General features: G+C 36.0%; 2 protein-coding genes and 1 long non-coding RNA gene across 5 annotated transcripts; all 3 read right to left on the bottom strand.

Annotated features, from left to right (window-relative positions):
• Window positions 1-35,028: 35,028 nt before the first annotated feature.
• LOC126801746 (uncharacterized) lies at window positions 35,029-60,622 on the bottom strand. Of its 3 annotated transcripts, none has more exons than XM_050529195.1 (8): window positions 38,567-38,769; window positions 36,561-37,277; window positions 36,192-36,320; window positions 36,070-36,105; window positions 35,840-35,944; window positions 35,625-35,738; window positions 35,434-35,523; window positions 35,029-35,339 (listed from the first exon to the last, which is right to left on the bottom strand). In XM_050529195.1, exons 2-8 carry the CDS (start codon window positions 37,269-37,271, stop codon window positions 35,244-35,246), a joined length of 1,281 nt encoding a protein of 426 aa, XP_050385152.1. In that variant the 5' UTR covers window positions 37,272-37,277; window positions 38,567-38,769; the 3' UTR covers window positions 35,029-35,243. The 3 variants fall into 3 exon arrangements, with proteins under 3 accessions (XP_050385152.1, XP_050385153.1, XP_050385154.1); XM_050529197.1 differs by lacking the exons at window positions 35,029-35,339; window positions 35,434-35,523; window positions 35,625-35,738; ... (3 more) ...; window positions 36,561-37,277; window positions 38,567-38,769 and adding exons at window positions 56,880-57,190; window positions 57,285-57,374; window positions 57,476-57,589; ... (3 more) ...; window positions 58,412-59,128; window positions 60,418-60,622; XM_050529196.1 differs by lacking the exons at window positions 36,561-37,277; window positions 38,567-38,769 and adding an exon at window positions 58,412-59,221.
• On the bottom strand, window positions 44,159-47,899 carry LOC126801745 (uncharacterized). The gene is made up of 8 exons (XM_050529194.1): window positions 47,695-47,899; window positions 45,692-46,408; window positions 45,323-45,451; window positions 45,201-45,236; window positions 44,971-45,075; window positions 44,756-44,869; window positions 44,565-44,654; window positions 44,159-44,470 (listed from the first exon to the last, which is right to left on the bottom strand). The coding sequence occupies exons 2-8, from the start codon at window positions 46,400-46,402 to the stop codon at window positions 44,375-44,377; spliced, it is 1,281 nt and encodes a 426-aa protein (XP_050385151.1). The 5' UTR covers window positions 46,403-46,408; window positions 47,695-47,899; the 3' UTR covers window positions 44,159-44,374.
• Window positions 60,623-65,789: 5,167 nt separating the features above from the next.
• On the bottom strand, window positions 65,790-68,439 carry LOC126801748 (uncharacterized). The gene is made up of 5 exons (XR_007672869.1): window positions 67,706-68,439; window positions 67,305-67,406; window positions 67,119-67,197; window positions 66,457-66,670; window positions 65,790-66,136 (listed from the first exon to the last, which is right to left on the bottom strand). It is a non-coding gene; the product is annotated as an uncharacterized LOC126801748 (long non-coding RNA).
• Between the last annotated feature and the right edge of the window lie 3,650 nt (window positions 68,440-72,089).

The following is a 72,089-nucleotide window of genomic DNA, read 5'->3' as shown; positions in this document are numbered from 1 at the left end:
CAGAAAGCCGTTCAGAAAGATACACAAACGAGAATTGAAAAGATACAAAAATTGGAATAGTAAAGATACGCAAACGATAGAAAGATACGCAGTTTGAAAGAAACACACTCCCACACTTGCAAAACTCTGAAATTCAATAGAAACTCGCTTCAGAAAGCCGTCCAGAAAGATACACAAACGAGAATTGAAAAGATACACAAATTGGAATAGTAAAGATACACAAACGATAGAATGATACGCAGTTTGAAAGAAAGACACTCCCACACTTGCAAAACTCTCAAATTCAATAGAAACTCGCATCGGAAAGCCGTTCAGAAAGATACTCCAACGAGAATTGAAAAGATACAGAAATTGGAATAGTAAAGATACGCAAACGATAGAATGATACGCAGTTTGAAAGAAACACACTCCCACACTTGCAAAACTCTCAAATTCAATAGAAACTCACATCAGAAAGCCGTTCAGAAAGATACTCAAACGAGAATTTAAAAGATATACTAATTGGAATAGTAAAGAGACGCAAACGATAGAATGATACGCAGTTTGAAAGAAAGACACTCCCACACTTGCAAAACTCTCAAATTCAATAGAAACTCGCATCAGAAAGCCGTTCAGAAAGATACTCAAACGAGAATTAAAAAGATAGAGAAATTTGAATAGTAAAGATACGCAAACGATAGAATGATACGCAGTTTGAAAGAAACACACTCCCACACTTGCAAAACTCTCAAATTCAATAGAAACTCGCTTCAGAAAGCCGTTCAGAAAGATACACAAACGAGAATTGAAAAGATACAAAAATTGGAATAGTAAAGATACGCAAACGATAGAAAGATACGCAGTTTGAAAGAAACACACTCCCACACTTGCAAAACTCTCAAATTCAATAGAAACTCGCTTCAGAAAGCCGTTCAGAAAGATACACAAACGAGAATTGAAAAGATACACAAATTGGAATAGTAAAGATACGCAAACGATAGAATGATACGCAGTTTGAAAGAAAGACACTCCCACACTTGCAAAACTCTCAAATTCAATAGAAACTCGCATCAGAAAGCCGTTCAGAAAGATACTCAAACGAGAATTAAAAAGATAGAGAAATTTGAATAGTAAAGATACGCAAACGATAGAATGATACGCAGTTTGAAAGAAACACACTACCACACTTGCAAAACTCTCAAATTCAATAGAAACTCGCATCAGAAAGCCGTTCAGAAAGATACACAAACGAGAATTCAAAAGATGCACAAATTGGAATAGTAAAGATACGCAAACGATAGAAAGATACGCAGTTTGAAAGAAACACACTCCCACACTTGCAAAACTCTGAAATTCAATAGAAACTCGCTTCAGAAAGCCGTTCAGAAAGATACACAAACGAGAATTGAAAAGATACACTAACTGGAATAGTAAAGATACGCAAACGATAGAATGATACGCAGTTTGAAAGAAAGACACTCCCACACTTGCAAAACTCTCAAATTCAATAGAAACTCGCATCAGAAAGCCGTTCAGAAAGATACACAAACGAGAATTCAAAAGATGCACAAATTGGAATTGTAAAGATACGTAAACGATAGAATGATACGCAGTTTGAAAGAAAGACACTCCCACACTTGCAAAACTCTCAAATTCAATAGAAACTCGCATCAGAAAGCCGTTCAGAAAGATACTCAAACGAGAAGTAAAAAGATAGAGAAATTTGATTTGTAAAGATACGCAAACGATAGAATGATACGCAGTTTGAAAGAAACACACTCCCACACTTCCAAAACTCTCAAATTCAATAGAACCTCGCATCAGAAAGCCGTTCAGAAAGATACACAAACGAGAATTCAAAAGATGCACAAATTGGAGTTGTAAAGATACGCAAACGATAGAAAGATACGCAGTTTGAAAGAAACACACTCCCACACTTGCAAAACTCTCAAATTCAATAGAAACTCGCATCAGAAAGCCGTTCAGAAAGATACACAAACGAGAATTGAAAAGATACACTAACTGGAATAGTAAAGATACGCAAACGATAGAATGATACGCAGTTTGAAAGAAACACACTCCCACACTTGCAAAACTCTCAAATTCAATAGAAACTCGCTTCAGAAAGCCGTTCAGAAAGATACACAAACGAGAATTGAAAAGATGCACAAATTGGAATAGTAAAGATACGCAAACGATAGAATGATACGCAGTTTGAAAGAAACACACTCCCACACTTGCAAAACTCTCAAATTCAATAGAAACTCGCATCCGAAAACCGTTCAGAAAGATACTCAAACGAGAATTGAAAAGATACAAAAATTGGAATAGTAAAGATACGCAAACGATAGAAAGATACGCAGTTTGAAAGAAACACACTCCCACACTTGCAAAACTCTCAAATTCAATAGAAACTCGCATCAGAAAGCCGTTCAGAAAGATACTCAAACGAGAATTAAAAAGATAGAGAAATTTGAATAGTAAAGATACGCAAACGATAGAAAGATACGCAGTTTGAAAGAAACACACTCCCACACTTGCAAAACTCTCAAATTCAATAGAAACTCGCATCAGAAAGCCGTTCAGAAAGATACACAAACGAGAATTGAAAAGATACAAAAATTGGAATAGTAAAGATACGCAAACGATAGAAAGATACGCAGTTTGAAAGAAACACACTCCCACACTTGCAAAACTCTGAAATTCAATAGAAACTCGCTTCAGAAAGCCGTCCAGAAAGATACACAAACGAGAATTGAAAAGATACACTAATTGGAATAGTAAAGATACACAAACGATAGAATGATACGCAGTTTGAAAGAAAGACACTCCCACACTTGCAAAACTCTCAAATTCAATAGAAACTCGCATCAGAAAGCCGTTCAGAAAGATACTCCAACGAGAATTGAAAAGATACAGAAATTGGAATAGTAAAGATACGCAAACGATAGAATGATACGCAGTTTGAAAGAAACACACTCCCACACTTGCAAAACTCTCAAATTCAATAGAAACTCACATCAGAAAGCCGTTCAGAAAGATACTCAAACGAGAATTTAAAAGATATACTAATTGGAATAGTAAAGATACGCAAACGATAGAATGATACGCAGTTTGAAAGAAAGACACTCCCACACTTGCAAAACTCTCAAATTCAATAGAAACTCGCATCAGAAAGCCGTTCAGAAAGATACTCAAACGAGAATTGAAAAGATGCACATATTGGAATAGTAAAGATACGCAAACGATAGAATGATACGCAGTTTGAAAGAAACACACTACCACACTTGCAAAACTCTCAAATTCAATAGAACCTCGCATCAGAAAGCCGTTCAGAAAGATACACAAACGAGAATTCAAAAGATGCACAAATTGGAATTGTAAAGATACGCAAACGATAGAAAGATACGCAGTTTGAAAGAAACACACTCCCACACTTGCAAAACTCTCAAATTCAATAGAAACTCGCATCAGAAAGCCGTTCAGAAAGATACTCAAACGAGAATTAAAAAGATAGAGAAATTTGAATAGTAAAGATACGCAAACGATAGAATGATACGCAGTTTGAAAGAAACACACTACCACACTTGCAAAACTCTCAAATTCAATAGAAACTCGCATCAGAAAGCCGTTCAGAAAGATACACAAACGAGAATTCAAAAGATGCACAAATTGGAGTTGTAAAGATACGCAAACGATAGAAAGATACGCAGTTTGAAAGAAACACACTCCCACACTTGCAAAACTCTGAAATTCAATAGAAACTCGCTTCAGAAAGCCGTTCAGAAAGATACACAAACGAGAATTGAAAAGATACACTAACTGGAATAGTAAAGATACGCAAACGATAGAATGATACGCAGTTTGAAAGAAAGACACTCCCACACTTGCAAAACTCTCAAATTCAATAGAAACTCGCATCAGAAAGCCGTTCAGAAAGATACACAAACGAGAATTCAAAAGATGCACAAATTGGAATTGTAAAGATACGTAAACGATAGAATGATACGCAGTTTGAAAGAAAGACACTCCCACACTTGCAAAACTCTCAAATTCAATAGAAACTCGCATCAGAAAGCCGTTCAGAAAGATACTCAAACGAGAAGTAAAAAGATAGAGAAATTTGATTTGTAAAGATACGCAAACGATAGAATGATACGCAGTTTGAAAGAAACACACTCCCACACTTCCAAAACTCTCAAATTCAATAGAAACTCGCTTCAGAAAGCCGTTCAGAAAGATACACAAACGAGAATTGAAAAGATACAAAAATTGGAATAGTAAAGATACGCAAACGATAGAAAGATACGCAGTTTGAAAGAAACACACTCCCACACTTGCAAAACTCTGAAATTCAATAGAAACTCGCTTCAGAAAGCCGTTCAGAAAGATACACAAACGAGAATTGAAAAGATACACTAACTGGAATAGTAAAGATACGCAAACGATAGAATGATACGCAGTTTGAAAGAAACACACTCCCACACTTGCAAAACTCTCAAATTCAATAGAAACTCGCTTCAGAAAGCCGTTCAGAAAGATACACAAACGAGAATTGAAAAGATGCACAAATTGGAATAGTAAAGATACGCAAACGATAGAATGATACGCAGTTTGAAAGAAACACACTCCCACACTTGCAAAACTCTCAAATTCAATAGAAACTCGCATCCGAAAACCGTTCAGAAAGATACTCAAACGAGAATTGAAAAGATACAAAAATTGGAATAGTAAAGATACGCAAACGATAGAAAGATACGCAGTTTGAAAGAAACACACTCCCACACTTGCAAAACTCTCAAATTCAATAGAATCTCGCATCAGAAAGCCGTTCAGAAAGATACTCAAACGAGAATTAAAAAGATAGAGAAATTTGAATAGTAAAGATACGCAAACGATAGAATGATACGCAGTTTGAAAGAAACACACTACCACACTTGCAAAACTCTCAAATTCAATAGAAACTCGCATCAGAAAGCCGTTCAGAAAGATACACAAACGAGAATTCAAAAGATGCACAAATTGGAATAATAAAGATATGCAAACGATAGAATGATACACAGTTTGAAAGAAACAAACTCCCACACTTGCAAAACTCTCGAATTCAATAGAAACTCCCATCAGAAAGCCGTTCAGAAAGATACTCAAACGAGAATTAAAAAGATAGAGAAATTTGAATAGTAAAGATACGCAAACGATAGACTGATACGCAGTTTGAAAGAAACACACTCCCACACTTGCAAAACTCTCAAATTCAATAGAAACTCGCATCAGAAAGATACTCAAACGAGAATTGAAAAGATACACAAATTTGAATAGTAAAGATACGCAAACGATAGACTGATACGCAGTTTGAAAGAAACACACTCCCACACTTGCAAAACTCTCAAATTCAATAGAAACTCGCTTTAGAAAGCCGTTCAGAAAGAGACACAAACGAGAATTGAAAAGATGCACATATTGGAATAGTAAAGATACGCAAACGATAGAATGATACACAGTTTGAAAGAAACACACTCCCACACTTGCAAAACTCTTAAATTCAATAGAAACTCGCTTTAGAAAGCCGTTCAGAAAGAGACACAAACGAGAATTGAAAAGATGCACATATTGGAATAGTAAAGATACGCAAACGATAGAATGATACGCAGTTTGAAAAAAACATACTCCCACACTGGCAAAACTCTCAAATTCAATAGAAACTCGCATCAGAAAGCCGTTCAGAAAGATACTCAAACGAGAATTGAAAAGATACACAAATTGGAATAGTAAAGATACGCAAACGATAGAATGATACGCAGTTTGGAAGAAAGACACTCCCACACTTGCAAAAATCTCAAATTCAATAGAAACTCGCATCAGAAAGCCGTTCAGAAAGATACACAAACGAGAATTGAAAAGATACAAAAATTAGAATAGTAAAGATACGCAAACGATAGAAAGATACGCAGTTTGAAAGAAACACACTCCCACACTTGCAAAACTCTCAAATTCAATAGAAACTCGCTTCAGAAAGCCGTTCAGAAAGATACACAAACGAGAATTGAAAAGATACACAAATTGGAATAGTAAAGATACGCAAACGATAGAATGATACGCAGTTTGAAAGAAAGACACTCCCACACTTGCAAAACTCTCAAATTCAATAGAAACTCGCTTTAGAAAGCCGTTCAGAAAGATACTCAAACGAGAATTGAAAAGATACACAAATTGGAATAGTAAAGATACGCAAACGATAGAATGATACGCAGTTTGGAAGAAAGACACTCCCACACTTGCAAAAATCTCAAATTCAATAGAAACTCGCATCAGAAAGCCGTTCAGAAAGATACACAAACGAGAATTGAAAAGATACAAAAATTAGAATAGTAAAGATACGCAAACGATAGAAAGATACGCAGTTTGAAAGAAACACACTCCCACACTTGCAAAACTCTCAAATTCAATAGAAACTCGCATCAGAAAGCCGTTCAGAAAGATACTCAAACGAGAATTGAAAAGAAACACAAATTTGAATAGTAAAGATACGCAAACGATAGACTGATACGCAGTTTGAAAGAAACACACTCCCACACTTCCAAAAATCTCAAATTCAATAGAAACTCGCTTTAGAAAGCCGTTCAGAAAGAGACACAAACGAGAATTGAAAAGATGCACATATTGGAATAGTAAAGATACGCAAACGATAGAAAGATACGCAGTTTGAAAGAAACACACTCCCACACTTGCAAAACTCTCAAATTCAATAGAAACCCGCTTCAGAAAGCCGTTCAGAAAGATATTCAAACGAGAATTGAAAAGATACACAAATTTGAATAGTAAAGATACGCAAACGATAGAAAGATACGCAGTTTGAAAGAAACACACTCCCACACTTGCAAAACTCTCGAATTCAATAGAAACTCGCATCATAAAGCCGTTCAGAAAGATACTCAAACGAGAATTGAAAAGATACACAAATTTGAATAGTAAAGATACGCAAACGATAGAATGATACGCAGTTTGGAAGAAACACACTCCCACACTTGCAAAACTCTCAAATTCAATAGAAACTCGCATCAGAAAGCCGTTCAGAAAGATATTCAAACGAGAATTGAAAAGATACACAAATTGGAATAGTAAAGATACGCAAACGATAGAATGATACGCAGTTTGAAAGAAACACACTCCCACACTTGCAAAACTCTCGAATTCAATAGAAACTCGCATCAGAAAGCCGTTCAGAAAGATATTCAAACGAGAATTGAAAAGATACACAAATTGCAATAGTAAAGATACGTAAACGATAGAAAGATACGCAGTTTGAAAGAAACACACTCCCACACTTGCAAAACTCTCAAATTCAATAGAAACTCGCTTTAGAAAGCCGTTCAGAAAGAGACACAAACGAGAATTGAAAAGATGCACATATTGGAATAGTAAAGATACGCAAACGATAGAATGATACGCAGTTTGAAAGAAACACACTCCCACACTTGCAAAACTCTCAAATTCAATAGAAACTCGCATCAGAAAGCCGTTCAGAAAGATACTCAAAACGGGAATTGAAAAGATACACAAATTGGAATAGTAAAGATACGCAAACGATAGAATGATACGCAGTTTGGAAGAAACACACTCCCACACTTGCAAAACTCTCAAATTCAATAGAAACTCGCATCAGAAAGCCGTTCAGAAAGATATTCAAACGAGAATTGAAAAGATACACAAATTGGAATAGTAAAGATACGCAAACGATAGAATGATACGCAGTTTGAAAGTAACACACTCCCACACTTGCAAAACTCTCAAATTCAATAGAAACTCGCATCAGAAAGCCGTTCAGAAAGATATTCAAACGAGAATTGAAAAGATACACAAATTGGAATAGTAAAGATACGCAAACGATAGAATGATACGCAGTTTGGAAGAAACACACTCCCACACTTGCAAAACTCTCAAATTCAATAGAAACTCGCATAAGAAAGATACACAAACGAGAATTGAAAAGATACAGAAATTTGAATAGTAAAGATACGCAAACGATAGAATGATACGCAGTTTGGAAGAAACACACTCCCACACTTGCAAAACTCTCGAATTCAATAGAAACTCGCATCATAAAGCCGTTCAGAAAGATACTCAAACGAGAATTGAAAAGATACACAAATTTGAATAGTAAAGATACGCAAACGATAGAATGATACGCAGTTTGGAAGAAACACACTCCCACACTTGCAAAACTCTCAAATTCAATAGAAACTCGCATCAGAAAGCCGTTCAGAAAGATATTCAAACGAGAATTGAAAAGATACACAAATTGGAATAATAAAGATACGCAAACGATAGAATGATACGCAGTTTGAAAGAAACACACTCCCACACTTGCAAAACTCTCGAATTCAATAGAAACTCGCATCAGAAAGCCGTTCAGAAAGATATTCAAACGAGAATTGAAAAGATACACAAATTGCAATAGTAAATATACGTAAACGATAGAAAGATACGCAGTTTGAAAGAAACACACTCCCACACTTGCAAAACTCTCAAATTCAATAGAAACTCGCTTTAGAAAGCCGTTCAGAAAGAGACACAAACGAGAATTGAAAAGATGCACATATTGGAATAGTAAAGATACGCAAACGATAGAATGATACGCAGTTTGAAAGAAACACACTCCCACACTTGCAAAACTCTCAAATTCAATAGAAACTCGCATCAGAAAGCCGTTCAGAAAGATACTCAAACGGGAATTGAAAAGATACACAAATTGGAATAGTAAAGATACGCAAACGATAGAATGATACGCAGTTAGGAAGAAACACACTCCCACACTTGCAAAACTCTCAAATTCAATAGAAACTCGCATCAGAAAGCCGTTCAGAAAGATATTCAAACGAGAATTGAAAAGATACACAAATTGGAATAGTAAAGATACGCAAACGATAGAATGATACGCAGTTTGAAAGTAACACACTCCCACACTTGCAAAACTCTCAAATTCAATAGAAACTCGCATCAGAAAGCCGTTCAGAAAGATATTCAAACGAGAATTGAAAAGATACACAAATTGGAATAGTAAAGATACGCAAACGATAGAATGATACGCAGTTTGGAAGAAACACACTCCCACACTTGCAAAACTCTCAAATTCAATAGAAACTCGCATCAGAAAGATACACAAACGAGAATTGAAAAGATACAGAAATTTGAATAGTAAAGATACGCAAACGATAGAATGATACGCAGTTTGGAAGAAACACACTCCCACACTTGCAAAACTCTCAAATTCAATAGAAACTCGCATCAGAAAGCCGTTCAGAAAGATATTCAAACGAGAATTGAAAAGATACACAAATTGGAATAGTAAAGATACGCAAACGATAGAATGATACGCAGTTTGAAAGAAACACACTCCCACACTTGCAAAACTCTCAAATTCAATAGAAACTCGCATCAGAAAGCCGTTCAGAAAGATACTCAAACGAGAATTGAAAAGATACACAAATTGGAATAGTAAAGATACGCAAACGATAGAATGATACGCAGTTTGGAAGAAACACACTCCCACACTTGCAAAACTCTCGAATTCAATAGAAACTCGCATCATAAAGCCGTTCAGAAAGATACTCAAACGAGAATTGGAAAGATACACAAATTTGAATAGTAAAGATACGCAAACGATAGAATGATACGCAGTTTGGAAGAAACACACTCCCACACTTGCAAAACTCTCAAATTCAATAGAAACTCGCATCAGAAAGATGCTCAAACGAGAATTGAAAAGATACACAAATTGGAATAGTAAAGATACGCAAACGATAGAATGATACGCAGTTTGAAAGAAACACACTCCCACACTTGCAAAACTCTCAAATTCAATAGAAACTCGCATCAGAAAGATACACAAACGAGAATTGAAAAGATACAGAAATTTGAATAGTAAAGATACGCAAACGATAGAATGATACGCAGTTTGGAAGAAACACACTCCCACACTTGCAAAACTCTCAAATTCAATAGAAACTCGCATCAGAAAGCCGTTCAGAAAGATATTCAAACGAGAATTGAAAAGATACACAAATTGGAATAGTAAAGATAAGCAAACGATAGAATGATACGCAGTTTGAAAGAAACACACTCCCACACTTGCAAAACTCTCAAATTCAATAGAAACTCGCATCAGAAAGATACACAAACGAGAATTGAAAAGATACAGAAATTTGAATAGTAAAGATACGCAAACGATAGAATGATACGCAGTTTGAAAGAAACACACTCCCACACTTGCAAAACTCTCAAATTCAATAGAAACTCGCTTCAGAAAGCCGTTCAGAAAGATACACAAACGAGAATTCAAAAGATGCACAAATTGGAATAGTAAAGATACGCAAACGATAGAATGATACGCAGTTTGAAAGAAACACACTCCCACACTTGCAAAACTCTCAAATTCAATAGAAACTCGCATCAGAAAGCCGTTCAGAGAGATACTCAAACGAGAATTGAAAGATACACAAATTGGAATAGTAAAGATACGCAAACGATAGAATGATACGCACTTTGAAAGAAACACACTCCCACACTTGCAAAACTCTCAAATTCAATAGAAACTCGCATCAGAAAGCCGTTCAGAAAGATACTGAAACGAGAATTGAAAAGATACACAAATTGGAATAGTAAAGATAAGCAAACGATAGAATGATACGCAGTTTGAAAGAAACACACTCCCACACTTGCAAAACTCTCAAATTCAATAGAAACTCGCATCAGAAAGCCGTTCAGAAAGATACTCAAACGAGAATTGAAAAGATACACAAATTGGAATAGTAAAGATAAGCAAACGATAGAATGATACGCACTTTGAAAGAAACACACTCCCACAATTGCAAAACTCTAAAATTCAATAGAAACTCGCATCAGAAAGCCGTTCAGAAAGATACTCAAACGAGAATTGAAAAGATACACAAATTGGAATAGTAAAGATAAGCAAACGATAGAATGATACGCAGTTTGAAAGAAACACACTCCCACACTTGCAAAACTCTCAAATTCAATAGAAACTCGCATCAGAAAGATACTCAAACGAGAATTGAAAAGATACAAAAATTTGAATAGTAAAGATACGCAAAACGATAGAATGATACGCAGTTTGAAAGAAACACACTCCCACACTTGCAAAACTCTCAAATTCAATAGAAACTCGCATCAGAAAGCCGTTCAGAAAGATACTCAAACGAGAATTGAAAAGATACACAAATTGGAATAGTAAAGATACGCAAACGATAGAATGATACGCAGTTTGAAAGAAACACACTCCCACACTTGCAAAACTCTCAAATTCAATAGAAACTCGCATCAGAAAGATACTCAAACGAGAATTGAAAAGATACAAAAATTTGAATAGTAAAGATACGCAAAACGATAGAATGATACGCAGTTTGAAAGAAACACACTCCCACACTTGCAAAACTCTCAAATTCAATAGAAATTCAGTTCAGAAAGCCGTTCAGAAAGATACACAAACGAGAATTCAAAAGATGCACAAATTTGAATAGTAAAGATACGCAAACGATAGAATGATACGCAGTTTGAAAGAAACACACTCCCACACTTGCAAAACTCTCAAATTCAATAGAAATTCAGTTCAGAAAGCCGTTCAGAAAGATACACAAACGAGAATTCAAAAGATGCACAAATTGGAATAGTAAAGATACGCAAACGATAGAATGATACGCAGTTTGAAAGAAACACACTCCCACACTTGCACAACTCTCAAATTCAATAGAAACTCGCATCAGAAAGCCGTTCAGAAAGATATTCAAACGAGAATTGAAAAGATACACAAATTTGAATAGTAAAGATACGCAAACGATAGAATGATACGCAGTTTGAAAGAAACACACTCCCACACTTGCAAAACTCTCGAATTCAATAGAAACTCGCATCAGAAAGCCGTTCAGAAAGATACTCAAACGAGAATTGAAAAGATACAGAAATTTAAATAGTAAAGATACGCAAACGATAGAATGATACGCAGTTTGAAAGAAACACACTCCCACACTTGCAAAACTCTCAAATTCAATAGAAACTCGCTTCAGAAAGCCGTTCAGAAAGATACACAAACGAGAATTGAAAAGATGCACAAATTGGAATAGTAAAGATACGCAAACGATAGAATGATACGCAGTTTGAAAGAAACACACTCCCACACTTGCAAAACTCTCAAATTCAATAAAAATTCACATCAGAAAGCCGTTCAGAAAGATACACAAACGAGAATTGAAAAGATACACAAATTGGAATACTAAAGATACGCAAACGATAGAATGATACGCAGTTTGAAAGAAACACACTCCCACAATTGCAAAACTCTCAAATTCAATAGAAACTCGCATCAGAAAGCCGTTCAGAAAGATACTCAAACGAGAATTAAAAAGATACACAAATTGGTATAGTAAAGATACGGAAACGATAGAATGATACGCAATTTGAAAGAAACACACTCCCACACTTATAAAACTCTCAAATTCAATAGAAACTCGCATCAGAAAGATACTCAAACGAGAATTGAAAAGATACACAAATTGGAATAGTAAAGATACGCAAACGATAGAATGATACGCAGTTTGAAAGAAACACACTCCCACACTTGCAAAACTCTCAAATTCAATAGAAATTCAGTTCAGAAAGCCGTTCAGAAAGATACACAAACGAGAATTCAAAAGATGCACAAATTGGAATAGTAAAGATACGCTAACGATAGAATGATACGCAGTTTGAAAGAAACACACTCCCACACTTGCAAAACTCTCAAATTCAATAGAAACTCGCATCAGAAAGCCGTTCAGAAAGATATTCAAACGAGAATTGAAAAGATACAGAAATTTGAATAGTAAAGATACGCAAACGATAGAATGATACGCAGTTTGAAAGAAACACACTCCCACACTTGCAAAACTCTCGAATTCAATAGAAACTCGCTTCAGAAAGCCGTTCAGAAAGATACTCAAATGAGAATTGAAAAGATACAGAAATTTGAATAGTAAAGATACGCAAACGATAGAATGATACGCAGTTTGAAAGAAACACACTCCCACACTTGCAAAACTCTCAAATTCAACAGAAACTCGCTTTAGAAAGCCGTTCAGAAAGATACTCAAACGAGAATTGAAAAGATGCACAAATTGGAATAGTAAAGATACGCAAACGATAGAATGATACGCAATTTGAAAGAAACACACTCCCACACTTGCAAAACTCTCAAATTCAATAAAAACTCGCATCAGAAAGCCGTTCAGAGAGATACTCAAACGAGAATTGAAAAGATACACAAATTGGAATAGTAAAGATACGCAAACGATAGAATGATACGCACTTTGAAAGAAACACACTCCCACATTTGCAAAACTCTCAAATTCAATAGAAACTCGCATCAGAAAGCCGTTCAGAAAGATACTCAAACGAGAATTGAAAAGATACACAAATTGGAATACTAAAGATACGCAAACGATAGAATGATACGCAGTTTGAAAGAAACACACTCCCACAATTGCAAAACTCTCAAATTCAATAGAAACTCGCATCAGAAAGCCGTTCAGAAATATACTCAAACGAGAATTGAAAAGATACACAAATTGGAATACTAAAGATACGAAAACGATAGAATGATACGCAGTTTGAAAGAAACACACTCCCACAATTGCAAAACTCTCAAATTCAATAGAAACTCGCATCAGAAAGCCGTTCAGAAATATACTCAAACGAGAATTGAAAAGATACACAAATTGGAATAGTAAAGATAAGCAAACGATAGAATGATACGCAGTTTGAAAGAAACACATTCCCACACTTGCAAAACTCTCAAATTCAATAGAAACTCGCATCAGAAAGATACTCAAACGAGAATTGAAAAGATACAAAAATTTGAATAGTAAATATACGCAAAACGATAGAATGATACGCAGTTTGAAAGAAACACACTCCCACACTTGCAAAACTCTCAAATTCAATAGAAACTCGCATCAGAAAGCCGTTCAGAAAGATATTCAAACGAGAATTGAAAAGATACACAAATTTGAATAGTACAGATACGCAAACGATAGAAAGATACGCAGTTTGAAAGAAACACACTCCCACTCTTGCAAAACTCTCGAATTCAATAGAAACTCGCATCAGAAAGCCGTTCAGAAAGATACTCAAACGAGAATTGAAAAGATATAGAAATTTGAATAGTAAAGCTAAGCAAACGATAGAATGATACGCAGTTTGAAAGAAACACACTCCCACACTTGCAAAACTCTCAAATTCAATAGAAACTCGCATCAGAAAGCCGTTCAGAGAGATACTCATACGAGAATTGAAAAGATACACAAATTGGAATAGTAAAGATACGCAAACGATAGAATGATACGCACTTTGAAAGAAACACACTCCCACACTTGCAAAACTCTCAAATTCAATAGAAACTCGCATCAGAAAGCCGTTCAGAAAGATACTCAAACGAGAATTGAAAAGATACACAAATTGGAATACTAAAGATACGCAAACGATAGAATGATATACAGTTTGAAAGAAACACACTCCCACAATTGCAAAACTCTCAAATTCAATAGAAACTCGCATCAGAAAGCCGTTCAGAAAGATACTCAAACGAGAATTGAAAAGATACACAAATTGGAATAGTAAAGATAAGCGAACGATAGAATGATACGCAGTTTGAAAGAAACACATTCCCACACTTGCAAAACTCTCAAATTCAATAGAAACTCGCATCAGAAAGATACTCAAACGAGAATTGAAAAGATACAAAAATTTGAATAGTAAATATACGCAAAACGATAGAATGATACGCAGTTTGAAATAAACACACTCCCACACTTGCAAAACTCTCAAATTCAATAGAAACTCGCATCAGAAAGCCGTTCAGAAAGATATTCAAACGAGAATTGAAAAGATATACAAATTTGAATAGTAAAGATACGCAAACGATAGAAAGATACGCAGTTTGAAAGAAACACACTCCCACACTTGCAAAACTCTCGAATTCAATTGAAACTCGCATCAGAAAGCCGTTCAGAAATATACTCAAACGAGAATTGAAAAGATATAGAAATTTGAATAGTAAAGCTACGCAAACGATAGAATGATACGCAGTTTGAAAGAAACACACTCCCACACTTGCAAAACTCTCAAATTCAATAGAAACTCGCTTCAGAAAGCCGTTCAGAAAGATACACAAACGAGAATTGAAAAGATACACAAATTGGAATAGTAAAGATACGCAAACGATAGAATGATACGCAGTTTGAAAGAAACACACTCCCACACTTGCAAAACTCTCAAATTCAATAGAAACTCGCATCAGAAAGCCGTTCAGAAAGATACTCAAACGAGAATTGAAAAGATACACAAATTGGAATAGTAAAGATACGCAAACGATAGAATGATACACAGTTTGAAAGAAACACACTCCCACACTTGCAAAACTCTCAAATTCAATAGAAACTCTCATTAGAAAGCCGTTCAGAAAGATACTCAAACGAGAATTGAAAAGATACAGAAATTTGAATAGTAAAGATACGCAAACGATAGAATGATACGCAGTTTGAAACAAACACACTCCCACACTTGCAAAACTCTCAAATTCAATAGAAACTCGCTTCAGAAAGCCGTTCAGAAAGATACTCAAACGAGAATTGAAAAGATACACAAATTGGAATAGTAAAGATACGCAAACGATAGAATGATACGCAGTTTGAAAGAAACACACTCCCACACTTGCAAAACTCTCAAATTCAATAGAAACTCGCATCAGAAAGCCGTTCAGAAAGATACTCAAACGAGAATTGAAAAGATACACAAATTGGAATAGTAAAGATAAGCAAACGATAGAATGATACGCAGTTTGAAAGAAACACACTCCCACACTTGCAAAACTCTCAAATTCAATAGAAACTCGCATCAGAAAGATACTCAAACGAGAATTGAAAAGATACAAAAATTTGAAAAGTAGAGATACGCAAAACGATAGAATGATACGCAGTTTGAAAGAAACACACTCCCACACTTGCAAAACTCTCAAATTCAATAGAAACTCGCATCAGAAAGCCGTTCAGAAAGAAATTCAAACGAGAATTGAAAAGATACACAAATTTGAATAGTCAAGATACGCAAACGATAGAATGATACGCAGTTTGAAAGAAACACACTCCAACACTTGCAAAACTCTCGAATTCAATAGAAACTCGCATCAGAAAGCCGTTCAGAAAGATACTCAAACGAGAATTGAAAAGATACAGAAATTTGAATTGTAAAGATACGCAAACGATAGAATAATACGCAGTTTGAAAGAAACACACTCCCACACTTGCAAAACTCTCAAATTCAATAGAAACTCGCATCAGAAAGATACTCAAACGAGAATTGAAAAGATACAAAAATTTGAATAGTAAAGATACGCAAAACGATAGAATGATACGCAGTTTGAAAGAAACACACTCCCACACTTACAAAACTCTCAAATTCAATAGAAACTCGCATCAGAAAGCCGTTCAGAAAGATACACAAACGAGAATTGAAAAGTTGCACAAATTGGAATAGTAAAGATACGCAAACGATAAAATGATACGCAGTTTGAAAGAAACACACTCCCACACTTGCAAAACTCTCAAATTCAATAGAAAGTCGCATCAGAAAGCCGTTCAGAAAGACACTCAAACGAGAATTGAAAAGATACACAAATTAAAATAGTAAAGATACGCAGACGATAGAATGATACGCAGTTTGAAAGAAACACACTCCCACACTTGCAAAACTCTGAAATTCAATAGAAACTCGCATCAGAAAGATACTCAAACGAGAATTGAAAAGATACAAAAATTTGAATAGTAAAGATACGCAAAACGATAGAATGATACGCAGTTTGAAAGAAACACACTCCCACACTTGCAAAACTCTCAAATTCAATAGAAACTCGCATCAGAAAGCCGTTCAGAAAGATACACAAACGAGAATTGAAAAGATGCACAAATTGGAATAGTAAAGATATGCAAACGATAGAATGATACGCAGTTTGAAAGAAACACACTCCCACACTTGCAAAACTCTCATATTCAATAGAAAGTCGCATCAGAAAGCCGTTCAGAAAGACACTCAAACGAGAATTGAAAAGATACACAAATTGAAATAGTAAAGATACGCAAACGATAGAATGATACGCAGTTTGAAAGAAACACACTCCCACACTTGCAAAACTCTCAAATTCAATAGAAACTCGCATCAGAAAGCCGTTCAGAAAGATACTGAAACGAGAATTGAAAAGATACACAAATTGGAATAGTAAAGATAAGCAAACGCTAGAATGATACGCAGTTTGAAAGAAACACACTCCCACAATTGCAAAACTCTCAAATTTAATAGAAACTCGCATCAGAAAGCCGTTCAGAAAGATACTCAAACGAGAATTAAAAAGATACACAAATTGGAATAGTAAAGATACGCAAACGATAGAATGATACGCAATTTGAAAGAAACACACTCCCACACTTGTAAAACTCTCAAATTCAATAGAAACTCGCATCAGAAAGATACTCAAACGAGAATTGAAAAGATACACAAATTGGAATAGTAAAGATACGCAAACGATAGAATGATACGCAGTTTGAAAGAAACACACTCCCACACTTGCAACACTGTCAAATTCAATAGAAATTCAGTTCAGAATGCCGTTCAGAAAGATACACAAACGAGAATTCAAAAGACGCACAAATTGGAATAGTAAAGATACGCAAACGATAGAATGATACGCAGTTTGAAAGAAACACACTCCCACACTTGCAAAATTCTCAAATTCAATAGAAACTCGCATCAGAAAGCCGTTCAGAAAGATTTTCAAACGAGAATTGAAAAGATACACAAATTTGAATAGTAAAGATACGCAAACGATAGAATGATACGCAGTTTGAAAGAAACACACTCCCACACTTGCAAAATTCTCAAATTCAATAGAAACTCGCATCAGAAAGCCGTTCAGAAAGATTTTCAAACGAGAATTGAAAAGATACACAAATTTGAATAGTAAAGATACGCAAACGATAGAAAGATACGCAGTTTGAAACAAACACACTCCCACACTTGCAAAACTCTCGAATTCAATAGAAACTCGCATCAGAAAGCCGTTCAGAAAGATACTCCAACGAGAATTGAAAAGATATAGAAATTTGAATAGTAAAGCTACGCAAACGATAGAATGATACGCAGTTTGAAAGAAACACACTCCCACACTTGCAAAACTCTCAAATTCAATAGAAACTCGCATCAGAAAGCCGTTCAAAAAGATACTCAAACGAGAATTGAAAAGATACACAAATTGGAATAGTAAAGATAAGCAAACGATAGAATGATACGCAGTTTTGAAAGAAACACACTCCCACACTTGCAAAACTCTCAAATTCAATAGAAACTCGCATCAGAAAGATACTCAAACGAGAATTGAAAAGATACAAAAATTTGAATAGTAAAGATACGCAAAACCATAGAATGATACGCAGTTCGAAAGAAACACACTCCCACACTTGCAAAACTCTCAAATTCAATAGAAACTCGCATCAGAAAACCGTTCAGAAAGATAGTCAAACGAGAATTGAAAAGATACACAAATTTGAATAGTAAAGATACGCAAACGATAGAAAGATACGCAGTTTGAAAGAAACACACTCCCACACTTGCAAAACTCTCGAATTTAATAGAAACTCGCATCAGAAAGCCGTTCAGAAGGATACTCAAACGAGAATTGAAAAGATACAGAAAGTTGAATAGTAAAGATACGCAAACGATAGAATGATACGCAGTTTGAAAGAAACACACTCCCACACTTGCAAAACTGTCAAATTCAATAGAAACTCGCATCAGAAAGATACACAAACGAGAATTGAAAAGATGCACAAATTGGAATAGTAAAGATACGCAAACGATAGAATGATACGCAGTTTGAAAGAAACACACTCCCACACTTGCAAAACTCTAAAATTCAATAGAAAGTCGCATCAGAAAGCCGTTCAGAAAGATACTCAAACGAGAATTGAAAAGATACACAAATTGGAATAGTAAAGATACGCAAACGATAGAATGATACGCAGTTTGAAAGAAACACACTCCCACACTTGCAAAACTCTCAAATTCAATAGAAACTCGCATCAGAAAGCCGTTCAGAAAGATACTCAAACGAGAATTGAAAAGATACACAAATTTGAATAGTCAAGATACGCAAACGATAGAATGATACGCAGTTTGAAAGAAACACACTCCCACACTTGCAAAACTCTCAAATTCAATAGAAACTCGCATCAGAAAGATACTCAAACGAGAATTGAAAAGATACAAAAATTTGAATAGTAAAGATACGCAAAACGATAGAATGATACGCAGTTCGAAAGAAACACACTCCCACACTTGCAAAACTCTCAAATTCAATAGAAACTCGCATCAGAAAGCCGTTCAGAAAGATATTCAAACGAGAATTGAAAAGATACACAAATTTGAATAGTAAAGATACGAAAACGATAGAAAGATACGCAGTTCGAAAGAAACACACTCCCACACTTGCAAAACTCTCGAATTCAATAGAAACTCGCATCAGAAAGCCGTTCAGAAAGATACGAAAACGAGAATTGAAAACATACAAAAATTTGAATAGTAAAGATACGCAAAACCATAGAATGATACGCAGTTCGAAAGAAACACACTCCCACACTTGCAAAACTCTCAAATTCAATAGAAAGTCGCATCAAAAAGCCGTTCAGAAAGATACTCAAACGAGAATTGAAAAGATACACAAATTGGAATAGTAAAGATACGCAAACGATAGAATGATACGCAGTTTGAAAGAAACACACTCCCACACTTGCAAAACTCTCAAATTCAATAGAAACTCGCTTCAGAAAGCCGTTCAGAAAGATACACAAACGAGAATTGAAAAGATACACAAATTGGAATAGTAAAGATACGCAAACGATAGAATGATACGCAGTTTGAAAGAAACACACTCCCACACTTGCAAAACTCTCAAATTCAATAGAAACTCGCATCAGAAAGCCGTTCAGAAAGATACTCAAACGAGAATTGAAAAGATACACAAATTGGAATAGTAAAGATACGCAAACGATAGAATGATACACAGTTTGAAAGAAACACACTCCCACACTTGCAAAACTCTCAAATTCAATAGAAACTCGCATCAGAAAGCCGTTCAGAAAGATACTCAAACGAGAATTAAAAAGATACACAAATTGGAATAGTAAAGATACGCAAACGATAGAATGATACGCAATTTGAAAGAAACACACTCCCACACTTGTAAAACTCTCAAATTCAATAGAAACTCGCATCAGAAAGATACTCAAACGAGAATTGAAAAGATACACAAATTGGAATAGTAAAGATACGCAAACGATAGAATGATACGCAGTTTGAAAGAAACACACTCCCACACTTGCAAAACTCTCAAATTCAATAGAAATTCGCTTCAGAAAGCCGTTCAGAAAGATACACAAACGAGAATTCAAAAGATGCACAAATTGGAATAGTAAAGATACGCAAACGATAGAATGATACGCAGTTTGAAAGAAACACACTCCCACACTTGCAAAACTCTCAAATTCAATAGAAACTCGCATCAGAAAGCCGTTCAGAAAGATATTCAAACGAGAATTGAAAAGATACACAAATTTGAATAGTAAAGATACGCAAACGATAGAAAGATACGCAGTTTGAAAGAAACACACTCCCACACTTGCAAAACTCTCGAATTCAATAGAAACTCGCATCAGAAAGCCGTTTAGAAAGATACTCAAACGAGAATTAAAAAGATATAGAAATTTGAATAGTAAAGCTACGCAAACGATAGAATGATACGCAGTTTGAAAGAGACACACTCCCACACTTGCAAAACTCTCGAATTCAATAGAAACTCGCATCAGAAAGCCGTTCAGAAAGATACTCAAACGAGAATTGAAAAGATACATAAATTTGAATAGTAAAGATACGCAAACGATAGAATGATACTCAGTTTGAAAGAAACACACTCCCACACTTGCAAAACTCTCAAATTCAATAGAAACTCGCTTCAGAAAGCCGTTTAGAAAGATACACAAACGAAAATTGAAAAGATACACAAATTGGAATAAACGGATCAACGACAGGTTAACCCGCTAACACGAAATGAACCCGCACGACACGTTTAATAAAAGAGTCTAACTAAATTCTATATAAAATACGCGTATACAAGCTATTTAAAATGGTAATATTATATGTATATAAAGGTTTAGTAAGTTTTTTCTCATTTTGAACTAGAATAATGGGTAATACAATGAATTTTTTATTTGATTATTGTATTAGTTAGTTATCTTATCTAAAACGACAAATATATTTATTAAATGAGTTAAACGGATTGGAAACGGGTAACCCGTTTAATAAATAGTTGGGTTTGGGTTTAAATTTTTGACACGATTATTAAATAGGTTGGGTTTGAGTTTACATTTTATAACACACGAGACACCTTGACCCGACACGAACCCAACCTGACACGACCCACTGACAGCCCTATCAGAAAGCCGTACTGAAAGACACTCAAACGAAAATTGAAAACATACTCAAATAGGAATTGAAAAGATACTCAGGATAGAAAAATACTCAGTTTGAAAGAAAAACACACACTGGAAATAGTCTCAGAATTGTAAAGAAACTTGCATCAGAAAATCACACAGAAAGATACTCAAACAAGAATTGAAAACATACTCAAATAAGAATTAAAAAGATACTCACGATAAAAAGATACTCAGTATGAAAGAAACAACGCCCACACTGGAAAAACTCTCAGAATTCTAATGAAACTGGCATCAGAAAGCCGTACAGAAAGATACTCAAATGAGAATTGAAAACATACTCAAATAGGAATTGAAAAGATACTCACGATAGAAATATACTCAGTTTGAAAGAAACATAGCCCACACTGGAAACACTCTCTTAATTCAAAAGAAACTTGCTTCAGAAAGCCGTACTCTAATGTCAAATGAAAACATACTTAAATAGGAATTGAAAAGATACTCACAATAGAAGGATACTCACTTTAAAAATAACACATGCCTACACGGAAAACACTATCAAATTCACATGCCCACAGAAAGATACTTAAATAGGAATTGAAAAGATACTCAAATTGCAATTGAATAGATCCTCACGATAGAAAGATACTCAGATTGAAAGAAACACACGCCCACACTAGAAACACTCTCAGAATTCAAAAGAAACTCGAATCAGAACGCCGTACTGAAAGATACTCAAACGAAAAATTGAAAACCTACTCAAAGAGGAATTCAAAAGATACTCACGATAGAAAGATACTCAGTTTAAAAAAAAACACACGCCCACACTAGAAACACTATCAGAATTCTAAAGAAACTAGCATCAGCAAGCCACACAGTGAGATACTCAAACGAAAATAGAAAATATACTCAACTAGGAATCGAAAAGATACTCACGATAGAAAGACACTCAGTTTGAAAGAAACAACGCCCACACAGGAAACACTCTCATAATTCAAAAGAAACTCGCATCAGAAAGCTGTACTGAAAGATACTCAAACGAGAATTGAATTCATACTCAAATAGGAATTGAAAAGATACTCACGATAGAAAGATACTCGGTTTGAAAGAAATACACGCCCATATTGGAAACACTCTCAAAATTGAAGAGAATCTAGCGTCAAAAAGCAGTACAGAAAGATACTCAAACGATAATTGAAAACATACTCGAATAGGAATTGAAAAGATACTGAGTTTGATAGAAACAACGCCCACACTGGAAACACTCTAAGAATTCAAAATAAAGTCTAATCAGAAAGCCACACAAAAAGATACTCAAACGAGAATTGAAAAGATACTAACGATAGAAAGATACTCACTTTGAAATAACACACGCCCACACTAGAAACACTCTCAGAATTATAAAGAAACTTGCATTAGAAAGCCACACGGAAAGATACTTAAACCAGAATTGAAAAGATATAGGAATAGTAATTCAAAAGATACTCACGATAGAAAGATACTCACTTTGAAAAAACAAACGCCCACACTGGAAACACTCTCAAATTTAAAAGAACCTCGCGTAAGAAAGCAGTACAGAAAGATACTCAAACGTTAATTAAAAAGATACTCAAATTGGAATTGAATAGATCCTCACGATAGCAAGATACTCAGTTTGAAAGAAACACACGACCCCAATGGAAACACTCTCAGAATTCAAAAGAAACTAGCATCAGAGAGCATCACAGAAAGATACTCAAACAGGAATGGAAACGATACTCAAATAGGAATTGAAAAGATACTCACGATAGAAAGATACTCACTTTCGAAGAAAAACAATCCCGCACTAAAACACTTTTGAATTCAAAAGAAACTTACATCAGAATGCTACACAAAATGATACTCAAACGGGAATTGAAATGATTCTCAAGATAGAAATGTACTTACATTAAAAGAATCACACGCCCACAGAGGAACCATTGTCAAATGCAAAAGAAACTAGCATTAGAAAGCCACACAGAAAGATACACAAATGTGAATTGAAAGATACTCACAATAGAAAGATACTCACTTTGAAAGAAACAAACTCCCACACTGAAAACACACTCGAATTGAAAAGAAACTCGCATCATAATGCCACACAGAAAGATACTCAAACGGAAGTTGAAAAAATACTCAAATAGGAATTGAAAAGGTAGTAACGATAGAAAGATTCTCACTTTAAAAGAAACAAACGCCCACACAGGAAATACTGTCAAATTTAAAAGAAAATCGAATCAAAAAGCCACACAGAAAGGTACTCAAATATGAATTGAAAATATTCTCAAATAGAAATTGATAAGATACTCACTATAGAAAGATAGTCACTTTGATAGAAATACACGCCCACACTGAAAACACTCTCAAATTCAAAAGCATCTCGCATCAGAGAGCATCACATAAAGATATTCAAATAGGAATTGAAAAGATACTCATGACAGAAAGATATGCACTTTCAAAGAAACACAAACCCACACTAAAAACACTATTACATTGATAAAAAACTCGTATCATAATGCCACAGAGAATGATACTCAAACGGGAATTGAAAAGGTACTTAAGTAGGAATTGAAAAGATATTCACGATAGAAAGATACCCACTTTAAAAGAATCACACTCCCACACATGAAACACTGTCAAATTCAAAAGAACCTCGCATCAGAAATCACACAGAAATATACTCAAATGTGAATTGAAAATATACTTAAGTAGGAATTGAATAGATACTCACGATAGAAAGATACCCACTTTGAAAGAATCACACGCCCACACAGGCAACACGGTTAAATTTTAAAAAAAACTCGCATCAGAGAGGATCAAAGAAAGATATTCAATCGAGAATTGAAAACATACTCATATTGGAATCGAAAAGATACTCACGATAGAAAGATACTCAGTTTGAAAAAAACACACGCCCACACTGGACAGACTCTCAGAATTCTAAAGAAACTCGCATCAGAAAGACGTACAAAACGATACTCAAACGAGAATTAGAAACATACTCAAAATAGGAATTCAAAAGAGACTCACGATAGAAAGATACACATTTTGAAAGAAACACACGCCCACACTGGAAACACTCACTGAATTCAAAAGAAACTCGTATTAGAAAGCCGTACTGAAAGATACTCTAATGTGAATTGCCATGATACTCAAATAGGAATTGAAAAGATACTCACTATAGAAAGATACTCAGTTTGAAAGAAACACACGCCGACACTGAAAATACTCTCAAATTTTAAAAAAAAACTCACATTTGAGTACATCACAGAAAGATACTGAAACAAGATTTGAAAAGATAATCCAACAAGAATTGAAAAGATACTCACGATAGAAAGATACTCATTTTGAAAAAAACACACGCAGACACTGAAAACACTCTTAAATTCAAAAGAAACTCACATCAGAGAGCATCACAGAAAGATACACAAACGGGAATGGGAAAGATACTCAAATAGGAATAGACAAGATACTCATGACAAAAAGATACTGAGTTTGAAAAAGACACACGCCCACACTGGACACATTCTCAAATTCAATAGAAACTCGCATCAAAATGGCGTACAGAAAGATACTCAAACGAGAATTGAAAAGATACTCAAATAGGAATTGAAAATATACTCACGATAAAAAGATACTAAGTTTGAAAGAAACACACGCCCACATTGGAGTATTTAATGATGAAGAAGGATGCCAAACCAAGATTGATTCGATGGATTCTTCTACTTCAAGAGTTCGATCTTGAGATCAAGGACAAGAAGGGAAGTGACAATGTTGTGGCGGATCATTTGAGTCGTTTGGTGAGAGATGCCGAGCCCTTGGCTATCCAAGAGAGTTTTCCAGATGAGCAACTCTTTCGAGTTGAGGTAAGTGAACCATGGTATGCAGATATTGTCAATTATCTTGTTTCAAAGCAATTTCCGGATACTTTATCGCATACTTTTTGCCATTCTGAATCTTGTGGAGGACATTTTGGTTCACGTAGGACTGCTCTTAAGGTGTTAGAATGTGGTTTCTTTTGGCCTACGATTTTCAAAGATGCATATCATTTTTGCATGACTTGTGATAGATGCCAACGCATGGGAAACTTAGGATCTAGAGATCAAATGCCTATGACACCGATTATATATGTTGAAATCTTTGATTGTTGGGGTATTGATTTCATGGGACCTTTTCCTAGCTCCAATGGTTTCTTGTACATACTCGTTTGTGTTTACTATGTTTCGAAATGGGTGGAAGCAAAGGCCACCCGGACTAATGATTCTCTAGTTGTTGCAGATTTCCTTCGTTCTAACATTTTCTCTAGGTTTGATATGCCGAGAGTTATCATTACTGATGGAGGATCTCACTTCTGCAACCGGACCATTGAGGCGTTGTTAAAGAAATATGGAATCAAGCATAAGGTTGCTACGCCTTATCACCCCCAAATAAGTGGACAAGTAGAGCTATCTAATCGTGAGATCAAGAGAATTTTGGAGAAGTCTGTTGGACCATCACGCAAGGATTGGTCTCAACGATTGGATGATACTCTTTGGGCCTATAGGACAGCATACAAGACTCCCCTTGGCATGTCACCATTTCGACTAGTCTATGGCAAGGCGTGCCATCTTCCTGTGGAGCTTGAACATCGTGCATGGTGGGCTGTGAAGAATTTTAACATGGACATTGATGAGGCCGGATTGCATAGGAAGTTACAATTGCATGAGCTTGAAGAAATTCGGAATGAGGCCTATGATTCGGCAATGGTTTACAAGGAGAAGACTAAAACATTCCATGACCGCATGATTAGGAAGAAACACTTTGTCGTTGGGCAGAAAGTTTTTTTGTTTAATTCTCGACTTAGATTGTTTCCGGGCAAGCTCCGTTCTAGGTGGCTTGGACCGTTTGTTGTTACTAATGTTTTTCCTTCTGGTGCTATTCAGATCAAAAGTATCGTGCATGGGAAGGAATTCACGGTCAATGGACATCGCTCGAAGCCGTACTATGACAATTTCGTGGAGCATAACGTGGAGGAGATGTCTCTCCTTGATCCTACGACAAGCAAGTGATGCTTTGGAGATAGTCTAGGCTATAGACTCTAAACTTAAGCCAAAGAAGGAGCCATCAACGAGTGTTTGCATTTTGTTATCCCTTATCTCTTTCTAATTTTCGTTGCTTATCATATTGTACATTGAGGGCAATGTAAGTTTTAAGTGTGGGGTGGGGTATACATCATTCGTTGAATTCTATTGTTTGATGCTTATGTGTTTAAATTTTGTTGTGATTTTCGAATTTAGTATCATTTTGGTTCTGTTTTTCGATTTTGACTTGTTTTGTTTTGTTTTGAGTCCTAGGTATGCCTTTGACTGTCTAGGATGAGTTGATCTTTGAATTTATGGTTGATAGATGATCATGATATTGAAATGAACTTCATTGTTATTTGATGGTTAATCGATGTGTAGATTTTGTACGAACATGTAGTAGATGAGGCTTTTGAAACTTAGGTACAGAATGAGCATGTTCTTTACTTGTTTTGATTCATGTAACCTATGTGAGATTCGAGCCATATACTTATGCCTTTTTTTGGAGAGTTTATTCTATCGTTTCTTGGCTTTATAACCTCATTACATCTATTTTGATAAATTCATGTGCCATAGAATTGCAATGAACTAGATAATGCTAGAACTTACTTTGTGAAACTTTCGAAGCTTTATGTCATAATATACTCTGATTTTGAAAAGAATTGTTGGATCTTTTTAGGATTTCCACCACTTAAGCCAAAAAGCCGTATATCCCTGTTTGAGCCCTGCTTGGGACACCTTAGTGTTAACCCCTTTGAGCCTACGTTAAGCTTTTTCTTTCATTACCAACATGTTATATCCTTGCTTAGTATAGGTATATCTCTACCTTGTCTTTAAGGCTTGGCAGAGCCGATTCTTGGATGTTAATATGGAGTGATGACTTGATTCAAGTGTGGGGTTATGCTATTGCATGTATGTGATGCCGTGGAAAGAGTATGAAAAGAGAAAAAATTGAAAGATGTCGTGTGAAAGGAAAAGAAAAGATTCATGATGCACGGCAAAGAAAGGAAAAAATGAATGAAAGAATGAAAAGATGTCACGGCATGACATTGATGTATGTGAATTTGGAGTTGTGATGTATTGTTGAAGGCTCAATAATGTTATACTTTAGCCTTTGTTCGTTTTCACAATGTTTAAAGTGAAGAATGGGTCCAACATGATGATATTTGGCCCTTGTTTTATGGAGTATGGCGGCATAAGGTGGATGCTTTGCTCTGCTAAGTCTTGAGGATGACATTTGTCATTCCTTTACCTTGAAAAATATGTCCATGCCGAGCCTAACCTGTCCCTTATCTAAAGATCCGCATGATTCTTAAAATGAGTAGCTCTTGATCTGTGGAGTTTGTTTCATGAGTAAGCATATGGTTTGGGTTCATTTGTGCATATGATTGGTATCTTTCATGAGGTTTTCGATTTTCACTATGTTCATAACTCTTGTGTGTGAAAAGCTTTTAAGCATAAGCCATGTTCTTGAGAGAAAAGATTTGGAGTGCATATCCATTGTGAGTTTAATTTGAACTTGTTTTGAACATGTCGAGCTTAATATCACCTTTGTTTCTGCCATGTCTTACTTGTTAAACGAAATTTCATGTTTATTAACCATTGAATTCATCTTATCTATTTCGATGGAAGTGTTATTCTTGATGCTATGAGTTTGAAGGTCTCTGAGACAAAATGTTGAAGGCATTAGAATGTTGTGTCGTTAGTATTGTTGCTTTGTTTTCGTTTTATATTTTGATTTTCCTTTTTAGTGTTTGCTAAGGGACTAGCAAAGTCTAAGTGTGGGGTTGTTGATAGGAGCACAAAGTGTGACGTTCTTAATGTATATATGCCCTATTCTTATGCTTTGTTACCTCTTATTTAGTTGTTTTAGGTTCATATTTGTCATTTCTATGTTCTAAGGAGAGCTATTTCGAATTTTGAATGAATTGATGATGAAATTGTGCTAAGTGTTAGAACTCCTTATTGAGCTAGGATTCCTTACTCGACTATGATTCTACTTTCCTATTTTCATTCTTTCATATTCCTTAATCGACGATTTCTTTTCAGGAAAGACAAATAATATTTGGAAAGAAAGAAGAATTGCCGAGATGCATTCCTAGTTGGACAAGGAAATCATGTTCGAGTTGAAGAAGGAGAAGAGGAGGCCGGCCTAGCTACCCCTAGTTGGACCAAGGATGATGGCGAGCAGCCCTTAAGTGATCTCCCTATTGGACTTGGTTTCCTACATCAAGTTGGATATGGAGTACATGAATCAAATCCATAACAAAGAGGATTTCAGTTTCCCAATTGGTTTCTATCTCCTTATGGGACGGCAAGAAGGCTTCCTAGACTCCTATATATAGAGGCTCGGCCTCTCCATTCAGATCATCATCAGCCCTACACACAAACACAAGCCATAGCTCTGCCGAATTCATCCTTCATCCTTCCAAGAAATCCTAAAACCGATCCCATCATTCCTCATCAATCAATAGCCTTCAAGCACGCTTGTGAAGAAGGTTTCATCCATAGAAGTCACGGCTATACACTTGTGGATTGCTTGATTTATAAAGTGTAACCATGATTCACTCTTGTTTAAATTCAGTTTTGGTTTTATTCTTGTTCTTGGATGAAGCTTGCGATTTGTGTAATGTAATCTTGTTTCAATTTTGCCTATGAAATAGCTACTTGATTCAATTTATATAAAGGATTCGAAATTATGTTTTGGTTTTATGAAATTTCTGTTTTGGTTTCTGCCGAGTTCATGTATGATCAATTTCGATTTCTAAGTGTTATGACTATGCTTGTAGCATGATATTTAGGTTGTTGGATTAAAGACTTATGCTAAGAACATGTTTACTCTTTTATATGTGATTTTTGAATTGCATGGTTGTTGGTTAAGTAAGTGACATACTTGATGAATTCAATGTGCATGGCTTTGGAATTACATGATGAAGATGAACATGTTAGATTTCGATTATGGCTGCTTGGTATTGATCGAATGTGTTACGTGTCTATGTGTTTAGGTTAATGCTTAGAACCCTAATTGCATGATCCATCCTTAGTTGTTCAATATATAGTCTCGGCATGATTCTAAAAAGAAGTCATGAAGCTTGTTCGAATTCTCTTATGTGAGTTGTTTTGGTGATTGTTTATGTGTTGGTTGGTTGATCACATGTATATATTAGTTTAGGTTTTATTTACTGTTTTTATGATTCAATCCGAAACTTATATCAACCATTTATATCTTTATGAATTCGTGTTAAGTATTTTGATCCTAAGCCCTGGCTGGATCCGCGGTTTGTGAACGATACCCTCTCGCTTTATACTACTAATGATGTGTTCAGGGTTAAATATTGATGTCGAGTCATCCAGCATTCATCAACTCAAACGAGAAATGAAAAGATACTCAAATAGGAATTGAAAAGATATTCACGATCAAAAGATACTCACTTTGAAAGAAATACACACCCATACTAGAAACATTTTCAATTTCAAAAGAAACTCTCATCACAAAGCCACACAAAAAGATACTTAAACGAGAATTGAGAACATACTCAAATAGGAATGGTAAAGATACTAACGATAGAAAGATACTCACTTTGAAATAACACACGCCCACACTAGAAACACTCTCAGAATTGTAAAGAAACTTGCATTAGAAAGCCACAGGAAAGATACTTAAACCAGAATTGAAAAGATATAGGAATAGTAATTCAAAAGATACTCACGATAGAAAGATACTCACTTTGAAAAAACACACGCCCACACTGGAAACACTCTCAAATTTAAAAGAACCTCGCGTAAGAAAGCAGTACAGAAAGATACTCAAATGTTAATTAAAAAGATACTCAGTTTGAAAGAAACACACGACAACAATGGAAACACTCTTAGAATTCAAAAGAAACTCGCATCAGAAAGCCGTACTGAAATATACTCAAACGAAAATCGAAAACATAATCAAATAGGAATTGAAAAGATACTCATGATAGAAAGATACTCAGTTTGAAATAATACATGCCACACTGGAAACACTCTTAAATTCAAAAGAACGCGTCAGAAAGCAATACAGCAAGATACTCAAACGAGAATTAAAGAGATACTCAAATTGGAATTGAATAGATACTCACGATAAACAGATACTCAGTTTGAAAGAAACAACGCCCACACGGGAAACACTATCAAAATTCAAAAGAAAATAGCATCAGAAAGCCGTATAAAAAGATACTCAAACGAGAATTGAAAACATACTCAAATTGGAATCGAAAAGATACTCACGATAGAAAGATACTCAGTTTGAAAGAACCACACGCCCACACTGGACAGACTCTCAGAATTCAAAAGAAACTCGCATCAGAAAGCCGTACAGAACGATACTCAAACGAGAATTAGAAACATACTCAAAATAGGAATTGAAAAGATATTCACGATAGAAAGATACTCAGTTTGAAAGAAACACACGCCCACACTAGAAACACACTCTGAATTTAAAAGAAACTTGTATCAGAAAGCCGTACTGAAAGATACTCTAATATGAATTGAAATGATACTCAAATAGGAATTGGAAAGATACACACTATAGAAAGATACTCATTTTGAAAGAAACACATACCCACACAGAAGACACTATCAAATTAAAAAAAAACTCGAATAAGAGAGCATCACAGAAAGATACTCAAATAGGAATTGAAAAAACTTTATGAATTCAAAAAAAACTCGCATCAAAAAGCCGTATATAAAGATACTCAAACGAGAATTGAAAAGAGACTCACGATAGAAAGATACTCACTTTGAAAGAAACAAACGCCCACACTGGAAACACTCTCAAATTCAAAAGAAACTCGCATCAGCGAGCATCACAGAAAGATACTCAAACCAGAGTTGAAAAGATACTCAAATAGGAATTGAAAAGGTATTCACGCTAGAAATATACTCACTTTGAAAGAAACAAACGCCCACGCTGGAAACACTCTCAAATTCAAAAGAAGCTCGCATCAGAGAGCATCACAGAAAGATACTCAAACGTGATTGGAAAAGATACTCAAATAAGAATTAAAAAGATACTCACGATAGGAAGATACTTACTTTGACAGAAACACAGGCCCACACTGAAAACACTCTTGAATTAAAAAAAACTAGCATCAGGGAGCATCACAGAAAGATACTCAAACGGGAATGGAAAAGATACTCAAATAGGAATTGAAAAGATACTCACGATAGAAAGATACTCACTTTGAAAGAAAAACACGCCCGCACTGAAAACCCTTTTGAATTCTAAAGAAACTCACATCATAATGCCACACAAAATGATACTCAAACATGAATTGAAATGATTCTCAAGATAGAAACATACTTACATTAAAATAATCACACGCCCACAGAGGAACCATTGTCAAATGCAAAAGAAACTAGCATTAGAAAGCCACACAGAAAGATACACAAATGTGAATTGAAAAGATACTCCAATAGGAATTGAAAGATACTCACTTTGAAAGAAACAAACTCTCACACTGAAAACACACTCGAATTGAAAAGAAACTCGCATCATAATGCCACACAGAAAGATACTCAAACGGAAATTGAAAAAATACTCAAATAGGAATTGAAAAGGTAGTAACGATAGAAAGATTCTCACTTTAAAAGAAACAAACGCCCACACAAGAAACACTATCAAATTTAAAAGAAAATCGAATCAAAAAGCCACACAGAAAGGTACTCAAATATGAATTGAAAATATTCTCAAATAGGAATTGATAAGATACTCACCATAGAAAGATAGTCACTTTGATAGAAATACACGCCCACACTGAACACTGTCAAATTCAAAAGCACCTCGCATCAGAAATTACACAGAAATATACTCAAATGTGAATTGAACATATACTTAAGTAGGAATTGAATAGATAGTCACGATAGAAAGATACCCACTTTGAAAGAATCACACGCCCACACAGGCAACACGGTTAAATTTAAAAAAAAAACTCGCATCAGAGAGCATCACAAAAAGTTATTCAAACGAGAATTGAAAACATACTCATATTAGAATCGAAAAGATACTCACGATATAAAGATACTCAGTTTGAAAGAAACACACGCCCACACTTGACAGACTCTCAGAATTCTAAAGAAACTCGCATCAGAAAGACGTACAGAACGATACTCAAACGAGAATTAGAAACATACTCAAAATAGGAATTGAAAAGAGACTCACGATAGAAAGATACTCATTTTGAAAGAAACACATGCTCACACTGGAAACACTCACTGAATTCAAAAGAAATCGCATTAGAAAGCCGTACTGAAAGATACACTAATGTGAATTGCAATGATACTCAAATAGGAATTGAAAAGATACTCACTATAGAAAGATACTCAATTTGAAAGAAACACACGCCGACACTGAAAACACTCTCAAATTTTTTAAAAAAAAACTCACATCTGAGTACATCACAGAAAGATACTTAAACAAGATTTGAAAAGATAATCCAACAAGAATTGAAAAGATACTCACGATAGAAAGATACTCATTTTGAAAAAAACACACGCCGACACTGAAAACACTCTTAAATTCAAAAGAAACTCACATCAAAGAGCATCACAGAAAGATACACAAACGGGAATGAAAACGATACTCAAATAGGAATAGACAAGATACTCATGACAGAAAGATACTGAGTTTGAAAGAGACACACGCCCACACTGGAAACATTCTCAAATTCAATAGAAACTCGCATCAAAATGGCGTACAGAAAGATACTCAAATGAGAATTGAAAAGATACTCAAATAGGAATTGAAAAGATACTCACGATAAAAAGATACTAAGTTTGAAAGAAACACACGCCCACATTGGAAACACTCTCAAATTCAACAGAAACTCGCTTCAGAATGCCGAACAGATTAATACTCAAACGAGAAATGAAAAGATACTTAAAGAGGAAATGAAAAGATATTCACGATGAAAAGATACTCACTTTGAAAGAAATACACGCCCATACTGGAAACATTTGCAAATTCAAAAGAAACTCGCATCAGAAAGTCACACAAAAAGATACGTAAACGAGAGTTGATAACATACTCAAATAGGAATTGAAAATATACTCACGATAGAAAGATACTCATTTTCAAATAAACACTCGCCCACAGTGAAAACACTCTCATATTCCAAAGAAACTCGCATCAGAGAGCATCACAGAAAGATACTCAAACGAGATTTGAAAAGATATTCAAATAGGAATTGTAAAGATACTCACGATAGAAACATAGTCTGTTTGAAACAAACACACGCGCACACAGGAAACACTGTCAAATTCAAAAGAACCTCACATCAAAAACCATACAGAAAGATACTCAAACGAGAATTGAAAAGATACTTAAATTAGAACTGAAAAGAAAGTGACGATAGAAAGATACTCTCTTTGAAAGAAACACATGCGCACACTGGTAACTCTATCAAATTCAAAAGAACCTCATCTCAGAAAGCCACACAAAAAGATACTTGAACGAGAATTATAAAGGTACTCAAATAGGAACTGAAAAGATACTCACTTTGAAAGAAACACACGCTCATACTGGAAACACGCTCAGATTCAAAATAAAATCGCATCAGAAAGCCACAGAAAAAGATACTTAAATGAGAATTGAAAAGCTACTCACGATAGAAAGATACTCACTTTGAACGAAACACACGCCCATACTGCAAACATTCTCAAATTCAAAAGAAACTTGCATCAGAAAGCCACACAGAAAGATACTCAAACGAGAATTGAAGAGATACTCAAATAGGAATTGAAAAGATACTCACGATAGAACTATACTCACTTTAAAAAAAATACACGCGCACACTGTGAAGACAGTCAGAAATCAAAAGACACTCGCATTAAAAAGTATCAAAAAAAGATACTCAAACGGGAATTGAAAAGAGACTCAAATAGGAATTAAAAAAATACTCACGATAGAAAGACACTCAGTTTGGAAGAAACACACGTCCATACTAGAAACACTGTCAAATTCAAAAGAAACTCGCATCAGAAAGCCGTTCAGAAAGATACTCAAACGAGAATTGAAAAGATACACAAATTGGAATAGTAAAGATACTCAAATTGTAATATTTGTATTATTGTTAGGAATATTCTCAGTTAGTTAGTTTCCTAATGTCTCTTTGTATCTTGTATATCAACCCTATTGTGGGTGAAGGCTGAAGAGTAATACACAACACAACTATTTCCCAAGTCTCTAGGTTCTGTTTGACTTGGTACCAGAGCCGAGATCTCTTTCGGTTCTATTGTTCGGTTGCTGGTTATTGTGGTGGCAATTCTTCTAAAAGGTACTGATTGAAAAGTAATAGACACCGATTTTTGTATGCTTAAGGTATAGCATACATACACGAAACTAATACACTTCTGTATTTCTTGAATCAGAGTTTGATTAAATGTTTTTGTGTTCCTGAGAAAATGGTTGAGAAAAGAAAAGGGGTAGACAATTAAATGTTTGGAAAGAAAAAGAGAAGAGTATATACATGATCCAAAAGCTAAAAGTACAGTTACAGAACCATTCTTAAGCAACAGAGAATTGCCTTAGCCACCTCTTATATGCAATGCAATTTCTTCCCTCAAACTTTGATCTCCATTAGCTTATAGCAGTATACAAATTGTTATCCCAAAACTTCCAACTTTCTGCCGTTGCAGCCAGGGTCTTTAGGAATTCCTTCTCTTTACTCACGTCCTGAAATCAAACATATTAATTATAAAGAATCCTCAAATTCAAAAAAAGTCAAAGCAAATTACATCCAAGCAAGAAAACAAAATAAAATTATTACCTCAAGGGTTGACCTCAGAAGTTCTAATTCTTGATTAGCTCCTTCGAGCATCTTTTTAAGAACTTTGTTCTCTCGCTCCAGTGAAACAATCTGCAGAGAAAAATCACGTTGGATATATTTCTCTATTTTGTTCCCAAAAACAAGGGGAAAATAAACATTCCTGCACCAGATTCATATTTCGAAAGGATTACCTTATTTTCTTTCGTTTTGTCGCAGGCGGATATGGTTTTCTTCAGTATAGTTTCATTCAATCCTTTCAACTCCTCAGTAGCATGCTCTATCTTATTTCTGAGATTGTCCAAGACCTACATAAAATATCACACCACAGCCCAAGGTGATTTTCTATCCCTTGAATTAACATGATACTGAATGGATAACATTTGATATATTTTTGCCAACAAAATACCTGGTTGTCTACTCCACCAACCAGATTGGTCTCGTCATTTTTTTGTACCGTTTCAATACTCAGCTTTGCCAACTCTGCTTCTAAGCTCTTCTCTGGCGGTGCAGCCTAACAGATACTAGAATCAATTAGCGAAAATCAAGCAAAGAAAGTTGCTAAACTTAAGCCAGAAAGCTACTAAAAACATACGAAGAACTGAGCCAATTCCCAAAAGTTGGAGTTAGAAAGTCTACCTCAGACACATCTTCTGTTATGTGGGGAAACATTCCCTGCATTTAATTAGACAAAGAATCAACAATGTTATACTAGAACAAATTTAAACAGTCAATTCGATTTTCTGTTTTCCTTTCTTTACCTCTATCTGCTCATTAGTTAGCTTGTCTAAATGCAGCTTGTTGAGCTGCCATCTCACAAAAGTTGGTGTTTGATCTTTATGTTTCGCAATAGCAGCATCCTGAATTTGTATTTGGTCAGCCAACCAATACTGAAACCAATGAAAGAAACAAGTAATTAATTAGTTGAAAAAATTGATACTATTCACAAAGTTCTAGTCCTTACCAACCAATACTGAAACCAATGAAAGAAACAAGTAATTAATTAGTTGAAAAAATTGATATTATTCACAAATTTCTAGTCCTTACCAACCAATACTGAAACCAATGAAAGAACCAAGTAATTGATTAGTAGAAAAAATTGATATTATTCACACATCTCTAGTCCTTACCATGACTAGGGGCATACATCCAGATACAGCGACCTTCTGGGTTTCACTCTTTGTGCCCATGTCCTTAGTGTCCTTGTCCTTCGCGTGCTTGCCTAGCTGAGCAAGCAAATACTCTAATGTCATTTTCCCCCAAGAATATTTTGACATTTCTTCCAAGTCAGTACATGCTGCAACTAAACTCCACTTCAAACCGGATCCCGTTTCACAGAAAAGAAACGTCGCAAACAGAAACATCACTATAAGACAGGCAATCCTATAGTGATTTACGGGATCTGTCTCCAAAGCATTAGTAAGGGCAGACTTCACCTCTGCTACATGCAGACTCTTCTCATTAGGAAAGCAATCATCGATCAACAAGTTGTTTCCTGGTCTAGTGGAGTGAGAACTGAGGTTATATATCTCCCCTTCCAGGTTCAGCCCGAGGATATCGACCACCTGCTGCTCCTTGATCCTATGCAAAGATCCATTAGGAAACAGGAAACCTCTCTCCTCCTCCTTGTATAGCCCAATCATCAGCTGAAAATCCGAGTCTTTTTTACGACACTGTGCCGGGGTGAGCAGCTGGCATTTTTTTATAATACTCCAAAATGGAGTTCTAGCCAGGTGCTTTTCCACCTCCAAAAGGTCGTTCTTAGCAAGTTTCTTGTTGCATTCAAACATCACCGCATTGAGCGCGTGAAGACTAGATCTCATCTCACTCCTTCCAGCCATTGAAACCTACAAGGACAATACAGATTAATAGCTCATTCACAAAGTCAGTAGAAAACCCAACACTAATCCATCTCCACATTAACATAATAGTGTCATAGCCATATATGAATGGAATTCAGCTTAATGGTCTTCTAGACATGATATACATCAGATTTTTACACACCAATCTCAACTAGAAATATAAACAGATTCCGATCTCAATTAACAGTTTTTTTAACACCAATCTGAACTTGACTTGAAATCCACTCTAAGCATTAAAACCAATAGAAAAAATTTACCACAGACAGATGAACAAAAGTACGAAAGTAAATCAAGCAAATACCAAATTAAAAGGAGGGACATTCCAAGCTTTATTAAGAAGCAGTATGAAAGATTAATGTGCTGGCGGGGAGAAAAAAAAAGGCGACAGAAACGATTTGAAACATACTAGTTGATCCTCTTTTTTTTTTTTCCTGATATTCATGTTGCACATTCAGCTTACCCCTAATTGTTAGCTAGTATCTAGTTTTCGAAAAGAAGAACCACAACAATGAATACCCACTGAAAAGAAAGCTAGCCAGTATAGAGGTTTTTTATAAGGAGAATAAGGGTGGCAGCTAGCTCATCAAAATGAACACCAAAAATAGTGTCTACCTATTGCAAATATTACACCAAATGCTGTCTGATTCTGCGGATGAAATTCCATTTTAGAAAGTTAAACATACACCTACCAGAAAGAAATTGGATGCCCTGAAAACAAACTTTTATCTTAGTAGCAAAATTTAAAGCCGGGTCTAGCGAATACAAAATGGGTAAGACATCAAAGACCTCTGAAAATACACATCTGAACTTTCATCAACAAGAACGCCCCCAAAAATAACATAAAGTGGCAACATGTAACATATAGTAAAGACTAGACACTGGGACGATTTGAAAACCAGAGAATCCATCAGTACTATCTATAAGTAAAAAAAATCCTGAACTTGAAACACAAAGCTCACCATATAAAATCGAAAACTAACAAGATAAAAAGGATCAAAACTAAACCACAGCAGTAGATCGAGCAACATTTCCAACACTAGTTCAAATTCATTAACGAAAATTCAAACTACTGGTCACATATGATAGTTGTAAGGATACTTAAACACCAATTTACAAAGACCCAATACATATCACTAACAATTTTCATCTAAACACAAACATGATCACAACTATAAAGCATAAACAGCAAAATTAACAACAATCGAAAGAGAGACATCCCATCCCAAGCTTACTTCCAGAAGCAAGCGAATCTGAAACAATGAAGAGTAGGTTACCTTGAAACGTAGCTTCACAGTTAACCCTAAACCCCAAAGGTGAACCAAAGTGACTGATGTGTATTTAGATGGAAGGTTCTAATATCTTCTGGCTTCTACTGAGAGAATTTAGTTTAGAAGGAGGATTTAGATGTTTGTTGTGGGTTTCACAGAGATTTGATGAAGATCCGATTCTGTTGTTTGCTGTGGGTTTAGATGGAAGGTTCAAGTATCTTCTGGCTTCTACTCAGAGAATTTAGTCCTACTGTCTTTATGGAGACACCAACGGCGTCGTTTTACCTGTCCAAAGAAAACGGCGTCGTTTTTACCTGTCCAAAGAAAACGGCATCGTTTTTACCTGTCCAAAAAAAACAAAGTCATTTTGACAAATTCGGTGTTGTCATGGAGCCCGTCATAAATAAACACATCCAATGTTCAGAAATGCTGTGTTGTTTAGGGGGAATGTTAAGATAAGCATGCTTCTGAATTTGGCCTCAAGAATCGAATGAGAGGTATCACGAAACATACCTCACATATCACGAACAAAGTCACTGTCTTGCATGATCACTTTCACATTTAACATGTCTTTCCATTCACTTTCAAACTTTTTGGGAGGCAATTATTGTCCATCAATTGTGTTTCAAGTTTCAACCTATTAGGTTTGATACCAATTATGAACTAGAGACATATTAATTGGACACTAAATAATAAAGAGAAAATGTCCAAATGCACAAAAATTCTAGAAAACATGAAAATTTTGTAATCACGTGCCCAAATCAATGAATGTTTAAGAAAATACAAAATTACCCTCAATTTCTTTCAACTACCCTCTCTCTCTCTCTCTCTCTCTCTCTCTCTCTCTCTCTCTCTCTCTCTCTCTCTCTCTCTCTCTCTCTCTCGACATCGACGCCCAACGCTTGATGCCTGACGAGGAAGTCCAAGTTGGAACGAAAAATCTTGCCGCGGCCAATCAGATTGATCAGCAATTCACCGACAAGCCAGGTGTCGATGAAGTCGACGTGGAAAGGGTCGAGCAAAGTAGGTGGAGGCAGAGGTCGTCGTCCAGTTGGAACTCTAATAAGCATATCGCTCAGTCTCCGATGACAGGGAGACGGAGCCGAGGCGAATAAGTTTGGAAGAGGTGACTTGAGGAGGAAGGAGGTGTGGAAGAGACTTGCCAGCGGCAAGAGTTTGAGCTCTAGAGTGGCGTCGTTGCGGAGTGAGGGAGAGGAGCGGTTGGAGGATCGGAGGAGGATGTGGCAGGAGAAGCAGCGAAGGGACCTTGAAATCTAGAGTGGGTTGTCGGTAGCGGAGAGAAGGAGAGGCTGTGGTGATTGTGTTCTTCGTTTGATAAGTGGAAGCAGGATTTGGCTTCTAGTAATGTGTTTGTAAAGATTACTGGGAGTCAGTAATGTGTTTGTAAAGAATACTGAGGATCAATAATGTGTTGTAAAGAGATTTTAGAGTGATTAATGGGTGTGAGTAATGTGTTGTAAAGAGATTTTACATATTATTTAGATCAGTAACGTGATTACTGGGGGTCAATAATTTTCCGGTGACCGAGAAATAAACTTAATTATAACACACTTAATTATAAAAAAGTAAATATATGTAAAATAAGATGCAAGGGAAAAATAGTCTTCAAAGAAAATAAATTTTTGAATTTTGTACTAAATGGACAATGGTTTGATAAATTAGTGTTGAAATGGTCACACATTTGCTTACCTCACCTTTAAGCAAAGAGCAAGCCCAAAAAAATTTTGCAATAGAATAATAATATCATAGAACACAACGAACACATTTTCCCAGAAAATTCTGGAATTTACGTTCTTCCTATCTTGTAAATACTACTTGTTAACACCACCCCTGAACGAGGTGATCTCCAGCTTAATCTCCTCATATTCCGATCGCCGGAGACCTAGAAGGCCCAGGAGGCAGGCAAGCCGATCCGGTAGCCTCTCTGTTTGCTCAGGTATCAGCATGAACGCCACCCACGGTGGCTCGCCTAAATGATAGATGCTATGTGCTGGCGCACACTCCCATATTGAAAAAAGAGCCATGCACATTTCCCAATGCACCTATAAATTGGTTACCTAAGCCACCTAAAAGAGGTAACGTATTCCTAAGTCCTTAACTCTCGAGTTTACTCCGTACCTGATACTAATTTAAGCTTCGGATGGTCAAAGATCGGCACACTACTAGCCCTTTGACTTTGATTTGTGTTGTGTGAGGTCCCACTGAGCTGACAAATCGGAATACACGGCTACAAGAAGCTAGATCCCCCGGATTTGGCTCCTGTAACATTTGGCGCTAGAAGGAGGGCCCTCGTCAGCAACACTTTTCCAGCTTTACTCAATGGTGATTCTGAATGAACAAGAGAATCCCACTTATGTGCTGAATGAAGTATGTAAATTTCTCAAACTTACTATTCGGTGTTGTTCTACATATTTGGAAGTCCTTTATCTGAGATTTCATTTTTCATGCACCATCCCACATCCCGGTCTCGGCTGTGTTAACCTATTTCACAATAAACAAAAACAAAAGCTTTAGTTTCCTTGTGAATATTAGCCTTGATCTAAATCAAGACATAAGCAACAAAGAGAAAATAAAAGTGACAGATGTATGTCTTGAGTCATACGTAGCAACAGCTACCCTCATTATTTATAGCCCACTACCATAGCTTGATTTATAAAGTTCCCATAATGAACTCTGAGTTGTATTTGTCCCCATCAGAAGTATATCAGTTTCATTTCGTAACTCTATAAAAGTTCAAAACCTCTCAATTATAATTTTGTACTCTATTTGCTAGCTCACAAATTAATGATACACTAATCTATTAGCTATGCAACACTTACTGAACAAATCCAAAGAAAATAAATTATCAAAATGCAGAACTAAAAATAGAACACTCCGATTCATCCATATTCAGTGTTCATAATCAGTTTCAAACCTAAACATCCAAACTAAAATAGGAATTGAAAAGATACTAACTATAGAAAGATACTCAGTTTGAAAGAAACACACGCCGACACTGAAAACACTCTCAAATTTAAAAAAAAACTCACATCTGAGTACATCACAGAAAGATACTTAAACAAGATTTGAAAAGATAATCCAACAAGAATTGAAAAGATACTCACGATAGAAAGATACTCATTTTGAAAAAAACACACGCCGACACTGAAAACACTCTTAAATTCAAAAGAAACTCACATCAGAGAGCATCACAGAAAGATACACAAACGGGAATGGAAAAGATACTCAAATAGGAATAGACAAGATACTCATGACAGAAAGATACTGAGTTTGAAAGAGACACACGCCCACACTGGAAACATTCTCAATTCAATAGAAACTCGCATGAAAATGGCGTACAGAAAGATACTCAAACGAGAATTGAAAAGATACTCAAATAGGAATTGAAAAGATACTCACGATGAAAAGATACTAAGTTTGAAAGAAACACACGCCCACATTGGAAACACTCTCAAATTCAACAGAAACTCGCTTCAGAATGCCGAACAGATTAATACTCAAACGAGAAATGAAAAGATACTTAAAGAGGAAATGAAAAGATATTCACGATAAAAAGATACTCACTTTGAAAGAAATACACGCCCATACTGGAAACCTTCGCAAATTCAAAAGAAACTCGCATCAGAAAGTCACACAAAAAGATACTTAAACAAGAGTTGATAACATACTCAAATAGGAATTAAAAATATACTCACGATAGAAAGATACTCATTTTCAAAGAAACACTCGCCCACACTGAAAACACTCTCAAATTCCAAAGAAACTCGCATCAGAGAGCATCACAGAAAGATACTCAAACGAGATTTGAAAAGATATTCAAATAGGAATTGTAAAGATACTCACGATAGAAACATAGTCTGTTTGAAACAAACAAACGCGCACACAGGAAACACTGTCAAATTCAAAAGAACCTCGCATCAAAAACCATACAGAAAGATACTCAAACGAGAATTGAAAAGATACTTAAATTAGAACTGAAAAGATACTGACGATAGAAAGATACTCTCTTTGAAAGAAACACATGCGCACACTGGTAACTCTATCAAATTCAAAAGAACCTCATCTCAGAAAGCCACACAAAAAGATACTTGAACGAGAATTATAAAGGTACTCAAATAGGAACTGAAAAGATACTCACTTTGAAAGAAACACACGCTCATACTGGAAACACTCTCAAATTCAAAATAAAATCGCATCAGAAAGCCACAGAAAAAGATACTTAAATGAGAATTGAAAAGCTACTCACGATAGAAAGATACTCACTTTGAACGAAACACACGCCCATACTGCAAACATTCTCAAATTCAAAAGAAACTTGCATCAGAAAGCCACACAGAAAGATACGCAAACGAGAATTGAAGAGATACTCAAATAGGAATTGAAAAGATACTCACGATAGAACTATACTCACTTTAAAAAAATACACGCGCACACTGTGAAGACAGTCAGAAATCAAAAGACACTCGCATTAAAAAGTATCACAAAAAGATACTCAAACGGGAATTGAAAAGAGACTCAAATAGGAATTAAAAAAATACTCACGATTGATAGACACTCAGTTTGGAAGAAACACACGTCCACACTAGAAACACTGTCAAATTCAAAAGAAACTCGCATCAGAAAGCTATACAGAAAGATACTCAAACGAGAATTGAAAAGATACATAAATTGGAATAGTAAAGATACTCAAACGATAGAAAGATACTCAGTTTGAAAGAAACACACGCCCACACTTGCAAAACTCTCAAATTCAATAGAAACTCGCATCAGAAAGCCATTCAGAAAGATACTCAAACGAGAATTGAAAAGACACTCAGATAGGAATTGAAAAGATACTCACGATAAAAAGATACTAAGTTTGAAAGAAACACACGCCCACATTGGAAACATTCTCAAATTCAAAAGAAACTTGCATCAGAAAACCACACAGAAAGATACTCAAACGAGAATGTAAAAGATACTCAAATAGAAATTGAAAAGATACTCACGATAGAATGATATTGGCTTATTATTCATATTTATATAACAACCCTTTTGTTTAATGTATCTACTTAATTGTTGCCTTGTGTATCCATGAGGTACTCCTATCCTATATAAACCTCATGGATGAGATGAATAAGACACCTCTCCATTTTACTAGTCCCCAAGTTTTTTTTTCTCTTCCCTCTACTTCAAATCCATATCTCTTTTACAAAATATCATGTTTAGTTAGTTTATTTGTGTTAGCGTGAGTTATACACATAGTATCAGAGAGTTGTAGAAATTGTAATATTTGTATTATTGTTAGGAATATTCTCAGTTAGTTAGTTTCCTAATGTCTCTTTGTATCTTGTATATCAACCCTATTGTGGGTGAAGGCTGAAGAGTAATACACAAGTAACACAACGATTTCCCAAGTCTCTAGGTTCTGTTTGACTTGGTACCAGAGCCGAGATCGCTTTCGGTTCAATTGTTCGGTTGCTGGTTCTTGTGGTGGCAATTCTTCTAAAAGGTACTGATTGAAAAGTAATAGACACCGATTTTTGTATGCTTAAGGTATAGCATACATACACGAAACTAATACACTTCTGTATTTCTTGAATCAGAGTTTGATTAAATTTTTTTGTGTTCCTGAGAAAATGGTTGAGAAAAGAAAAGGGGTAGACAATTAAATGTTTGGAAAGAAAAAGAGAAGAGTATATACATGATCCAAAAGCTAAAAGTACAGTTACAGAACCATTCTTAAGCAACAGAGAATTGCCTTAGCCACCTCTCATATGCAATGCAATTCCTTCCCTCAAACTTTGATCTCCATTAGGTTATAGCAGTATACAAATTGTTATCCCAAAACTTCCAACTTTCTGCCGTTGCAGCCAGGGTCTTTAGGAATTCCTTCTCTTTACTCACGTCCTGAAATCAAACATATTAATTATAAAGAATCCTCAAATTCAAAAAAAGTCAAAGCAAATTACATCCAAGCAAGAAAACAAAATAAAATTATTACCTCAAGGGTTGACCTCAGAAGTTCTAATTCTTGATTAGCTCCTTCGAGCATCTTTTTAAGAACTTTGTTCTCTCGCTCCAGTGAAACAATCTGCAGAGAAAAATCACGTTGGATATATTTCTCTATTTTGTTCCCAAAAACAAGGGGAAAATAAACATTCCTGCACCAGATTCATATTTCGAAAGGATTACCTTATTTTCTTTCGTTTTGTCGCAGGCGGATATGGTTTTCTTCAGTATAGTTTCATTCAATCCTTTCAACTCCTCAGTAGCATGCTCTATCTTATTTCTGAGATTGTCCAAGACCTACATAAAATATCACACCACAGCCCAAGGTGATTTTCTATCCCTTGAATTAACATGATACTGAAAGGATAACATTTGATATATTTTTGCCAACAAAATACCTGGTTGTCTACTCCACCAACCAGATTGGTCTCGTCATTTTTTTGTACCGTTTCAATACTCAGCTTTGCCAACTCTGCTTCTAAGCTCTTCTCTGGCGGTGCAGCCTAACAGATACTAGAATCAATTAGCGAAAATCAAGCAAAGAAAGTTGCTAAACTTAAGCCAGAAAGCTACTAAAAACATAGGAAGAACTGAGCCAATTCCCAAAAGTTGGAGTTAGAAAGTCTACCTCAGACACATCTTCTGTTATGTGGGGAAACATTCCCTGCATTTAATTAGACAAAGAATCAACAATGTTATACTAGAACAAATTTAAACAGTCAATTCGATTTTCTGTTTTCCTTTCTTTACCTCTATCTGCTCATTAGTTAGCTTGTCTAAATGCAGCTTGTTCAGCTGCCATCTCACAAAAGTTGGTGTTTGATCTTTATGTTTCGCAATAGCAGCATCCTGAATTTGTATTTGGTCAGCCAACCAATACTGAAACCAATGAAAGAAACAAGTAATTAATTAGTTGAAAAAATTGATACTATTCACAAAGTTCTAGTCCTTACCAACCAATACTGAAACCAATGAAAGAAACAAGTAATTAATTAGTTGAAAAAATTGATATTATTCACAAATTTCTAGTCCTTACCAACCAATACTGAAACCAATGAAAGAAACAAGTAATTGATTAGTAGAAAAAATTGATATTATTCACACATCTCTAGTCCTTACCATGACTAGGGGCATACATCCAGATACAGCGACCTTCTGGGTTTCACTCCTTGTGCCTATGTCCTTAGTGTCCTTGTCCTTCGCGTGCTTGCCTAGCTGAGCAAGCAAATACTCTAATGTCATTTTCCCCCAAGAATATTTTGACATTTCTTCCAAGTCAGTACATGCTGCAACTAAACTCCACTTCAAACCGGATCCCGTTTCACAGAAAAGAAACGTCGCAAACAGAAACATCACTATAAGACAGGCAATCCTATAGTGATTTACGGGATCTGTCTCCAAAGCATTAGTAAGGGCAGACTTCACCTCTGCTACATGCAGACTCTTCTCATTAGGAAAGCAATCATCGATCAACAAGTTGTTTCCTGGTCTAGTGGAGTGAGAACTGAGGTTATATATCTCCCCTTCCAGGTTCAGCCCGAGGATATCGACCACCTGCTGCTCCTTGATCCTATGCAAGGATCCATTAGGAAACAGGAAACCTCTCTCCTCCTCCTTGTATAGCCCAATCATCAGCTGAAAATCCGAGTCTTTTTTACGACACTGTGCCGGGGTGAGCAGCTGGCATTTTTTTATAATACTCCAAAATGGAGTTCTAGCCAGGTGCTTTTCCACCTCCAAAAGGTCGTTCTTAGCAAGTTTCTTGTTGCATTCAAACATCACCGCATTGAGCGCGTGAAGACTAGATCTCATCTCACTCCTTCCAGCCATTGAAACCTACAAGGACAATACAGATTAATAGCTCATGCACAAAGTCAGTAGAAAACCCAACACTAATCCATCTCCACATTAACATAATAGTGTCATAGCCATATATGAATGGAATTCAGCTTAATGGTCTTCTAGACATGATATACATCAGATTTTTACACACCAATATCAACTAGAAATATAAACAGATTCCGATCTCAATTAACAGTTTTTTTAACACCAATCTGAACTTGACTTGAAATCCACTCTAAGCATTAAAACCAATAGAAAAAATTTACCACAGACAGATGAACAAAAGTACGAAAGTAAATCAAGCAAATACCAAATTAAAAGGAGGGACATTCCAAGCTTTATTAAGAAGCAGTATGAAAGATTAATGTGCTGGCGGGGAGAAAAAAAAAGGCGACAGAAACGATTTGAAACATACTAGTTGATCCTCTTTTTTTTTTTTCCTGATATTCATGTTGCACATTCAGCTTACCCCTAATTGTTAGCTAGTATCTAGTTTTCGAAAAGAAGAACCACAACAATGAATACCCACTGAAAAGAAAGCTAGCCAGTATAGAGGTTTTTTTATAAGGAGAATAAGGGTGGCAGCTAGCTCATCAAAATGAACACCAAAAATAGTGTCTACCTATTGCAAATATTACACCAAATGCTGTCTGATTCTGCGGATGAAATTCCATTTTAGAAAGTTAAACATACACCTACCAGAAAGAAATTGGATGCCCTGAAAACAAACTTTTATCTTAGTAGCAAAATTTAAAGCCGGGTCTAGCGAATACAAAATGGGTAAGACATCAAAGACCTCTGAAAATACACATCTGAACTTTCATCAACAAGAACGCCCCCAAAAATAACATAAAGTGGCAACATGTAACATATAGTAAAGACTAGACACTGGGACGATTTGAAAACCAGAGAATCCATCAGTACTATCTATAAGTAAAAAAAATCCTGAACTTGAAACACAAAGCTCACCATATAAAATCGAAAACTAACAAGATAAAAAGGATCAAAACTAAACCACAGCAGTAGATCGAGCAACATTTCCAACACTAGTTCAAATTCATTAACGAAAATTCAAACTACTGGTCATGATAGTTGTAAGGATACTTAAACACCAATTTACAAAGACCCAATACATATCACTAACAATTTTCATCTAAACACAAACATGATCACAACTATAAAGCATAAACAGCAAAATTAACAACAATCGAAAGAGAGACATCCCATCCCAAGCTTACTTCCAGAAGCAAGCGAATCTGAAACAATGAAGAGTAGGTTACCTTGAAACGTAGCTTCACAGTTAACCCTAAAACCCAAAGGTGAACCAAAGTGACTGATGTGTATTTAGATGGAAGGTTCTAATATCTTCTGGCTTCTACTGAGAGAATTTAGTTTAGAAGGAGGATTTAGATGTTTGTTGTGGGTTTCACAGAGATTTGATGAAGATCCGATTCTGTTGTTTGCTGTGGGTTTAGATGGAAGGTTCAAGTATCTTCTGGCTTCTACTCAGAGAATTTAGTCCTACTGTCTTTATGGAGACACCAACGGCGTCGTTTTACCTGTCCAAAGAAAACGGCGTCGTTTTTACCTGTCCAAAAAAAACAAAGTCATTTTGACAAATTCGGTGTTGTCATGGAGCCCGTCATAAATAAACACATCCAATGTTCAGAAACGCTGTGTTGTTTGGGGGGAATGTTAAGATAAGCATGCTTCTGAATTTGGCCTCAAGAATCGAATGAGAGGTATCACGAAACATACCTCACATATCACGAACAAAGTCACTGTCTTGCATGATCACTTTCACATTTAACATGTCTTTCCATTCACTTCCAAACTTTTTGGGAGGCAATTATTGTCCATCAATTGTGTTTCAAGTTTCAACCTATTAGGTTTGATACCAATTATGAACTAGAGACATATTAATTGGACACTAAATAATTAAGAGAAAATGTCCAAATGCACAAAAATCCTAGAAAACATGACAATTTTGTAATTACGTGCCCATTTCAATGAATGTTTAAGAAAATACAAAATTACCCTAAATTTCTTTCAACTACCCTCTCTCTCTCTCTCTCTCTCTCTCTCTCTCTCTCTCTCTCTCTCTCTCTCTCTCTCTCTCGACATCGACGCCCAACGTTGATGCCTGACGAGGAAGTCCAAGTTGGAACGAAAAATCTTGCCGCGGCCAATCAGATTGATCAGCAATTCACCGACAAGCCAGGTGTCGATGCAGTCGACGTGGAAAGGGTCGAGCAAAGTAGGTGGAGGCGGAGGTCGTCGTCCAGTTGGAACTCTAATAAGCATATCGCTCAGTCTCCGACGACAGGGAGACGGAGCCGAGGTGAATAAGTTTGGAAGAGTTGACTTGAGGAGGAAGGAGGTGTGGAAGAGACTTGCCGGCGGCAAGAGTTTGAGCTCTAGAGTGGCGCCGTTGCGGAGTGAGGGAGAGGAGCGGTTGGAGGATCGGAGGAGGATGTGGCAGGAGAAGCAGCGAAGGGACCTTGAAATCTAGAGTGGGTTGTTAGAACGTCTATAAAATACCCTGAAAAACATCATCGTTAGTATAGAATAAGCAGGGATCGTTCAGTCCGGGGAATCAAAAGGGCCTCAACACTTATCATGTTATTGGGGGATTTGGTTTGGATTCTATAACTACCACTTAAAATAAATCCTAAATTACTTATGTACAATTGATCAACCATTCATCACATAACCAAAACACGAATTCTACTCAAGAAACATGTATAACACGTATAGAACAACATATAGGCAGCGACTTATTTCGATTATATCTAAGTCCATTTCAATTTCAATTCTAATTAGAGTCTGAAACGGTTCATCTAATCGTTAAGACTTCTTAATTATTTAGAATCAACGAAGCGTTCAATCCTAAACATATGCTAAAAAGAGTTCAACATAACGAAACGTACTAGTTAAACAACAAAGTAGCACATAAGCACATTAAGTCGAATTGGAGACATGTAAGCAAGCATGGCGTCACTCATATTGATTAAACATGCAAATTCCTAAAACTATCACAACCCTAAACAAGTATCAATAATTGAAACACGAAGCGCATATTCAATCAATGAACACTTTGGTGAATGAAATCGCAACCTTAGGAGAACCATGGTCTTGGCTTCCTCAAGCATTGATTTAGATGCACAAATTCAAGGAATAAATTGAAATAAAACCTAAATAAAAATCGGAAATCCTACTGCCCATAGATGCTACACACGGATTCATACATCTTTCATGAGTTTATACAATCAAAACATAAAACCAAATAAGTCTGAATTTATGCTCTTCATATATAAAACCGAAAATAACATCCAAGTAATCATACAATGAATTCGAAATTTGCAGAAAACCAAAAGAAAATGTACAAGATATGGATGAATCACACATTAGAAACCTTGAAGGATTGAGAAAGATGAATTCGGTGGTGGAAGAGGCAAGAGGATGGCACGACAAAGATGGAGATGGATGAAGATTTTGGCTTGAATTTTCTGGATATTGTTGGGCAGCAATTCGGCTGTGATTGTGAGAGAATGGTGATGATGAATTGTGAGGGAGGCCGTGCCTTATATAGAGGAAGGAGGAGGAGAGGGGATGCTAGGGTTTTTGATGGGCTGATCATCTATTTCTTTTTTTTTTCTTTTTTTCCTTCTTTTCTTCTTCTTTCCTTTTAATTGCCGGATGAACATTCCCTCCTTTGAGGCTGCATACTTCTTCTTTTTCATCCCATTCAGAAACTAAATTACTTCTTTCCTTTTTCTCCTTTTGTTTCCTTCTACTCCTCTTTCTTTCCTTAATTTCCAAGCCATTATCTCTCATTTAATTCTGAAATAAAGAAATAAAATAATAAATATAAATCACAAATGTTACATAAATGTCGAATAATAAAATCCTAACCCAACTAGGTTTCCTAGTTTGATAAGGAATACTACTCTATGTACTCTCAACAATTTCTGCATTTTAGACCCGTTTTAGCACCAAAAGCAACTAACGCCACCAAACATTCCTAACTCGACTCAATGACTCAACATTACAATAATAAGGGCTAAGCAAAGTACAAATAGAGGTAAAAACATGTTAAGAACGTCGCACAAAGTGCTCCTATCATCGACGTGGAAAGGGTCGAGCAAAGTAGGTGGAGGCGGAGGTCGTCGTCTAGTTGGAACTCTATTAAGCATATCGCTCAGTCTCCCACGACATGGAGACGGAGCCGAGGCGAATAAGTTTGGAAGAGGTGACTTGAGGAGGAAGGAGGTGTGGAAGAGACTTGCCAGCGGCAAGAGTTTGAGCTCTAGAGTGGCGCCGTTGCAGAGTGAGGGAGAGGAGCGGTTGGAGGATCGGAGGAGGATGTGGCAGGAGAAGGAGCGAAGGGAGCTTGAAATCTAGAATGGGTTGTCGGCAGCGGAGAGAAGGAGAGGCTGTGATGATTGTGTTCTTCGTTTGATAAGTGGAAGCAGGATTTGGCTTCTAGTAATGTGTTTGTAAAGATTACTGGGAGTCAGTAATGTGTGTGTAAAGAATACTGAGGGTCAATAATGTGTTGTAAAGAGATTTTAGAGTGATTAATGGGTGTCAGTAATATGTTGTAAAGAGATTTTACAGATTATTGAGATCAGTAACGTGATTACTGGAGGTCAATAATTTTCCGGTGACCGAGGAATAAATTTAATTATAACACACTTAATTATAAAAAAGTAAATATATGTAAAATAAGATGGAAGGGAAAAATAGTCTTCAAAGAAATTAAATTTTTGAATTTTGTACTAAATGGACAATGGTTTGATAAATTAGTGTTGAAATGGTCACACATTTGCTTACCTCACCTTTAAGCAAAGAGCAAGCCCAAAAAAATTTTGCAATAGAATAATAATATCATAGAACACAACGAACACATTTTCAGCCACATTTTCCCAGAAAATTCTGGAATTTACGTTCTTCCTATCTTGTAAATACTACTTGTTAACACCACCCCTGAACGGGGTGATCTCCAGCTTAATCTCCTCATATTCCGATCGTCGGAGACCTAGAAGGCCCAGGAGGCAGGCAAGCCGATCCGGTAGCCTCTCTGTTTGCTCAGGTATCACCATGAACGCCACCCACGGTAGCTCGCCTAAATGATAGATGCTATGTGCTGGCGCACACTCCCATATTGAAAAAAAAGCCATGCACATTTCCCAATGCACCTATAAATTGGCTACCTAAGCCACCTAAAAGAGGTAACGTATTCCTAAGTCCTTAACTCTCGAGCTTACTCCGTACCTGATACTAATTTAAGCTTCGGATGGTCAAAGATCGGCACACTACTAGCCCTTTGACTTTGATTTGTGTTGTGTGAGGTCCCACTGAGCTGACAAATCGGAATACACGGCTACAAGAAGCTAGATCCCCCGGATTTGGCTCCCGTAACATTTGGCGCTAGAAGGAGGGCCCTCGTCAGCAACACTTTTCCAGCTTTACTCAATGGTGATTCTGAATGAACAAGAGAATCCATTGTCGCCTCCCCAATCCCCTCCCTGGGAGGCGGACAAAGCGTTTTTCCTAAGATTGTTCCCCGACCCGCAGCATGGGGCCGGAGGCCATTCCCCGACTCCCAGACCACGGTCGAGGGGTGTCCCGAGTACCCTTTACGTATTATCTAACCTACAAAGAAGAGGATAAATAACATGTCTGATGTAAGCCTTAAGAGTTACCTAACATACCACATAATGAAAAAATAGTCCTCTTGGTTACTACCAGAAACTTTGGTCATGCCCTGATATCAGCAAGCCAAAAATCCCACTTATATGTTGAATGAAGTATGTAAATTTCTCAAACTTACTATTCAGTGTTGTTCTACATATTTAGAAGTCCTTTATCTGAGATTTCATTTTTCATGCACCATCCCACATCCCCGTCTCGGCTGTGTTAACCTATTTCACAATAAACAAAAACAAAAGCTTTAGTTTCCTTGTGAATATTAGCCTTGATCTAAATCAAGACATAAGCAACAAAGAGAAAATAAAAGTGACAGATGTATGTCTTGAGTCATATGTAGCAACAGCTACCCTCATTATTTATAGCCCACTACCATAGCTTGATTTATAAAGTTCCCATAATGAACTCTGAGTTGTATTTGTCCCCATCAGAAGTATATAAGTTTCATATCGTAACTCTATAAGAGTTCAAAACCTCTCAATTATAATTTTGTACTCTATTTGCTTGCTCACAAATTAATGATACACTAATCTATTAGCTATGCAACACTTACTGAACAAATCTAAAGAAAATAAATTATCAAAATGCAGAACTAAAAATAGAACACTCCGATTCATCCATATTCAGTGTTCATAATCAGTTTCAAACATAAACATCCAAACTAAGACTGGTCAAAGTCACTGAATTATTTCATAGGCCAAGAAATGCACAAAGAAGATACAAACAAAAATGAAAATGAAGCTGGAGAAAGAATATTCACATGTTCTTTGACGAGACTATCGAAGAACAAAGACAGACCGAACACCACTTCCTCCCCATTATTTATCCTTTTTTTTTTCAATTCCACAGTTACTCAGTCCCTAACAATAATTAGAATTAACCGTTAATCAACTCGACAATCCAACCTTGAATCCTAAATTGAAGAAACCCACAGATCAGACGGAATCAAAAACAAACCAAAAGTTCAAAACCCCAATAAATTCGAGCATCCTCAATGTTTTGTTATCTGTAACTTACACACCCAAAAACACACAGATACTCAGTCCCTAACGACAATTAAAGTTAACGATTTGTCGACCCAAATAATCCCCACTCAAAACTTAAACCAAACAGACTTATAAAGTAAGAGAGACAAACAAAACTCAATCATATTTTGTTGTCTGGAGTTTCTTCCCTACCAATGAATGGCACTTCCAAAATTTACATAAACAAATTAAGGGAAAACAAAGACCAATAGAACGATAGGTAGCTCAACACAAACCCGAGCAAAATCAACTTAAACCTCAGCACATATGCAGCATTCCTTGAACACTTTTCCAAGCTGAAAATAACAACAAAACAAATAAATGAAATATAGAAATAACTTCCCAAAGTAAGAAGATGAAACAAATATAATAATTCAAACGTAATTAAAGTAAAAGAGAGAACCACATGGTGCCTTGAACTGTAACTGAAAATCTAGAACTGATTTTATGAAAAAATGGAAACTGAAAAAGTGAACTGCAACTATGCTAATAGATTACTTGCGATACCCACTTTGAAAGAATCACACGCCCACACAGGCAACACGGTTAAATATAAAAAAAACACGCATCAGAGAGCATCACAGAAATATATTCAAACGAGAATTGAAAACATAGTCATATGGGAACGAAAAGATACTCACGCTATAAAGATACTCAGTTTGAAAGAAACACACGCCCACACTGGACAGACTCTCAGAATTCAAAAGAAACTCGCATCAAAAAGACGTACAGAACGATACTCAAACGAGAATTAGAAACATACTCAAAATAGGAATTGAAAAGAGACTCACGATAGAAAGATACTCATTTTGAAAGAAACACACGCTCACACTGGAAACACTCACTGAATTCAAAAGAAACTCGCATTAGAAAGCCGTACTTAAAGATACTCTAATGTGAATTGCAATGATACTCAAATAGGAATTTAAAAGATACTCACTATAGAAAGATACTCAGTTTGAAAGAAACACACGCCGACACTGAAAACACTCAAATTTAAAAAAAAAACTCACATCTGAGTACATCACAGAAAGATACTCAAACAAGATTTGAAAAGATAATCCAACAAGAATTGAAAAGATACTCACGATAGAAAGATACTCATTTTGAAAAAAACACACGCCGACACTGAAAACACTCTTAAATTCAAAAGAAACTCACATCAGAGAGCATCACAGAAAAATACACAAACGGGAATGGAAAAGATACTCAAATAGGAATAGACAAGATACTCATGACAGAAAGATACTAAGTTTGAAAGAGACACACGCCCACACTGGAAACATTCTCAAATTCAATAGAAACTCGCATCAAAATGGCGTACAGAAAGATACTCAAACGAGAATTGAAAAGATATTCAAATAGGAATTGAAAAGATACTCAAGATAAAAAGATACTAAGTTTGAAAGAAACACACGCCCACATTGGAAACACTCTCAAATTCAATAGAAACTCGCATGAAAATGGCGTACAGAAAGATACTCAAACGAGAATTGAAAAGATACTCAAATAGGAATTGAAAAGATACTCACGATGAAAAGATACTAAGTTTGAAAGAAACACACGCCCACATTGGAAACACTCTCAAATTCAACAGAAACTCGCTTCAGAATGCCGAACAGATTAATACTCAAACGAGAAATGAAAAGATACTTAAAGAGGAAATGAAAAGATATTCACGATAAAAAGATACTCACTTTCAAAGAAATACACGCCCATACTGGAAACATGTTCAAATTCAAAAGAAACTCGCATCAGAAAGTCACACAAAAAGATACTCAAACGAGAATTGATAACATACTCAAATAGGAATTGAAAAGATACTCACGATAGAAAGATACTCATTTTCAAAGAAACACTCGCCCACACTGAAAACACTCTCAAATTCCAAAGAAACTCGCATAAGAGAGCATCACAGAAAGATACTCAAACGAGATTTGAAAAGATATTCAAATAGGAATTGTAAAGATACTCACGATAGAAACATAGTCTGTTTGAAACAAACACATGCGCACACAGGAAACACTGTCAAATTCAAAAGAACCTCGGATCAAAAACCACACAGAAAGATACTCAAACGAGAATTGAAAAGATACTTAAATTAGAACTGAAAAGATACTGACGATAGAAAGATACTCTGTTTGAAACAAACACATGCGCACACTGGTAACTCTATCAAATTCAAAAGAACCTCATCTCAGAAAGCCACACAAAAAGATACTTGAACGAGAATTATAAAGGTACTCAAATAGGAACTGAAAAGATACTCACGATATAAAGATACTCACTTTGAAAGAAACACACGCTCATACTGGAAACACTCTCAAATTCAAAATAAAATCGCATCAGAAAGCCACAGAAAAAGATACTTAAATGAGAATTGAAAAGCTACTCACGATAGAAAGATACTCACTTTGAACGAAACACACGCCCATACTGCAAACATTCTCAAATTCAAAAGAAACTTGCATCAGAAAGCCACACATAAAGATACTCAAACGAGAATTGAAGAGATACTCAAATAGGAATTGAAAAGATACTCACGATAGAACTATACTCACTTTAAAAAAATACACGCGCACACTGTGAAGACAGTCAGAAATCAAAAGACACTCGCATTAAAAAGTATCACAAAAATATACTCAAACGGGAATTGAAAAGAGACTCAAATAGGAATTAAAAAAATACTCACGATAGAAAGACACTCAGTTTGGAAGAAACACACGTCCACACTAGAAACACTGTCAAATTCAAAAGAAACTCGCATCAGAAAGCTATACAGAAAGATACTCAAACGAGAATTGAAAAGATACACAAATTGGAATAGTAAAGATACTCAAACGATAGAAAGATACTCAGTTTGAAAGAAACACACGCCCACACTTGCAAAACTCTCAAATTCAATAGAAACTCGCATCAGAAAGCCATTCAGAAAGATACTCAAACGAGAATTGAAAAGACACTCAGATAGGAATTGAAAAGATACTCACGATAAAAAGATACTAAGTTTGAAAGAAACACACGTCCACATTGGAAACATTCTCAAATTCAAAAGAAACTTGCATCAGAAAACCACACAGAAAGATACTCAAACGAGAATGTAAAAGATACTCAAATAGAAATTGAAAAGATACTCACGATAGAATGATATTGGCTTATTATTCAAATTTATATAACAACCCTTTTGTTTAATGTATCTACTTAATTGTTGCCTTGTGTATCCATGAGGTACTCATATCCTATATAAACCTCATGGATGAGATGAATAAGACACCTCTCCATTTTACTAGTCCCCAAGTTTTTTTTTCTCTTCCCTCTACTTCAAATCCATATCTCTTTTACAAAATATCATGTTTAGTTAGTTTATTTGTGTTAGCGTGAGTTATACACATAGTATCAGAGAGTTGTAGAAATTGTAATATTTGTATTATTGTTAGGAATATTCTCAGTTAGTTAGTTTCCTAATGTCTCTTTGTATCTTGTATATCAACCCTATTGTGGGTGAAGGCTGAAGAGTAATACACAAGTAACACAACGATTTCCCAAGTCTCTAGGTTCTGTTTGACTTGGTACCAGAGCCGAGATCTCTTTCGGTTCTATTGTTCGGTTGCTGGTTCTTGTGGTGGCAATTCTTCTAAAAGGTTCTGATTGAAAAGTAATAGACACCGATTTTTGTATGCTTAAGGTATAGCATACATACACGAAACTAATACACTTCTGTATTTCTTGAATCAGAGTTTGATTAAATTTTTTTGTGTTCCTGAGAAAATGGTTGAGAAAAGAAAAGGGGTAGACAATTAAATGTTTGGAAAGAAAAAGAGAAGAGTATATACATGATCCAAAAGCTAAAAGTACAGTTACAGAACCATTCTTAAGCAACAGAGAATTGCCTTAGCCACCTCTCATATGCAATGCAATTCCTTCCCTCAAACTTTGATCTCCATTAGGTTATAGCAGTATACAAATTGTTATCCCAAAACTTCCAACTTTCTGCCGTTGCAGCCAGGGTCTTTAGGAATTCCTTCTCTTTACTCACGTCCTGAAATCAAACATATTAATTATAAAGAATCCTCAAATTCAAAAAAAGTCAAAGCAAATTACATCCAAGCAAGAAAACAAAATAAAATTATTACCTCAAGGGTTGACCTCAGAAGTTCTAATTCTTGATTAGCTCCTTCGAGCATCTTTTTAAGAACTTTGTTCTCTCGCTCCAGTGAAACAATCTGCAGAGAAAAATCACGTTGGATATATTTCTCTATTTTGTTCCCAAAAACAAGGGGAAAATAAACATTCCTGCACCAGATTCATATTTCGAAAGGATTACCTTATTTTCTTTCGTTTTGTCGCAGGCGGATATGGTTTTCTTCAGTATAGTTTCATTCAATCCTTTCAACTCCTCAGTAGCATGCTCTATCTTATTTCTGAGATTGTCCAAGACCTACATAAAATATCACACCACAGCCCAAGGTGATTTTCTATCCCTTGAATTAACATGATACTGAATGGATAACATTTGATATATTTTTGCCAACAAAATACCTGGTTGTCTACTCCACCAACCAGATTGGTCTCGTCATTTTTTTGTACCGTTTCAATACTCAGCTTTGCCAACTCTGCTTCTAAGCTCTTCTCTGGCGGTGCAGCCTAACAGATACTAGAATCAATTAGCGAAAATCAAGCAAAGAAAGTTGCTAAACTTAAGCCAGAAAGCTACTAAAAACATACGAAGAACTGAGCCAATTCCCAAAAGTTGGAGTTAGAAAGTCTACCTCAGACACATCTTCTGTTATGTGGGGAAACATTCCCTGCATTTAATTAGACAAAGAATCAACAATGTTATACTAGAACAAATTTAAACAGTCAATTCGATTTTCTGTTTTCCTTTCTTTACCTCTATCTGCTCATTAGATAGCTTCTCTAAATGCAGCTTGTTCAGCTGCCATCTCACAAAAGTTGGTGTTTGATCTTTATGTTTCGCAATAGCAGCATCCTGAATTTGTATTTGGTCAGCCAACCAATACTGAAACCAATGAAAGAAACAAGTAATTAATTAGTTGAAAAAATTGATACTATTCACAAAGTTCTAGTCCTTACCAACCATTACTGAAACCAATGAAAGAAACAAGTAATTAATTAGTTGAAAAAATTGATATTATTCACAAATTTCTAGTCCTTACCAACCAATACTGAAACCAATGAAAGAAACAAGTAATTGATTAGTAGAAAAAATTGATATTATTCACACATCTCTAGTCCTTACCATGACTAGGGGCATACATCCAGATACAGCGACCTTCTGGGTTTCACTCCTTGTGCCCATGTCCTTAGTGTCCTTGTCCTTCGCGTGCTTGCCTAGCTGAGCAAGCAAATACTCTAATGTCATTTTCCCCCAAGAATATTTTGACATTTCTTCCAAGTCAGTACATGCTGCAACTAAACTCCACTTCAAACCGGATCCCGTTTCACAGAAAAGAAACGTCGCAAACAGAAACATCACTATAAGACAGGCAATCCTATAGTGATTTACGGGATCTGTCTCCAAAGCATTAGTAAGGGCAGACTTCACCTCTGCTACATGCAGACTCTTCTCATTAGGAAAGCAATCATCGATCAACAAGTTGTTTCCTGGTCTAGTGGAGTGAGAACTGAGGTTATATATCTCCCCTTCCAGGTTCAGCCCGAGGATATCGACCACCTGCTGCTCCTTGATCCTATGCAAGGATCCATTAGGAAACAGGAAACCTCTCTCCTCCTCCTTGTATAGCCCAATCATCAGCTGAAAATCCGAGTCTTTTTTACGACACTGTGCCGGGGTGAGCAGCTGGCATTTTTTTATAATACTCCAAAATGGAGTTCTAGCCAGGTGCTTTTCCACCTCCAAAAGGTCGTTCTTAGCAAGTTTCTTGTTGCATTCAAACATCACCGCATTGAGCGCGTGAAGACTAGATCTCATCTCACTCCTTCCAGCCATTGAAACCTACAAGGACAATACAGATTAATAGCTCATGCACAAAGTCAGTAGAAAACCCAACACTAATCCATCTCCACATTAACATAATAGTGTCATAGCCATATATGAATGGAATTCAGCTTAATGGTCTTCTAGACATGATATACATCAGATTTTTACACACCAATATCAACTAGAAATATAAACAGATTCCGATCGCAATTAACAGTTTTTTTAACACCAATCTGAACTTGACTTGAAATCCACTCTAAGCATTAAAACCAATAGAAAAAATTTACCACAGACAGATGAACAAAAGTACGAAAGTAAATCAAGCAAATACCAAATTAAAAGGAGGGACATTCCAAGCTTTATTAAGAAGCAGTATGAAAGATTAATGTGCTGGCGGGGAGAAAAAAAAAGGCGACAGAAACGATTTGAAACATACTAGTTGATCCTCTTTTTTTTTTTTCCTGATATTCATGTTGCACATTCAGCTTACCCCTAATTGTTAGCTAGTATCTAGTTTTCGAAAAGAAGAACCACAACAATGAATACCCACTGAAAAGAAAGCTAGCCAGTATAGAGGTTTTTTATAAGGAGAATAAGGGTGGCAGCTAGCTCATCAAAATGAACACCAAAAATAGTGTCTACCTATTGCAAATATTACACCAAATGCTGTCTGATTCTGCGGATGAAATTCCATTTTAGAAAGTTAAACATACACCTACCAGAAAGAAATTGGATGCCCTGAAAACAAACTTTTATCTTAGTAGCAAAATTTAAAGCCGGGTCTAGCGAATACAAAATGGGTAAGACATCAAAGACCTCTGAAAATACACATCTGAACTTTCATCAACAAGAACGCCCCCAAAAATAACATAAAGTGGCAACATGTAACATATAGTAAAGACTAGACACTGGGACGATTTGAAAACCAGAGAATCCATCAGTACTATCTATAAGTAAAAAAAATCCTGAACTTGAAACACAAAGCTCACCATATAAAATCGAAAACTAACAAGATAAAAAGGATCAAAACTAAACCACAGCAGTAGATCGAGCAACATTTCCAACACTAGTTCAAATTCATTAACGAAAATTCAAACTACTGGTCACATATGATAGTTGTAAGGATACTTAAACACCAATTTACAAAGACCCAATACATATCACTAACAATTTTCATCTAAACACAAACATGATCACAACTATAAAGCATAAACAGCAAAATTAACAACAATCGAAAGAGAGACATCCCATCCCAAGCTTACTTCCAGAAGCAAGCGAATCTGAAACAATGAAGAGTAGGTTACCTTGAAACGTAGCTTCACAGTTAACCCTAAACCCCAAAGGTGAACCAAAGTGACTGATGTGTATTTAGATGGAAGGTTCTAATATCTTCTGGCTTCTACTGAGAGAATTTAGTTTAGAAGGAGGATTTAGATGTTTGTTGTGGGTTTCACAGAGATTTGATGAAGATCCGATTCTGTTGTTTGCTGTGGGTTTAGATGGAAGGTTCAAGTATCTTCTGGCTTCTACTCAGAGAATTTAGTCCTACTGTCTTTATGGAGACACCAACGGCGTCGTTTTACCTGTCCAAAGAAAACGGCGTCGTTTTTACCTGTCCAAAAAAAACAAAGTCATTTTGACAAATTCGGTGTTGTCATGGAGCCCGTCATAAATAAACACATCCAATGTTCAGAAACGCTGTGTTGTTTGGGGGGAATGTTAAGATAAGCATGCTTCTGAATTTGGCCTCAAGAATCGAATGAGAGGTATCACGAAACATACCTCACATATCACGAACAAAGTCACTGTCTTGCATGATCACTTTCACATTTAACATGTCTTTCCATTCACTTCCAAACTTTTTGGGAGGCAATTATTGTCCATCAATTGTGTTTCAAGTTTCAACCTATTAGGTTTGATACCAATTATGAACTAGAGACATATTAATTGGACACTAAATAATTAAGAGAAAATGTCCAAATGCACAAAAATCCTAGAAAACATGACAATTTTGTAATTACGTGCCCATTTCAATGAATGTTTAAGAAAATACAAAATTACCCTAAATTTCTTTCAACTACCCTCTCTCTCTCTCTCTCTCTCTCTCTCTCTCTCTCTCTCTCTCTCTCTCTCTCTCTCGACATCGACGCCCAACGTTGATGCCTGACGAGGAAGTCCAAGTTGGAACGAAAAATCTTGCCGCGGCCAATCAGATTGATCAGCAATTCACCGACAAGCCAGGTGTCGATGCAGTCGACGTGGAAAGGGTCGAGCAAAGTAGGTGGAGGCGGAGGTCGTCGTCCAGTTGGAACTCTAATAAGCATATCGCTCAGTCTCCGACGACAGGGAGACGGAGCCGAGGTGAATAAGTTTGGAAGAGTTGACTTGAGGAGGAAGGAGGTGTGGAAGAGACTTGCCGGCGGCAAGAGTTTGAGCTCTAGAGTGGCGCCGTTGCGGAGTGAGGGAGAGGAGCGGTTGGAGGATCGGAGGAGGATGTGGCAGGAGAAGCAGCGAAGGGACCTTGAAATCTAGAGTGGGTTGTTAGAACGTCTATAAAATACCCTGAAAAACATCATCGTTAGTATAGAATAAGCAGGGATCGTTCAGTCCGGGGAATCAAAAGGGCCTCAACACTTATCATGTTATTGGGGGATTTGGTTTGGATTCTATAACTACCACTTAAAATAAATCCTAAATTACTTATGTACAATTGATCAACCATTCATCACATAACCAAAACACGAATTCTACTCAAGAAACATGTATAACACGTATAGAACAACATATAGGCAGCGACTTATTTCGATTATATCTAAGTCCATTTCAATTTCAATTCTAATTAGAGTCTGAAACGGTTCATCTAATCGTTAAGACTTCTTAATTATTTAGAATCAACGAAGCGTTCAATCCTAAACATATGCTAAAAAGAGTTCAACATAACGAAACGTACTAGTTAAACAACAAAGTAGCACATAAGCACATTAAGTCGAATTGGAGACATGTAAGCAAGCATGGCGTCACTCATATTGATTAAACATGCAAATTCCTAGAACTATCACAACCCTAAACAAGTATCAATAATTGAAACACGAAGCGCATATTCAATCAATGAACACTTTGGTGAATGAAATCGCAACCTTAGGAGAACCATGGTCTTGGCTTCCTCAAGCATTGATTTAGATGCACAAATTCAAGGAATAAATTGAAATAAAACCTAAATAAAAATCGGAAATCCTACTGCCCATAGATGCTACACACGGATTCATACATCTTTCATGAGTTTATACAATCAAAACATAAAACCAAATAAGTCTGAATTTATGCTCTTCATATATAAAACCGAAAATAACATCCAAGTAATCATACAATGAATTCGAAATTTGCAGAAAACCAAAAGAAAATGTACAAGATATGGATGAATCACACATTAGAAACCTTGAAGGATGGAGAAAGATGAATTCGGTGGTGGAAGAGGCAAGAGGATGGCACGACAAAGATGGAGATGGATGAAGATTTTGGCTTGAATTTTCTGGATATTGTTGGGCAGCAATTCGGCTGTGATTGTGAGAGAATGGTGATGATGAATTGTGAGGGAGGCCGTGCCTTATATAGAGGAATGAGGAGGAGAGGGGATGCTAGGGTTTTTGATGGGCTGATCATCTATTTCTTTTTTTCCTTCTTTTCTTCTTCTTTCCTTTTAATTGCCGGATGAACATTCCCTCCTTTGAGGCTGCATACTTCTTCTTTTTCATCCCATTCAGAAACTAAATTACTTCTTTCCTTTTTCTCCTTTTGTTTCCTTCTACTCCTCTTTCTTTCTTTAATTTCCAAGCCATTATCTCTCATTTAATTCTGAAATAAAGAAATAAAATAATAAATATAAATCACAAATGTTACATAAATGTCGAATAATAAAATCCTAACCCAACTAGGTTTCCTAGTTTGATAAGGAATACAACTCTATGTACTCTCAACAATTTATGCATTTTAGACCCGTTTTAGCACCAAAAGCAACTAACGCCACCAAACATTCCTAACTCGACTCAATGACTCAACATTACAATAATAAGGGCTAAGCAAAGTACAAATGGAGGTAAAAACATGTTAAGAACGTCGCACAAAGTGCTCCTATCATCGACGTGGAAAGGGTCGAGCAAAGTAGGTGGAGGCGGAGGTCGTCGTCTAGTTGGAACTCTAATAAGCATATCGCTCAGTCTCCCACGACATGGAGACGGAGCCGAGGCGAATAAGTTTGGAAGAGGTGACTTGAGGAGGAAGGAGGTGTGGAAGAGACTTGCCAGCGGCAAGAGTTTGAGCTCTAGAGTGGCGCCGTTGCGGAGTGAGGGAGAGGAGCGGTTGGAGGATCGGAGGAGGATGTGGCAGGAGAAGGAGCGAAGGGAGCTTGAAATCTAGAATGGGTTGTCGGCAGCGGAGAGAAGGAGAGGCTGTGATGATTGTGTTCTTCGTTTGATAAGTGGAAGCAGGATTTGGCTTCTAGTAATGTGTTTGTAAAGATTACTGGGAGTCAGTAATGTGTTTGTAAAGAATACTGAGGGTCAATAATGTGTTGTAAAGAGATTTTAGAGTGATTAATGGGTGTCAGTAATGTGTTGTAAAGAGATTTTACAGATTATTGAGATCAGTAACGTGATTACTGGGGGTCAATAATTTTCCGGTGACCGAGGAATAAACTTAATTATAACACACTTAATTATAAAAAAGTAAATATATGTAAAATAAGATGCAAGGGAAAAATAGTCTTCAAAGAAAATAAATTTTTGAATTTTGTACTAAATGGACAATGGTTTGATAAATTAGTGTTGAAATGGTCACACATTTGCTTACCTCACCTTTAAGCAAAGAGCAAGCCCAAAATTTTTTTGCAATAGAATAATAATATCATAGAACACAACGAACACATTTTCAGCCACATTTTCCCAGAAAATTCTGGAATTTACGTTCTTCCTATCTTGTAAATACTACTTGTTAACACCACCCCTGAACGGGGTGATCTCCAGCTTAATCTCCTCATATTCCGATCGCCGGAGACCTAGAAGGCCCAGGAGGCAGGCAAGCCGATCCGGTAGCCTCTCTATTTGCTCAGGTATCACCATGAACGCCACCCACGGTGGCTCGCCTAAATGATAGATGCTATGTGCTGGCGCACACTCCCATATTGAAAAAAGAGCCATGCACATTTCCCAATGCACCTATAAATAGGCTACCTAAGCCACCTAAAAGAGGTAACGTATTCCTAAGTCCTTAACTCTCGAGCTTACTCCGTACCTGATACTAATTTAAGCTTCGGATGGTCAAAGATCGGCACACTACTAGCCCTTTGACTTTGATTTGTGTTGTGTGAGGTCCCACTGAGCTGACAAATCGGAATACACGGCTACAAGAAGCTAGATCCCCCGGATTTGGCTCCCGTAACATTTGGCGCTAGAAGGAGGGCCCTCGTCAGCAACACTTTTCCAGCTTTACTCAATGGTGATTCTGAATGAACAAGAGAATCCATTGTCGCCTCCCCAATCCCCTCCCTGGGAGGCGGACAAAGCGTTTTTCCTAAGATTGTTCCCCGACCCGCAGCATGGGGCCGGAGGCCATTCCCCGACTCCCAGACCACGGTCGAGGGGTGTCCCGAGTACCCTTTACGTATTATCTAACCTACAAAGAAGAGGATAAATAACATGTCTGATGTAAGCCTTAAGAGTTACCTAACATACCACATAATGAAAAAATAGTCCTCTTGGTTACTACCAGAAACTTTGGTCATGCCTTGATATCAGCAAGCCAAAAATCCCACTTATATGCTGAATGAAGTATGTAAATTTCTCAAACTTACTATTCGGTGTTGTTCTACATATTTACAAGTCCTTTATCTGAGATTTCATTTTTCATGCACCATCCCACATCCCGGTCTCGGCTGTGTTAACCTATTTCACAATAAACAAAAACAAAAGCTTTAGTTTCCTTGTGAATATTAGCCTTGATCTAAATCAAGACATAAGCAACAAAGAGAAAATAAAAGTGACAGATGTATGTCTTGAGTCATATGTAGCAACAGCTACCCTCATTATTTATAGCCCACTACCATAGCTTGATTTATAAAGTTCCCATAATGAACTCTGAGTTGTATTTGTCCCTATCAGAAGTATATAAGTTTCATTTCGTAACTCTATAAGAGTTCAAAACCTCTCAATTATAATTTTGTACTCTATTTGCTTGCTCACTATTAGCTATGCAACACTTACTGAACAAATCCAAAGAAAATAAATTATCAAAATGCAGAACTAAAAATAGAACACTCCGATTCATCCATATTCAGTGTTCATAATCAGTTTCAAACATAAACATCCAAACTAAGACTGGTCAAAGTCACTGAATTATTTCATAGGCCAAGAAATGCACAAAGAAGATACAAACAAAAATGAAAATGAAGCTGGAGAAAGAATATTCACATGTTCTTTGACGAGACTATCGAAGAACAAAGACAGACCGAACACCACTTCCTCCCCATTATTTATCCTTTTTTTTTTTCAATTCCACAGTTACTCAGTCCCTAACAATAATTAGAATTAACCGTTAATCAACTCGACAATCCAACCTTGAATCCTAAATTGAAGAAACCCACAGATCAGACGGAATCAAAAACAAACCAAAAGTTCAAAACCCCAATAAATTCGAGCATCCTCAATGTTTTGTTATCTGTAACTTACACACCCAAAAACACACAGATACTCAGTCCCTAACGACAATTAAAGTTAACGATTTGTCGACCCAAATAATCCCCACTCAAAACTTAAACCAAACAGACTTATAAAGTAAGAGAGACAAACAAAACTCAATCATATTTTGTTGTCTGGAGTTTCTTCCCTACCAATGAATGGCACTTCCAAAATTTACATAAACAAATTAAGGGAAAACAAAGACCAATAGAACGATAGGTAGCTCAACACAAACCCGAGCAAAATCAACTTAAACCTCAGCACATATGCAGCATTCCTTGAACACTTTTCCAAGCTGAAAATAACAACAAAACAAATAAATGAAATATAGAAATAACTTCCCAAAGTAAGAAGATGAAACAAATATAATAATTCAAACGTAATTAAAGTAAAAGAGAGAACCACATGGTGCCTTGAACTGTAACTGAAAATCTAGAACTGATTTTATGAAAAAATGGAAACTGAAAAAGTGAACTGCAACTATGCTAATAGATTTCAATCATATATTTTGAAACCTATCTAGATATTCTCCTTCAGGTTCTAAAAAAAAACATATGCATCCACACACAATATCCAGTGTACACAGGAACAAAATAAATTATAATAAATACTTACCTGTTAAAAAGATGAGAAGTATATCACAGAGGAGCTAGGCAACTATCAGAACTGGAAGTGGACTAATTGACGGAACTGTTATTTCTTCATACTTTGATATTGCCTGATTATGAAGCCAGTGGCAACTGTCAAAATGGGAGGTGATACTCGAATACTGTCAACATCAAATTCCAGTCCATGTTCTTTCCAAAATGCCACTGTGACTTCTTCACTCCTGCAAATATATTAACAGTTTACACCTGACTAAGCTATAACAATAATGTTCTATGATTGTTCATTCCAGTTGATAACCATGAAAACCATCATTTTATTCAGACATTAATTCATAATTCATACACCCATAATGAAAGTATGAAAAGTTCTAAATGAACACCCACCTTTTATGTTCTTCCCCGTCACAAACCAACCCACCGTGGGTTCTGTTCTAGTGTCATATACTTTCAAATTACATTCTAACATATCAATTTCCTTGGAAAATTATAAACCAGTATTAGCCCACAGGAAAGTTGATGTTTCTACTTGGGCCTCACTGACAACAAATATAAACACCTTCATTTTACTCACCCAATCCAAATTCAAGAAGCAAAAATGAAAATCCTTAAATAAGAGGAAAAAAAACGCACGCAAGAGGGAGAAGAAATGGAAATCAGCAATGTGCATACCTGTAGCTCAAAACGCAGTCTCTTCTCCTTCCTCCCAACTACAAACCCAATCCTACTTGACCTAATGTGGTTACATTATCTGAAAAAAGCAATTACACCATTAAATATCAATTCAGAAATACAAAAACCCAAATTCTACAAAAGAGTTTGATTATAGTGATGCATAAGGACACTGATATATCTAACCATAGGAAGTGAGTGAAATTAATGGCTCTGCAAAATATTTTCTGAGCTCACCATGACAGCTTCCCATTTCCCTCTTCCACTCTACTGATACTCCCTTCTTCCCTAGAGTAGCCAAAAAATTTAATCATCAAACTCCAACTGATATTAAAGTGCAAAAGTACTAATTAGTTAATGTTGGAATACAAATAAAGCATTCATTGAAATCAGTCAACGTAGAATCATAAATTATTCAAACTTCATTCAAAAACTTGCACAACTACAATTAATGAGGAAAAAGTTCCACAAACAACCAAAAAAATGGCACGGTAAAGTAATATAGAAGAAGACTGATTAAATTGTGATGAGCAATTAGTCTGCTAATATAGATTTGACCGTCAAGCAAATTAGATTTGCATGATTACCTTATTTTCTTTTCACTTCCAGTTTTTGTAACCTCCCTTATCAGTTCCCCCATATTTGCAGCTATGCCCACATGGCACAATAGCACTGATAAGAAACATCATCTTGATGAGCTATGTACATTAAGCGAAAATGGTAACTGGATCAGAAGTCTGCTACAATTGCTTCTCAGCACACCCTCGGAGAACTTCTAGTAGATTAGCAGCAAGAATAGATGAAGAAAAAGGGTATAGATTTTAGTTAAGCAACACATTCGATAACGACAGCAGAACCAATTACTTGTGAAGCATAAGTCTTTATCATTATCTTAGTTTTGTAACTTTCATCTAAACTGAAACAGTTTATAGTGCATGCGCGTTGCTACGGGTAAATTATCTTCCAAACTCAAAGCACAGTGTAACAGACCATGAACAACTGAACTTTGGGATGTTAACATAAAATAAATAATAATGCAAAATACTGTAATAACTGAAGCTATTTTCAATGGATGTGCTCCTTGGTTTTCGAAAAAGTAACTGCTATTTTTATACTTCTCACCATTTGAGTAAGACAATCCAAACTGAGAAACACCGGATTAATCGAATATGAATGTATCACAAACTGCCCATCACAAACCAAACGCAGAAGCAACAAAACCCAATGATAATAAAACACGACTTTCTACCAATTACCCAAATTCAGCTTCTTTCTATAGGACGTGAGAGAAGAAGCAAACCCAATGTGAGAAACATTTGCGTGGTTTTGAAACCAATCTGAGAGTTTGAGGAGATTGGGAGAAGCAAAGATGGATAGACCAACCTAAAAAACCTAGACGGAGACAGAGAAGAGCACATAAACCAAAAGAGAAAGAGGATAGACCCCTTCTCTTTTCTACCCACACGCATCAGGATACACTGCATAAGGAATTACTGGAAGATAGGTTTCCTTGGGCAATATTTATCCGTATGTAAAAAAACATCTCTCTTCCGAGTGTCCTCTACAAATTAAACAATCTCAGTTCAACCTATACAATGGCAGAACACTAATAAATACATATGAAATAAGAGTGAGCAATTCTCTCAAATAAAACTATCTCAGACTTTGAGCAAATACAACACAGAAACAGAGATCTTAGAGATTTATAGTCCAAAGTCCAAACCATTAAGTATATAGTTGTTGCGGGATAAAGTCTCGTGCCATTTTCTGCTAAGCCACGTCTAAGTTTACTTTTTGTCCAAGTTATTATCTGAACTCCGACTGCTAGAATAATAGCAACTCAGTATTGGATCCCAAGTATTGCTGCTAGGTTAATGGAAACTCAGTATTGGAATTACCCAAATATCACATTCATTCAATCGTATTAATATTTGGCATGCAAGAAATAATCTTTACGACTCCAGACCTCCAAATTCTCTCAATTCTCTCAGTTCTCTTTCTCCTCAAAGTCTCAACTTTAGTTTTTCAAGTTGAACTATTTTCAGAAAGATATAATACTCAAAAGGTGTTATATATATATACATTCAATTAATCAATACCAGAATCAAAGCTGAAAAAAAAAAGTGAATTTCCTAAGAACACACTCATAATTGATTACCCGGCTCTACACTCAAGCACTAATATATTCTATATCATCATATAAATAAACCCCATTGCTTACCTTCTTTTGCCGAAAACTTCATGGCAAAATCGACCGAAAACTTTGTTTGTTCTTCTCCTGGAACAAAGAACACAGTCCATTATAGAGAAGAATAAAACCCATAAAAAAGAATCAATCTCAGAAAAGAATGAAGCTCATTAAATCAAGATTACCCAGAAAAAACCACCACAAAATCTCAAATTTAAAAAAGATGAAGAAGAGAGGAACACTTACGCGGCTCAGAAACTAAGCTCCTAACAGAATAACGATTTGCCCCCTCCTTCTCTCTCCTTCTCAGTCTCTATTTTGAGAGAAAGAATTGAACCGACGAAGAGAGAAGCCAAATCAAACAAACCCAGTCGAAAACAAAACCACTGAGAAAAGCACGACATAAAAACAAAAGCTCACAATAATCGGCGCTCTCTCTCCTACAGCTCTCCAATGACCCCTCTCCAAACCCAGCTAAATATAAGGGTAAAACCGTCCGCACTGTACTGTCAACAGTACAATCCACGCACCCTTAATAGTAGGGAAATGAATTAGCGTGTGTTTTACAGATTGTGATGTCAGTTGCAAGACAAATATGAGTTTGTGGTTTCTAAAAGAATCAATGTCTTTCAGATATTAGGAATGTTCTTACACATTATAGGACATGGGGTGGTAAACAGATTAGCACAAGAACGTTTTCAGCACTCTAGGGAGACTATGAGTAGATATTTTCACTTATGTGTTGGATATTATCTGTAGCTTGGCTATAGAAGTTATACAACCAGAAGATCGTCAATTCAAGAACACAGCACCACAAATATGAAGGGATTCCAGATACATGCCTCATTTTAAAGTAATCACTTCAATGTTTGTATATGTTAATAGTAAATCTTAATTCTGTATTGAAAATTTTGTTTTGATGTTTTTCAAGGATTGTATTGGTGTCATCAACAGTGTACATGTTCTTGGTTCAATTCGTTCTGCATATCAAGTACCCTATATCAAAAGGGATGCCGACTCAAAACATAATGGATGCATGAAACTTTGAAATGCAATTCATTTTTGCACGTGCAGGTTGGGAAGGTACTGCCATGATACAAGGATCTTCTTGTCAGCCATACGAAATCCTAAGTGGAAATTCCCTTATCCTCCTACTGGTAATAATTTTTTGTCAAGACTTCTTAACAATTTGTTCACATTTATATGTTATTTCAATACCGTATCTTAACATATTCGAATACTAAATAATATTTGCAGGAAATTATTATTTAATTGATGCATGATACCCACAAATGAGAAGGTAATTGGGGCCATATAAAAATACCACATATCATCTTCCAGATTTCCATAGAAAATTGGTGGTCCAACAGGTTCCATGCGGGTTTTCAACTATGTGCACTCTTCTTTGAGAAGTGTTAGTGAATGCACTTTTGGAGTTTGGAAAATGTGGAACTTTTAAGAGATATACCGAATTTTCTATTTGACAAGCAAGTAAAGATTTGTCGCAATAATGGCCCTCCACAACTAAATAAGGAGGCATGTTGAAAGTGATAAACATTTTAACAAGCATGGAAATGAGAATAACACTACTTCAATACAGAGGAGGATACACAAGAAGAAGATCTTTATACCTGTCATGATGTCAGTGCATGAGAAATGGAACTTTTGAGAAATTTTCTATAGCAACAAGTATAATGCAATGTAGACATTGAGTTCTATTACTTAGTTTTAAATTCTCTTCTTCTTTTTTTAAGTTCGTATTGATAATAATTTGGTGATTTTAAGATATTTATTCAGTGTCCAACTATAGTTGTTAATTATTAGTGTTTTATTTATTAAATTAATTATTTATAACTTATTAATATGTTAAAACAAAATCATATCTGTTTTGGTGAATAAACATTTCTATAGTAGGTTTGAATAGAATTTACCAAATATTTTATTTTCTAACAGTACTTGTAAAAGTTATATTTACCATACACAAACCTGTTTTTTTTTTTCACAGTTGATTTTTTTCATAGTACAGTAGAAGCAGATTTTTTTAAAAGTCGCAGCAATATCAAACTAGCCCTAACAACTTCAAATATTTCTTTAGAGACATGTCCAAGTCTCCTATTCCAAAGAAAAGCAGACTTCTCATCATTTTCCTCTTTTTCCCTATCACATAATCAACATCATTCTCAATCAACAAGATTTCCTGATGGCAAGTATTAGGCAAGGTCCAATAATCATCAATAAACTTTATAGTAGCAAGATAATAGGAAGCACAATTTATTTTCATTCCAACTGAATCAATAACAAACTGATAGTTTTCTTTAATCAAAATAACGACTGACATTAAGTTCCTAAACATGGAAGGAACATAATACACTTGCTCCAAAACTAAGAAAACTCTTGGCCTCAAAACTAATTTAACAAATCCTACGGCTTTGACTCCTACTCTCGTGCCTTCTCCCACATGGATTCTAATATCATTTTCCCTTGCTTTCTGCTGGTTTTGCAGCCCCTGCAAAAGAGTCTGTAATATAGACAGGTGAGCCAGTATCAAAACTCCAACTATCGAAATGAAAATTAACTAAATCCACTTCAATATATTAGTTTATTAATGAATTATTACCTCTCTTTGCCTTCCGGGCCGTATACTTGCCACAATCTATCTTCATATGTCCCTTGAGCTTACAAAAGAAGCATTTGATGTTCCCTTTGTTCCCACTGACCTTCATGGCCTTTTTCTACACTCCTGGGTTCTTAGAACGACCAACTTTCTGCTCAGTGCTAGGCTT

The sequence above is a fragment of the Argentina anserina genome, chromosome 7 (assembly GCF_933775445.1).
Source record: "Argentina anserina chromosome 7, drPotAnse1.1, whole genome shotgun sequence".
Classification (NCBI taxonomy): Eukaryota; Viridiplantae; Streptophyta; class Magnoliopsida; order Rosales; family Rosaceae; genus Argentina; species Argentina anserina.
The sequence above is the reverse complement of the archived record's forward strand: the minus strand, read 5'-3'. Positions and strand labels throughout refer to the sequence as shown.

Excerpts from the sequence above, each read along its gene's own strand:
- LOC126801746 (XM_050529197.1), bottom strand. The coding sequence starts at position 59,122 with ATGGCTGGAAGGAGTGAGATGAGATCTAGTCTTCACGCGCTCAATGCG. Across the intron at positions 57,957-58,042 it reads TATCTAATGAGCAGATAGAG|GGAATGTTTCCCCACATAAC; the intron begins GTAAAGAAAGGA and ends AATTAAATGCAG. Across the intron at positions 57,375-57,475 it reads ACAAAACGAAAGAAAATAAG|ATTGTTTCACTGGAGCGAGA; the intron begins GTAATCCTTTCG and ends TTTTCTCTGCAG.
- LOC126801745 (XM_050529194.1), bottom strand. The coding sequence starts at position 46,402 with ATGGCTGGAAGGAGTGAGATGAGATCTAGTCTTCACGCGCTCAATGCG. Across the intron at positions 45,452-45,691 it reads GATGTATGCCCCTAGTCATG|TATTGGTTGGCTGACCAAAT; the intron begins GTAAGGACTAGA and ends CATTGGTTTCAG. Across the intron at positions 45,076-45,200 it reads TAACAGAAGATGTGTCTGAG|GCTGCACCGCCAGAGAAGAG; the intron begins GTAGACTTTCTA and ends AGTATCTGTTAG.